The sequence below is a fragment of the Nicotiana tabacum genome, chromosome 8, assembly GCF_000715075.1.
Source record: "Nicotiana tabacum cultivar K326 chromosome 8, ASM71507v2, whole genome shotgun sequence".
Classification (NCBI taxonomy): Eukaryota; Viridiplantae; Streptophyta; class Magnoliopsida; order Solanales; family Solanaceae; genus Nicotiana; species Nicotiana tabacum.
The window spans coordinates 207,859,163-207,931,251 of record NC_134087.1 but is presented as its reverse complement, the minus strand read 5'-3'; the positions used below and the strand labels follow the sequence as shown (position 1 = coordinate 207,931,251).

The window sequence follows — 72,089 nt, the reverse complement described above, 5'->3', positions numbered from 1 at the left end:
CTAGGTGCCTCGGCATCGGTGTCCGTAAGACGGACTAGATAATAGATACACCCTTTCTTGATCATCTTCGCGGTCTTAAGGTAAGAAATAAACCGACCTTTAGGAACTGCACTATCTCCCTTCCATTCAACAACGGGCTCATTAGGAAATTCAAGCCTCATGGTTCTAGTACGACAATCAAGCTTGGAAAAACATGAATAAAGCCAATCCATCCCCATTATTACATCAAAACCAACCATCCCCAATTCAATAAGATCAGTCATGGTATCCCTACCACGCACCGTCAACACAACTTCTACAAACTCGAGCAGCCAAAATTGACTCTCCAACCGGAGTAGATACCGAGAATGGTTCATGAAGCTATTCTGGTTCTATCTCGAATTTCATAGCAACAAAAGGGGTAACATAGGACAAGGTGGAACCGGGGTCAATAAGTGCATAAACATCATGAGATTGGACAATCAGAATACCTGCAACAACATCTGGAGAAGCCTCTGCAATCTGACGACCACTCATATCATAGAATCGGTTAGTCCTCCTGAACTCTGTATACCACCCCTACCTGCACCATGCCCTGCAGGTGTTGGGGTACCTCGAGCTGGATAGGGGGCTGATGATGTAGCAGCTGCTGAACTGGATGACTGTGTTGTGCCGCTACCCGCTCCCTAGAGAGATGCATGACAATGCCTCTAAATGTGGCCCCTTATCCCGTATCCATAGCATACGGGTAACTCCAAGTAGCAAATCCCTGAGTGCATCTTCCCGCACTTGGGGCACGGGGACCTCTACTGCTGCTGGTATCTCTCTCCTGACCGACCCTGTTGATAGGATCCTCTATTGCCCTGACTGTGCCTGAAACAACTCCACTGTTGCTGCTGGCTGGGCCCTGATGGCGGTGCCCTAGCTGTTGACTATGCAACACACTGGGAAGGCCCTGATGTCCCTCCCCGGAAAGCTGATCTTCCCCCACCTAATGACTCACCCATGTTGCCCGTAGACCGGGTCTTTTTGTTACCCTCTCTCTCCATTTTGTTCTTCAATTTGCGGTTCTTTATTGCTTGAGCAAATGTTACCATCTTCCCATAATTCATGTTAGAATTCAATGCAGCCGTAGAAGCCTCATTAATAGTCAGAGGATTAAGGCCCTAAACAAATCGGCGCACCCTAGCCTCCATTGTGGGCAATATGTGAATGGCATATTTGGACAAGCGGGCAAACTCCATATGGTACTCCCATACACTTCTGGTACCTTGCTTCAGATTTTCAAATTCTGCTGCACGAGATGTCGTTGTCTCAGCAGGTAGGAAATGATCTATAAAGGCATTGGCAAACTCGCTCCACCTCGCCGGAGGATTCCCCTCCTCGTGGGAATCCTCCTATAGCTCCAACCACACATATGCCACCCCTTTCAGATGGTAGGCAGCCAACTCTACTCCCTCTGTTTCAGTTGCACGCATAACACTGAAGGTCTTGTGCATCTTATCAATAAAATCATGTGGGTATTCTTCTGGGTTAGCACCCATAAACATTGGAGGATCTAACTGAAGATCAAGCAATGAATCATCAGCCACTCTTGAGGTGGCATTGGCTTCTTGCCAATTATCGCTTTCTTCTTAGGTACCATTTACTGGAAGATAGAACAACGCACTAGTTAGACGGAAATAGTTTCATATTTGCCATACGATCCAAAATATCAAAGAAGGGTTTTATTCTTAATGCCCGAGTAGCCTCCAACTAATAGATTTGGTCGACTACACACCGATAAGTAGGACTTTACCAGACACGGCTCCGAGACATCCTTGGACACTTCAAAACCTTAGGCTCTGATACCAAGTTTGTCATGCCCCAACCTCGGAAGATGCAACCGGTGCTCAATCGAGTGAACCCAACTGAGAGATCCTTATCAAACACTTCCTACCCAACTCAATGCAATTAAGGTATACGATGTCATTTAATTAGACAATAAAAAGGGGTTGTACATTCAACATGGATAGCTAATTTTATAACACAACAGCCATAGGTAGACTTCCAAGAGTCCATACAGTTATAGTTTAGATAAACAAGAGTTAGAATTACAACATAGTTCATAGACCCATTCAACACCCGTACATAACCCACATCTATGTCTACAGAGCCTCTAAGGATACAAGAGACAAGTATGATAATGTGGGCAACAAGGCTCCGGCTATACCTCAAAAGTAGAAGTCCATGACAAAAGATGTGCAATATATCCCCTTGAAGGATAAAGGGGCTCACCAAGACTTTAAGAAGAAGGTACTCCGCTACGCGCGATCGACACTATCCGCAATGGAGCCACCTACATTTATTTAAAAATGTAGCACCCCCGGCAAAAGGGACGTTAGTACCATGTAATAGTAATAGTATGTATAACTAAACACCATCCAGTTAGAAAGAACATCCATATAGGAGTAAAACGAAATCGTAAGGACAACAAAACTTCAAGTAAGCCCCACATCAACAATACCAAAAGTTCACATAGTTTTCAAATAATCTCTGACATCGTAGATTTGGGGCATTCCATATTATTGCATCATTATCCATATTACCACCGCTTCCGTGAGCGGATTCCGATCACGACCCGAACGGCTAAGCCGTCTCCCCGAGACGTTACCATTATTTCATTCACACTTTTCAGTTTCAATCATTAATACATTACGACCATGTGTATATACATATCATGACGTCTAATCACGGCCCAATCGGCTAAGGCGTCTCCCCGAGACGTTACCGTTTTCCGTTATTCATCTCACACCAATATTTGGTTACACATGTATTAGTTTACCGGCACTTGGGGCCACAATTTCCACACTCCATAACCCACGTATCATATCGTTCCCATTTTCAACATTTACCTTGCCACTTAATGTCATAGGCATATACAAAAACAATTTTAAGTCATAAGCATAGAGGGGAATTCGTCAAGTTTGGCATATTAGTCCCAAAGTAACCTTGGAAGTATAGTTAGGCATTTAGTACATAAATCATGTTCTCCACACGTCTTCCATGTTCCCAAACTTACAACGCTTACACGGGCATCATGGAAGCTCAATTTCTCAGAGAAGGGGTTTTTAGTTATACATACCTCAATAAAGCTTTCCCCTAATTCTTATAAAATTCTGGGACTCAACACTTCAATCTAGTGTATAAGAATTACAATTGAACCAGAATTAGAGATGAGATTAAGATTCTAGCTCATTTGAGCATATTATCAAACATAAAAGGTGCATTATGATCTTAGGCCCTTTTTTAAAGAAATTTCTTCAATTTAATACCCCAATTATTGTCTCTTTAGTTCTCATCCTCCCCATACCACATTATCTCTTGTGCATGCAAGATTACTAGCCCCTATACCCATGTACACTTGCTAATTACCTATTTTAATAGAAATTTTGAAATTATTGGTGAGAGTACAATTCTTACCTCTTAGGATGAAGACCTAGTAGCTTCAATTGACAATCTTCAAGGATTTGGGGACAAGGATTGAGAGAGGACTTGATGAAGATTACTCTCTCTCTCACTCTAGAACTCCCTTTCTCACTCTAAATGTTATGAAATAACAAAAAGTGGTCTAACAGGGTATTTTTAATGGGATGGGGTCGGGTTTTAAAAGTTAGAAAATAGGAGCCCCAACACGGTTTGCGATCGCATATACCATTGCATAATGAACATGTGGCCCGCAAAATGGACCGCAAAAATGTTGTACCAAGAGCCACTACCACATTGGCTGAGTAGGACTCACTACCACAACTGCTCTCAAACTGGCCAGTTGGAGTAGTAGTTGTTTCCTTAAAGTTCTTGCTCTGGGGTTGTCATCCCCTGCATGATGTACCAAGAGAATGGGGCTTTCGCTTTGACCTTGATGTCGAATGGACTCTTTTCAACTTTTAGGTCCCTGAAGTACATAGTCAAAAAGCTGGGGAAAGGGAAGTTTCTGTCATTCTTATTACCCACAATTGTGATTATCCTAGACATTACATTTCCCACATTGATCGGGTACCCCGCCCATAATCGAAGCCACCAAGACTGCCCGGTGAAGAGGGAGGGAGTTGTCATGAGTCGTGGGGTACAACCTGCTACATACAAATGTTTTCCACCCCCTTGCCTCGAAGTTCAAACTACGTCTCAGAATCTTGACGCCTGTAGTCAACCAATCGGGGGTGGTACCTGGGATTGACAAATACTGTGCCAACCATGGACGAACCTCCTCACCCATTTCCATCTTCGCCATATATAGTATCTCATCCTCCTCATCAAAGCCAAGTATTAATGGTCTTTCCGTCAAACAAAACTTTCAAGTTCTCACCTTGGTCACTTTGGAGCCCTTTTTGATGTGGGCAACGTTGGTGTAGAATTCCTTGACCAAGTGCTCGTTGGCATCCACACACTCATCCAAAAAATGTTCCCAGCCAACTCTCTCACTAAATTGCCTCCTCATATTGGGGTTGTGAGGCAGTAAATCTCTATCAACAAAACTCCTCTCAAGGATTAATTTCCTCACCGGCCACCATTCCCTGAATTTTGTGATATGCTACCTTACTGATAAATCGGTCTTGCCACACCTCCGAGTTCCTAGTTCTCGCAACCTCGCCAACGTGAGGTTCACCCCCTTCACCTATTTGTCCTTCTCCTACTACTTCCACATCATCTCCTACTGCACTCTCTCCAGATAATGAAGTTGTGGAAGAGGTGGAGTATTCATCCCCACCGCCTTCAGCTGAGCCCTCAGACGACCCAGAAGATACATTTATTGACACTTGGGCAGTGGGGGAAGTGGGAGTAGTGTCTCTTAGCCTGTTCCTCTCTGGCCAGTCAGGGATAAATACTGGCACAGAGTCTGAAGATATCTCCCGGGAGGGCTCGTACTCACTCCCATACATGTCAATGGCTCTATCAACAGCTTTAATCATCTTCCTCATGTTTTTAATGTTTTGTCGGGCTTGAGCAGTAAATTTTACCATTTTCTGTTTCCCTCTCCGGGAGGATTCTCCTCTGCCTGGTTGTTTAGAGCGTTTACCTCATTGCTTCACCATTATCTGCAAACAGAATCCAATAAGCTTGTTAGTATCAGTAGAATCAGTGAAGAGTAGAGTTGCAGAAAGAATTGCAGACAGTTGCAGAAGTTATGCAGTGCGGACCGCACAAAAGGTAGTGCGGCTGCACAGAGATCAATGCGGACCGCACAAAATGGCCATGCGGTTCGCACAGAGGTGGGGTTTAGACTGCCCACTCTCTGTATCCAGGCAGTGCAGACTGCACAAAATGTCATGTGGCCGCACAAGGACCAATGCTATCCGTGTAAAATGTAGTGCGGCCGCAGTCCCCAAGGTTCAGCTTTCAGGACTTTCAGCGTTGCGATCCGCATAAAATGTTACTGTAGACCGCACACAAGCACCGCAGACCGCATAGAATCGACCGCGGTCCGCACTGAGTGCCCAGAAGAAACACTAACTTAGGGTTTCATGAATTTTGATTTTAAGCCCAATTTTTCACCTAAGTAATGTCCCTATATGTTTGCCCAGTGTATTTAACTATCTAAGTCTACATTAATCAAAAATTTAACTACCCTAACCTAATAAATTGAAGAAAACACAGGAATAATAGAGTGAAAGGCAATAAAAACAAAAAGGGAAAGAAAATAACGAAATTAAAGTAACTAAACAAAAGTAGAGTTACCAAATGTGAGAAGAAATGAAGACTAACAAGTCCAGATAATTAATTACGAGCAATAGATATGCTGAACAGTGATTTTAGAGTTTTAAGATTCAAAGGTTCGAAAAGTGTAACAGGAGGGCCTCAGGCCCTATTTATAGAAAATACCTTGGGCCCAGCTTACCAACCCAGTGCGGAACGCACAACATGGGCCGCAGTCCGCACTGCACAGCAATTTCCAAGTTTGAGAAGGAAACACACTGCGGTCCACACAAAATGTCATTCGGCCGCAGTGGTCCACCTTGGACCGCACAAAATGTAGTGCGACCGCAGTCAAACTTTAGAGAGGTCGATATTTCACCATTCGCCAGTGCAGTCCGTGGTGGACCACTACGGCCAGTTAGCCCAAAAATCAATCCTACACTACAATGAAAATCAAATAAAAACAAGAAGAAAAACACATGGGTTGCCTCCCAAGAAGCTCCTGATTTAACGTCGCGGCATGACGCAAGTTACCATCACTTCATTTGAGATGAAGAAGTGCCACCACGTGGCTGTCATCAATTTTTCCCAAGTAGTGCTTGACCCTATGCCCATTCACTTTGAAAACTTCACCATTTTTATTCTTTAAATCAAGAGCACCAAATGGGGTCACACACACACCACTTCAAAAGGTCCACTCCATTTTGACTTGAGTTTTCTCAAAAACAAACGTAGCCAGAAGTTGAACAAGAGAACCAAATCGCCCACTTTAAACTCCTTTCTACGAGCATATTTATCATGAAGGTAATTCATCTTGTCCTTGTACAAGGACGAACTGGAGTAGGCATGGAATCAGAATTCATCAAGTTCATTAAGTTGCTCCACACGAAGATTAGATGCAACATCCCATTCAAGATTTAGCTTCCTCAAAGCCCACATGGCCTTGTGCTCTAACTCAACCGATAGATGACAAGCTTTCCCAAACACCAACCGATGCGGAGACATACCAATCGGAGTCTTGTAAGTCGTCCTATAAGCCCATAGAGCGTCATCCAACTTCTTTGACCAATCGGTCCTATTTTTATTGACCGTCTTTGACAATATGCTTTTGATTTCCCTGTTGGAGACTTCAACTTGACCACTTTCTTGAGGATGATAAGGAGTAAAAATTTTGTGATAGACACCATACTTTGAAAGCAAAGTGTCAAAAGCTCTATTGCAAAAATGAGACCCCCCATTACTTATGATTGCATGAGGAGTACCAAACCTTGTAAAAATGCTCTTCTTGAGAAATGCAACAACACTCCAGGCCTCATTGTTGGGAAATGCCACGGCTTCAACCCACTTTGAAACATAGTCCACCACCACCAGAATGTATGTGTTCTCACACGAGCTAACAAACGAGACCATAAAATCAATGCCCCATACATCAAAAATATAAACCTCAAGGATGGTATTGAGAGGCATCTCATCTTTCTTCGAAATTCTACCCGCTCTTTGACATTCATCACACCTCTTCACAAGTTCACTTGCATTTTTCTACAAAGTTGGGAAATAAAACCCACAACTAAAAATTTTGGAAGCCGTCCTAGCCCTGCCATGGTGGCCACCATAGGGAGAGGAATGACAAGCCTCTAAGATACTCAATTGCTCTTCCTCCGGGACACACCTTTGGATCACACCATCCGTGCAAATCTTGAACAAGTATGGCTCATCCTAATAGGAATCCAAACTATCCCGCTTGAGCTTCTTCCTTTGGTTAGAAAAGAGCTCACACAGGATTATACCAGTCACAAGGAAATTAGCAACATCACTAAACCATGGCATATCATTCATCTCTAGGCCGTCACGAGGCCTCTCCTCATCCTCCTCCAAGCGGGACAAGTGGTCCGCCACTTGGTTCTCACTGCCCTTCCGGTCCACAATCTCCAAATCAAACTCTTGAAGTAACAAGACCCATGCATCAGTCTAGCTTTGGAATCCTTCTTCGTCATCAAGTACCGGAGTGCGGCATAATCGGTATGAATAATAACCTTAGCACCCATAAGATACGGCCAGAATTTTTCCATTGCAAACACAATAGCCAAAAGTTCCTTCTCGGTCACCGTGTAGTTCACTTGAGCATAATTCATTGTCTTGCTTGCATAGTACACCGGATGAAACCTTTTGTTCACTCTTTGACCCAAAACCGCCCCAACCGCAACATCGCTCACATCACACATGAGCTCAAAGGGCAAGCTCCAATTAGGCACGGTAATGATAGGAGTGGTGGTCAACTTATGCTTGAGAAGTTCAAAGGCTTGCATACAATTTTCATCAAACACGAATTTAGCATCTTTTTCCAATAACTTGCACAAGGGGTTCACTATATTCGAAAAGTCTTTGATAAATCTCCGGTAGAACCCTGCATGCCCAAGAAAACTTCGAACTCCCTTGACAAATGCAGGGGGAGGGAGCCGTGAAATCACATCGATCTTTGATTTGTCTACCTCAATACCATGCTTCGAAATTTTATGCCCAAGAACTATCCCTTCTTCCACTATAAAGTGGCATTTCTCCCAATTGAGGACAAGATTGGTTTCTTTACAACGAGCCAAAACTCTATCAATATTCTTCAAACACTCATCAAATGAATCCACCACAACACTAAAGTCATCCATGAACACCTCCAAAATGTCTTCCACCATATCGGTGAAAATGGCCATCATACACTACTGAAATGAAGCCGGTGCATTACACAACCCAAAAGGTATCCTAGAAAAGGCAAAAGTGCCATATGAACAAGTGAATGTGGTCTTCTCCTGATCTTTTGGAGTAATCAAGATTTGGTTGTACCCAGAATACCCATCCATGAAATAGTAGAAGGTACGCCCAGCAAGTCGATCTAACATCTAATCCAGAAAAGGCAAAGTAAAGTGATCCTTGCGAGTCACTCCCGTTACTGGTTGCGGTAATCCATGCATACCCTCCAACCAGTAATGGTTCTTGTAGGAATCAACTAATTTTGTGAATTTGTAACCACGGTCATGCCCCCCTTCTTCGGTACACATTGCACCGGTGAAGTCAAAGAGCTATCAGAGATGGGGTACACAACCCCGTCATCCAACCACTTGATCACCTCCTTTTACACAACTTCTTGCATTGTCTCGTTCAACCTCCTTTAATGCTCCAAAGAGGGCTTTGCATCATCTTCTAGAATAATCTTGTGCATATAGAATGTGGGGATTATCCTCCGAATATTAGCTAAAGTCCATCCAATTGCCTTTTTCCGCTTTTGAAGCACCGCCAATGTGGCATCAACCTACATGTTAGTAAGACAAGAAGAAAGAATAACTGGCAAAGTAGAATTTGAGCCTAAGAACTCATACCTGAGGTGTGGAGGCAGTGGTTTCAACTCCAACACCGGAGGCTCCTCAATTGAAGGTTTTGTTGGTGGAGTCTTCTTATTTTCAAGGTCCAAAGATAATTTCCTAGGCTCATAAAAGTAAGAGCCCATCCCATGTAAAGCATTCACGCACTTTACTCGGCCCTCATCATCATTGACATCAAGATTCAACAATACGGCCTCTAAAGGGTCCTTCACATTAATCATTGCACTGGTATCATCAATTATCACTGCTCTGACAAGGTTCACAAAAGAGCACACCTCGGTACTGTTGGGTTGCTTCATTGATTAGCAAACACGAAAGACTACTTTTTCATCACCCACCTGAGAGGTGAGTTCCCCTACTTCCACATCGACTAAGGCCTTCCCCGTAGCAAGGAAAGGTCTCCCCAAAATGATAGGAACTTTATAATCCACCTCACAATCCAAGATCACAAAGTCAACTGGCAAGATAATTGTCCACCCGGACAAGCACACCATCAATATTACCCAATGGTCTCTTCATCGTTCTATCTACCATTTGCAATCTCATGGAAGTCGGCCTCGGCTGCCCAATACCCAAAGTCTTGAAAACCGAGTAGGGCATCAAATTGATACTAGCCCCCAATTCACATAGAGCTTTAGCAAAACCGCACTAGCAATGGTGCAAGGAATGGTGAAAGCACCGGGATCTTCAAGCTTCAAGGCCATTGAATGCACTATTGCACTAACTTGGTGAGTCATCTTTATAGTTTCACAATCCATAGAATGCTTCTTTGTAACAAAGTCCTTCATAAATTTAGCATAGCCCGTCATTTGTTCAAGAGCCTCCACTAAAAGCACATTGATGGTGTAGACATGTGATTTTTGACCCTCCCCAAGATCTTTCATATATTAGAGTAAAATATTTAATTTAGGAATAATATAGATATTTTAAGTAATTTTGACTCTTTCACTTTATTTTAGTACAAGAAAACAAAAATTACAACAAAAAAATATAAAATAATATAATAATAAGTTCATTAATATTTGTAGTCATTTTTAATCTAAAAATAATAATAAGAATAGTATCGTATTTTTATTTTAAATATAATGTTTGAAAATACAAAAAATAGATTTGTTTTAAGGGTTAGTTTTGTTTTAATAAACTATTTTAATAGTAGGACTAATTAATAAATGGGCGCGTATTTTTAATCTCATTCGCGGCAAAAGAATAGAGATTGGGCTCGAGCAACCCATCGTTAGGCTTAATTTTGGACCTAGCCCACAATTGTCAAGCCCATAATTCCCAGGCCCATACCCCTTAACCTAAAACCCTACAACCTAGACTCTACACTATAAAAAAGAAGAAAAAGAATAAGAAAAGGAGAGGAGGAAGAAGCTGGGAAAGCAGCCAAGCTGCGCAACAAAACAACCCAAACGACCTTACCTCTAAAGAACAACCCCACCCGGATCATCTTCTTCGCACCCTACCACCCCCCTGATCGTCGCCTTCCCCGACTCACCACTGTGGTGCTCTTCTTCTTCATGTAACAGCCAGCGTTCAGCAGCGTTGTAGCAGTGCAAAACAAAACCCTACCCCCTTCGTTCATCATTTGCTTGAAGCAGCCATCCATGGCTTGCTGTCGAACGAAATAACAGACCCCCTTCCCCACGAGTTTATCTTCTCCATTGGAGCTCACAGATGGAGGAAAAGCTTGGAGGAAAAGCAGAAGCTGCGCATGAAGAAGCTTGGCTTCTTCGTTAAAGAAGCTGGAAAGCAGCAAAGCTGCGTAGCTTTTCTTCGGAGACCCCCCCTAGACTTGGCTTCTTCTTCCTCGCGACATCTTTCCGAAAAGCTTCAACGTTCTTTCCGAAGCGTCTTCCATGGCTGCTTAACCCAAATAAAGTTCCCTTCTCTCACGCAAATCACCATAGCCGGCGTTCACTAGTTCCCCACTCGAGCTGTTGCTTCGCCGGAATTGATAACCGGCGAGTAACAACACCACTAGCAGCAGCGAATCTGTAGAACAATGTCGTCATTTGTGTTTATGCGTAAAAATAATTCGACATCCGTCTGGGTCTGACCCGCGACCTCCATTAACGCCAATGAAGTCACGTTTTGTTCCTCATCGTTGAAATCACAATAACTGTTTCTGTTCTTTTGTCGTTTGGCACCTTTGCCTTCTGTTTTGATTTTGAGATTCTACCGGAAACGTCATTGTCTGAGGTTGCTGTCTAATTTGTCCAAAGCTCCGTCTGTTGGTTCCGTCGAGGTTCGAGTGTCGTCCAACGAGATTCCGCTTCATCGAGGTCCTGAATTGTTGTCTCGTTTGCTCTTGGAGTCACATACTGGAAAGGTCAACAATTTGTTCAAGGTTTTCTTCTTCCTATATTTCATTTCATTACTCTTGCGTGATTTAGTGCTTCAGTTGTGATATAAGTTTAACATGAATTTTGAATTTATGTTTTGGTTGGTTCTTTGCATATGTAGTTTGAATTAATTTTCCCTTTTTGTCATTGTTGCTAAAATAAAATCAGAGTTCTAATGAAAAGAAGTTAGACCCTGACGATGAGTTGAAATACACTTGAGAGATTGAAATGCTGAATCGAAGCAATATAGACTATTTTTGGACAAATTGTGTTAATTTATGTTCTGGTTCAAATCGTGACTGATCAAGGGCAAGGAATATTCATGTTTCCATGGCACGAGTGTGATTGCGAGAAAAAGGAGTACTATAGAAGTTTCACTAAATTTTGGGTTGGTTGATCGTTAATTTTGGGTTGTTAATATGTGGAGATGAATTGAGCTTTATTTTATTTAGTTCTATTTTAAGTTGCTTATTTTATTGTTTGCTATTAGTATGTTATAGGTTGACCACATGTGGGTAGGCAGACTTTTATGCACGTAATTAAATCATTGCAACTATAGGTATGGTTCCCGTGGCCTGGTTATGATACCTAAATTAATTAGTTGTAAAAATGAATATCTGTAGTTTAACTAATTGCTAATCCTTAGAAATCGAGGCGTGCCATTTAGTTGAATTTCCATGGCCCTCGCAAAGCAAAGTGCGTAGTTGCTTTAGGCGCGCTGTTTTAAAAATTACTTTCTTAAATTCGGGTGCGCATTGATGCGACTCAAATCCAAATCTCGACGAAGTCGAAATGTGTTGATAATTACGGGTGCATTGATTGCAACGTGGTTCGAAACGCGTTTTCATGACGTCGCAATTCTTAAAAAATAACTATAATAAAAGCAGTATAAAATTAATAAAAGGCACATAAGCTAGCATGTATTAAAACCAGATAAAATCAAATACAACAGTTAAGCGACCGTGCTAGAACCACGGAACCCGGGAATGCCTAACAACTTCTCCCGGGTTAACAGAATTCCTTACTCGGATTTCTGGTTTGCGGACTATTAACAGAGTCATAATTTCCTCGGTTCGGGATTCAACCGGTGACTTGGGACACCATTAATCTCTCAAGTGGCGACTCTGAATAATTAATAATTAAATCCCGTTCCGATTGTCCTTTAATTTGAAAAACTCCTTTACGCCCTCTTCTGGGGATGTAGGATGAAAAAGGAGGTGTGACAGCTCTAGCGACTCTGCTGGGGATCGAACCCAGAATCTCTGGTTCAGGGTTCAGAATTTGAGCTTAGAAAAATTGTTGTATTTAATTATATCTAATTTTCTTACATGTTTTGCTGAGTGTGCTAAATGTTACCGCTTTGATATTATCTGAACTTTATATAAACTGTGCCGACACCCTTCCCTCTTCACCTCCGGGGATGTGCTTACTGGTTGAGACTCCCTATTCTGTTAGTGTCATACCTTGAAATAAGAAAGAGGCCGGACAAGTTACGAAGCCGGATGGCCTTTTGGTTCCCGATAAGTTGCCCCCTCCTCGACTCGAGTTGTCCGCTCGGGTACACAGTCTAGAACACTGACCCAGGTTTTGAACATAGAATAACATGACTTCATGCCGGATCCCTAGTAGGAACGCTTATTTGCATCAAGTTGCATTTGACTTAGGGGACTCAACACAGGGGTTGGGTCCGTCTAGGACTAGCAACCTTAAAATGAAAAGACCATCCTGATGCATCCTACTTGCTCTGTACATATATTTGTTGCGAACCTGCATGTTGACCGGTTTCTGAATCTCGGGAATGTTGGAAAATTGAGAAAAAAAAGAAGAGAAAAGGTGAAAAAAAGAAATATCAGTTACTGGCGAAACTCTGCCGAAATTTTGAAAAAAAAAGGAAAATGTTTTATTTTGTTTTACTAAAAAAAAGCAAAGAAAATAGAAAAAAGTCTTTTATTTTTGGAAAGTTGGTTGTTGGTAAAGAAAAGGATAAGGAAAGTTTTTGTTGTAGTTTGAAACACATAAGTTATTTCATTATTTGTTGAAAAAGGAAAGAAAAAAAAAGTCTTTTATTTTAGTTTGGAAAATAGGTTATTTTATTATCTGTGGAAAATGAAAAAAAAGTCTGTTATTTTTTGGAAAATAGGCTATTATATTTGTTGAAAAGAAAAAGAGAAAGAGAATCTTGTTTCTAAAAATAGTTTTTATTCGCTTATGAAATGCCAAAAATAAAAATGGAAAAAGAGTCATGTTTTAAAATAGTTCGGTTAATTTGCCCGAACTACGCATGGTTTGATTCTCACAGGGCGTGAGATACGTAGGCAACCCTCATCGGGTCCAACCTCCCCTTTGCAAAAATAACCAAAAAATATCAAAATTTTATTTTTTGTCATAAATAATCCAGGTGATGTCATTTTTGTCAAAAATAGCCAAATGTTCCCAAACGGGGCGTCGGAAGGCTGACTTTGCATAAACAGCCACCTTTGGTCGGATTATGATTTTGACCCTCACAGCCTTAAAATCTTTGCCCCCGAGGTGCAGGAAGGCCGTGATTACAATACCGGGTCATTTATTTTAATTTTGGAAAAACAAAAACAAGAAAAGAGTTAGTGGTCAAGTGAATACCGTTCGGATTTTGGGTCAAAATTGGCATATAGGGAAAGGAATCTGTCATTTTGGGGTTTGTATTTCTTTTGATTAGAGTATATGGGCCATTTGATTTTCGAGTCTGTATTTCATCATTAAGTTGGTTAGTTTTGTTGCTATTATGAAAATGGGAAATTCCAAAAAATATTTTATTGTCGTTTACCTTTTATTTGCAAGAACTACGCACGGTCTGATTCATGCGGGGTCATGATACGTAGGCAATCTCCATAAGATTCGACCGCAACCAAAAAAAAAGAAAAAAAAAGAAAAAAATGAAAAGTGAAAAATAGAAAAGAAGAATTGAAAAAATGGGAAAAGATGTTGTGAATAATGAGGACCGACCCAATCCATTCTAACATGTTTTGTTTTGAATTGTGAATAAAGTTGAGGTGGTCGGTTGTGGTAAGCTGGAAACACAAGATCCAAGGAAAATGATAACTGACATCGAAGCTGTTACGAGTGCTCAAGAGACTCAGGGTCAGAGGGTTCAACAAGGGTCTACTGTGGTTGAGGAAAATAGAACACTGAAACAACAAATGACCAAAATGCGTCAAGCCTGGGCCAATGGCCAAGGACAGCCTTGTCACGAGTCACAATTTGCTACACAGCAAGAACAGTACCACTATCCCGAGTGCCACTCGTATTCGTTTGATCTTCCTGCAAACATCAAGAAGCCTGCCCGAAAGAGGGTACAGGAAGAAATAACTCAAAGAGTGAAAATATTAGAACAACGGTTGAAAAACACGCAAGTAATGACCGGTCAAAAGAGCGTTGCCTTCAGAGATCTATGCATGTTCCCCGATGTCCACTTGCCGCCTGGTTTCAAGGTTCCCAAATTTGAAAAGTACAATGGACATGGAGACCCCATAGCCCACCTGAAAAGGTATTGCAACCAATTGAGAGGTGTGGGAAAAAATGAGGAATTGCTTATAGCTTATTTTGGGGAAAGCCTCACGGGTGTAGCATCTGAATGGTTTTTGGATCAAGACACATCTTGCTGGTACGTCTGGGATGACATGGCACGGGCCTTTGTCAAACAATTTCAATACAACATCGACATCGCCCCAGACCGCATTTCCCTTTCTAACCTAAAAAAGAAACCAACTGAAAGTTTCAGGGAATATGCCATCAAATGGAGAGAGCAGGCAGCTAGAGCTAAGCCACCCATGGATGGCCACGAGTTAATCACTGTCTTTCTACAGGCTCAAGAGCCAAATTATTTTCAATACATGACATCCGCAGTGGGTAAATCCTTCCTGGAAGCAATCAAAATGGGAGAAATGGAGGAGAACAGTCTTAAGACAAGCAGAATTATAAGCCAAACAGCTCTCAAAGCTACAGCTCAAGCTGTCCAAATTGAATCTGGTAAATGAATGAGAGGGATGAAGAAATCATGGTGATATCAGGGTCGAGAAGAGGTCCTAGGAGAACATCTTGAGGGTATGTGCAGCCTCATCAGGTTTTCCATGACCCGCCTAAGCATTACTATCCACCTCCGAATCCCTCACACCCGCCACCAAATCACCCAAGAAAGCGAGCTCGAGTATCACAAAATCTCCACCAGCCTCCGCAAAATTTTCAATTACCTTGTAACCCACATCCAAGCCAGGGGTATAGAAGGGAACAAAAGTTAAAAGATAGTTTTACACCAATAGGAGAGTCCTATTCAAGCTTATTTGAGAAGTTAAAACAACATGATATGATTGCACCTATTCCTCCAAATCAGGTGGACCGACGTGCGAGAAGCTTTGACTCATCTAAAAGGTGTGAATACCACTCCAATGCTCTAGGGCACAATGTAGAAAATTGTCGGGATTTGAAAAGAGAGATAGAAAGGATGATCCAGGAAAATTTGATTCAAGACAGTGGCACCCAGAATATCACGCTGCATCCCTTACATGAGGAGGCACACTTGGTGGGGATGATGCCCGGTGACATGGGGTATGCGAATGCTCTTGGGAACTTGTTGACTGAAGTTGAAGATACTGAGGCAGATAGTAGTCATGGCAATATGGATGTGAAGCTTAGTGGCTAAGATGTCGTGCTTGTAATTGGAAAGACGCTCCAATCCTGAGTCAGCTAGGGAGGAGCTTTGGTGGTCCATTTGGCTGTCATTTCTGTTGTCCAGATTATTTGCAGGGTTGTGATCCTGATATTGTCTTGTGTTCAAACCCTCCTATCCTTTCATTTTTGTCTAGTTTGTTTAGTCGTAGTGGTTTGTTTAGGGTTGTCTAAGTTTGTTTCAGTTCATTCTAGGGTTGCAATCCAGTTTGTTCTGTTTTGTCTTGTTATTCGAACTGTTTCATCGTTTGTCTAATGCAAATTCCGATCTGTTGTTACTCTCAATCATTTTCTTTGTTTAGTTCTTTTCTATCTTTTTGTTTTGCCTTTTGTCGGTTCTAGTGACATGACATGCACGCATAATTCTCAGTCTGATTTTCAAAAGTTGCGAAGCAATGAGACCATTTTGAAAACGATAAGGACACTTGAGGAAATGAGAACAGATTGGGACATTTTGAGATTGTTTGCCCGAACCATGTGAAACTGGGGCAAGTAAAACATAAAAACCCCCGTAAAAGCAAGTTGGCCAAATTGACAGGGGGTCGGTCGTGATAAATAGAGTAAGAGTGTTGTCGAATGGCACATTATACCTGACAGATGTAGAAGGAAAATGTGTGAAAATGGCCGTCAATTCCGATGCGGTCAAGAGATGATGTGTATGGTTTCTTTATTCTGATTGTACTTGTTTGTATTTGGCATATTTTGAAGTTTGAAATGACGAAGGCGTTTTGTTCTGCTATCTAAACACGTTACCCTTTTGTCAACCTCGTTGAGCCTTATTTGTTTTCTTTCATACCCCTCTTTCGGAATCAACGACACAATTAAAAAATGCAAGTGTCGGAGATACACAAATGGAAAAAGAAGGGAAAAGAAAAAAAAGGAAAAGGAAAAAAGGAAAAGGAGAAAGAAAGAAAGAAAGGAAGAAAGGAAAAGAAAAGAAAAGGGGAAGAAAAGAAAAGAAAAGAAAAGAAAGAAAGAAAAGAAAGAAAGAGAAGAAAGAAAAAGAAAATGAAGAAAAGAAAGGAAAAAGAAAAACAAAGAAAAAGAAAGAGAGAGAAAGAAAATCGCAACAACGTAGTTTCTATGACGTGAACTACGTTTGACTTGATCCCGAAAGGGTACGTAGGCAGCCTCTCTGAGGTTCAGTCATATCAAAACAAAAATCCAAAAGTCCCCAAGCAAGAAACTGGGGCAGAAATTGTGGTTGTTGTGAGAAGTTGGATTCCGAAAGTTGTAATTTTAACCCATTTTGAAATTGTTTTTGAGCCTTTTATACCCTTTCTTTCTAACCCATCCAAAAGCCTACATTACGATCCAAAGAAAGACCTTCTGATCAGTCTTTGAGAAATGCCAAGTCAAGCAGGTAAGGTAATTCATGTCAGGGGCAACACTCCGATCCAAACAAGGAAAATGAAAATGAGAGAATCTTATTGATGAAAATCCTCATGGGTATCGCAAGGTGATGAAAGCTGAGAGAAATAAAAAATGAGAGAGTCTTATTGGTGAAAACCTTCACGGGCACCTTGAGACGACAGTAAGTTGAGAGAAAGAACGGAATGAGAGAGGTTTGATGGTGAAAACCCTTTGGGCACTACAAGCCGAATAAGGAATGCAAATCAAATTGGATAAGCGGAGCAATGAAGCCCAGTTTCACGGCAAAAAGGAACAACAAGAGCTGACCATCAGGTTTGCTTAACAGAATAGGTAGCAGATGCATGTCAGGGTCATTAGAGTCGGTATCCACATCCGTTAGGTTTCTACTGTCTAGTTTTCTTGTTAGGAACCATCTCTTTCTATTGTCTTTTAATTTGTTCCTTTTGTTTTGTTTATTTCCCCTTTCTGAGTCTTTTGGTCGTAACAAGTGAGGAATGACTTCAAAATTGTCCACCAGCTTTCCAATTGCACAAAATGGGGTCACAAGTCAGGAAAAATAACTAGAGCACTGAGCTGGTAATAATCAACATACTTTGGGATCCTTATGAAACACAAAGTTTGGTAGATGTCGGTTCAGGAATAATGCAACAGATAGAGGGTATTGGGATTGAATGGGGAAATTTTGAGTAATTTTGACTCTTCCACTTTATTTTAGTACAAGAAAACAAAAATTACAACAAAAAAATATAAAATAATATAATAATAAGTTCATTAATATTTGTAGTCATTTTTAATCTAAAAATAATAATAAGAATAGTATCGTATTTTTATTTTTAATATAATGTTTGAAAATACAAAAAATAGATTTGTTTTAAGGGTTAGTTTTGTTTTAATAAACTATTTTAATAGTAGGACTAATTAATAAATGGGCGCGTATTTTTAATCTCATTCGCGGCAAAAGAATAGAGATTGGGCCCATACCCCTTAACCTAAAACCCTACAACCTAGACTCTACACTATAAAAAAGAAGAAAAAGAATAAGAAAAGGAGAGGAGGAAGAAGCTGGGAAAGCAGCAGCTGCGCATGAAGAAGCTTGGCTTCTTCGTTAAAGAAGCTGGAAAGCAGCAAAGCTGCGTAGCTTTTCTTCGGAGACCCCCCCTAGACTTGGCTTCTTCTTCCTCGTGACATCTTTCCGAAAAGCTTCAACGTTCTTTCCGAAGCGTCTTCCATGGCTGCTTAATCCAAATAAAGTTCCCTTCTCACACGCAAATCACCATAGCCGGCGTTCACTAGTTCCCCACTCGAGCTGTTGCTTCGCCGGAATTGATAACCGGCGAGTAACAACACCACTAGTAGCATCGAATCTGTAGAATAATGTCGTCATTTGTGTTTATGCGTAAAAATAATTTGACATCCGTCTGGGTCTGACCCGCGACCTCCATTAACGCCAACGAAGTCACGTTTTGTTCCTCATCGTTGAAATCACAATAACTGTTTCTGTTCTTTTGTCGTTTGGCACCTTTGCCTTCTGTTTTGATTTTGAGATTCTACCGGAAACGTCATTGTCTGAGGTTGCTGTCTAATTTGTCCAAAGCTCCGTCTGTTGGTTCCGTCGAGGTTCGAGTGTCGTCCGACGAGATTCCGCTTCATCGAGGTCCTGAATTGTTGTCTCGTTTGCTCTTGGAGTCACATACTGGAAAGGTCAACAATTTGTTCAAGGTTTTCTTCTTCCTATATTTCATTTCGTTACTCTTGCGTGATTTAGTGCTTCAGTTGTGATATAAGTTTAACATGAATTTTGAATTTATGTTTTGGTTGGTTCTTTGCATATGTAGTTTGAATTACTTTTCCCTTTTTGTCATTGTTGCTAAAATAAAATCAGAGTTCTAATGAAAAGAAGTTAGACCCTGACGATGAGTTGAAATACACTTGAGAGATTGAAATGCTGAATCGAAGCAATATAGACTATTTTTGGACAAATTGTGTTAATTTATGTTCTGGTTCAAATCGTGACTGATCAAGGGCAAGGAATATTCATGTTTCCATGGCACGGGTGTGATTGCGAGAAAAAGGAGTACTATAGAAGTTTCACTAAATTTTGGGTTGGTTGATCGTTAATTTTGGGTTGTTAATATGTGGAGATGAATTGAGCTTTATTTTATTTAGTTCTATTTTAAGTTGCTTATTTTATTGTTTGCTATTAGTATGTTATAGGTTGACCACATGTGGGTAGGCAGACTTTTATGCACGTAATTAAATCATTGCAACTATAGGTATGGTTCCCGTGGCCTGGTTATGATACCTAAATTAATTAGTTGTAAAAATGAATATCTGTAGTTTAACTAATTGCTAATCCTTAGAAATTGAGGCATGCAATTTAGTTGAATTTCCATGGCCCTCGCAAAGCAAAGTGCGTAGTTGCTTTAGGCGCGCTGTTTTAAAAATTACTTTCTTAAATTCGGGTGCGCATTGATACGACTCAAATCCAAATCTCGACGAAGTCGAAATGTGTTGATAATTACGGGTGCATTAATTGCGACGTGGTTCGAAACGTGTTTTCATGACGTCGCAATTCTTAAAAAATAACTATAATAAAAGTGGTATAAAATTAATAAAAGGCACATAAGCTAGCATGTATTAAAATCAGATAAAATCAAATACAACAGTTAAGCGACCGTGCTAGAACCACGGAACCCGGGAATGCCTAACACATTCTCCCGGGTTAACAGAATTCCTTACTTGGATTTCTGGTTCGCGGACTGTTAACAGAGTCATAATTTCCTCGGTTCGGGATTCAACCGGTGACTTGGGATACCATTAATCTCTCAAGTGGCGACTCTGAATAATTAATAATTAAATCCCGTTCCGATTGTCCTTTAATTGGAAAAACTCCTTTACGCCCTCTTCCGGGGATGTAGGATGAAAAAGGAGGTGTGACAGATGGATAAGCGTTTCATCATGTCAATGAACATTTTGAACTGATTCTCATTTTTCTGCTTCGCAAGCCTTTGAGGATAAAGTGGAGGTGACATTCGCAAAGGAGCCTTGGCTTTAGGCACAACCGGCTCCGGCATATGTATTATGTGTTCCCTAGACGGGTTCACATCATTTTGGGTTTCCAACTCGACATCTTGAATATCAATCCTCACTTCTTCATTTAAATTTTCAGCAATCACATTTTCAACAACCAAAAGAACTTCATATTCTTGCAACTCAACATCATCATTCACAATTTGCTTTTGGTTGGAGGCATGCACATCACCGCCTCTCCCGCTTCTTGTTGTCACTGCCATAACATGATTGTTCCCACCCTTCGGGTTTACTACCGTATCACTTGGTAGAGCACCCTTAGGGCGAGTATTTAAAGACTGTGAGATTTGGCCTAATTTCACCTCCAAGTTTCTGATTGAGGTATTGTGGGAAGCCAACTGCGCATCAGAATCCGAATTATTCTTCATCATCTGCTCGAACATCATTTCAATTCTACCCATATCATTGCTACAAGAACTAGGACCTTGAGATGGAAATGGGGGTGGATTGTTCGGTTGTTGGTACATTGGGGGACTTTAAAAGCCTTGCCCCCGATTTCCTTGGTTTCTATTGTTCCATCCACCTTGGTTGTTATTACCACCCCAATTGTTGTTATTACCATTCCAATTACCTTGGTTGCTTTGATTATTGTTCTGATTTGCCCCAGTTGTTGTTTTGGTTGTTGTTCCCCCAATTACCATTGCCTTGTTGTTGATTTCCCCAATTGCCTTGGGGTCTCTATTGTTGTTGGTTGGAAGAATTCCCCCTTTGGCCTTGATAATTATTCACATATTGCACCTCTTCACTTTGTTCATCATAACCATCATTTTAAAATCCACCGCAATCACTGTCAAATTGCTCCGAATTCCATTGGTTTTGTTGCCCTCTTTGTCTTCTTTTGTTGACAAGCATATTGACACCCTCCATGGCATTCACTTGGTGAGGATTTTGAACTTGTTACAACTATGACTTTGCTAGTTAGTTCATCGTAGTTGTCAACTCAGCTATAGCCTACCCATGATCATGTAAATCCTTGTGCAAATGAGTGACCGTGGGGTCACCTTGGGGCACATTGGATCTACTTTGCCAAGCAGAAGAAGTGTCAGCCATCTCGTCAAGAATATCACATGCCTCATCATATGACGGCTTCATAAAGTTTCCCCCAGCAAGTTTGTTCTTTCTGATAAGGTTATGCTCTAATCTGTACTACTATTCATTGCATCCCACTTTTAACATCATCTCAAGTCTCATATTTACCAACTTGTACTCCATAATTATACCCTAGTGGACAATTATCCTCTCTAGGACATTAGGTTTCTCCTGCGCGTCGCTTGGGCTTCTAATACGTTTGGAATTCGATAGGAAGAGAAGGTTTATTGCTCTAAGCTTCATGGCACGATCTAGAGTAGAAAGAGATGAGACAATCCTAGGTGTCTTGGTAGTTAACCGTTTATATGTCTGATCATCTTGAAGCTTGGCTGATACCTTCCGACCTTCTTGACGATTCCTTATTCACAAACCTCTTTACCATTTTCCCAGTCTCCTTATCTGACCTCATGTATTTTCATGACAACTGATTTCACTTGAAGATCTTGCATGTTCATTGATTAACCACTCCATCCATCGTTTGTGTTACTGAAATACCTTTTTCCGGTGCAGACCCAATATCTTCTTTTGCGGTACTGTCCGTGAACTGGCATTTCCCCAACCTTTGAGTCTCCTATGAATTTCCCAATTATGTACATTGCTTTCCGTGTTGTTCTTTCTTGATTTTCTGCTGGCCTTGGCCTTATAACCCTCGATTTCTGCTGGGGATATTCTTCTTGACACTGGTCCATCCTTTTGTCAATCGCATCATCGAATATACCCTCGGTTCAATCCCCCCGGCCCTCTTTTTGTTGCACTGTCCCTGAATTGATATGGACCAATCTTGGGTATTTTGCGCGAACCTCAAAGCACGTTGACTATTACCAGCTCATTGCGCTTGTTCTTTCCTGACTTATACCACTTTGATGTACTAGTCAGATCTCGTCTTGAATAATTGGAAAGCTGATGGCAAATTTTGAAATCATTTCTCGCTTGTTCTGACCAAAGAGACTCAAGAAGAGGAAATGACAAAGGTAAAAGGAACAGAGTAAAAGGCAAAAAAAAGAGATGACTCCTAACAAGAAAACTACAAAGTAAAACCTATCAGATGTGGATACCAACTCTATTGGCCATGACATGCACACGTGGCCTATCCTCCATCGTTAATCGCCTTTCACAATCTTTGTCTGGTGCTTTCCTGTATGATTCTCAATCTTTATTCGACTTGTAGTGCCCGAAGGGTTTTCACTATCAAGCCTCTCTCATTTTGGTTTTTCTCTCAACTTATAGCCGCCTCAAGTGCCCGTGAAGGTTTTCACCGATAAGACTCTCTCATTTTATTACTTTTCTGCCGAGGATCAGGGTGTTATTCTCGACTTCCATTTGCATGACTTGGAATCTTTCAAAGACTGGTCAAAAGGTCTTTCTTTGGACCATAACGTGGCATTTTGGATAGGGCTCGAAAGAAAGGGTACTAGCGGCTCAAAACGAATCAATTTGGGTTCAAAATTTACAACCTTCAGAACCAGATTTCTTTAGCTTAGACACAACTTCTGCCCCAGTTTCTGCTTAGGGATTTTTGATTTTTTGTTACACTATGACCGAGCCGTGAAGAGCCTACGTATCCTCTTTGAGGAATCAGGTCAAACGTAGTTCCCAATTCCTCTTTTTTCTTTTCTTTTTGTTTTCCTTTTCACTTATTTATTATTTTCTTTTATTTTTCTTTCTCTTTCTCATTTCTCCTTTCTCCTTTGTCGTTTTGTTGTTTTGTTGTTTATGTTGTTTTCTTTTCCCTTTTTTTCTTTTTCTTTATCTTCCATGCTTGTGTTTTCTAGTCTTTTCTACTGATTCCGAACGAGGATATAAAAGAAAACCAATAAGGCTCAAAGGTTTAATGAGGGATAAAGTGTTTAGATAGCAGAATAAAATGCCTTCGTCATTCTAATCTTCAGAATATGCCAAGCCCAAACGACACAATTAAACATTCGCCACATCTTCTGATTGTGCCAGACTTGATAACCATATCCATACATTCGCCTTTTCATTTGTCATTTTTAACGCACCGTTGGGCAACACTCTCACTTCCGTTACCATGAACGACCCCCTTGTCAATATGGCTAACTTGCTTTTATGGTTTTCTTTATGTTTTACCTGCCCCAGTTTCACGTGGCTTGGGCTTCAAATGATCTCAAGTTGTTTCTATTTCCCTTAAGTGTCCCGATCATCTCCCAATGGCTTTATAATTATCTTTTTAAGATTAGGCCCAAACTGTGTGCGCATGTCATGTCACTAGAATCGACGTTGAACAAAGACAAAATAAAAGGATAAAAAGAACTAAACCAAGAAGATGACTGGAGGTAACAAAAGACCGGAATTTGCATTAGACAGGCGGTGAAACGGTTCGTATAATGAAATAAGCAAAACAACTGGGGTAAAACCTTGGAACAAACCTAAAACAAACCTAGACAACACTAAACAAACCACTATGACAAAAATGGAAGGATAAGAGGGTTTGACACAAGACAATGTCCATATTACAACCCTGTAAATAACCCGGACAACAGAAATGACAACAAAATGAACCACCAAAGCTTTGCTCCGGCTGACCAAGAAAGGGAGCGTCTTCCCAATTACCAAGCACATCATCTTAGCCACTGAGCTTCGCATCAAGACCACCATCTACTTCAACATCTTCAACTTTAGTCAATATCCTAAGAGGGTTCACATGCTCTTTATTATTGTCGTCGATCGCAATCACTCATTTGTGAATCATTCTTTCTATTTCCCTTTTTAACGAATGACAACTCTCAATGCTATGCCCTGGGACATTGGAATGGTATGTGCATCGTGTAGTAGGTCAAAGCTTCTTGCATGTAAATCTGGAGTATATCCGGGGAACGGCTCAATCAGGCCAACATGCTTTAGTCTTTCAAACAGACTTGCATAAGATTCTCTGATAGGGGTGAGAGCCTTTCCTCGTTTCAGCAACCTCTCGTTCCTAAATGTCTTATTTGGCCTAAAACCTGATCCAGGGGGTTTCTAGTGTATTTGTGGGGGTGGATAGACATTTTGTGGAGATGGGTACTATGTTTTTGGTAGTCCCGTGGAGAGAAGTAGCATTGGAAAAATATAGCTGGACGATGAGTGATGGAGCTTCTCGGGTGGCTGGGAAAACTGTCATAAGTGGGTAGATATGGAGAGTATGGAGGATCGTCCGTTATTGTGTTAGGTGTTTGGGTAAGGATAGAGTTCAGGAAGCTGGGTGGTGGTGGGGGTGGTGCTTTCCCAGTCATCCATGCCCGATACATGTCTGCCACATGCTGTCTCAACATTTTTACCTCTTCTACCAGCCCGTAGGCCTGTTCAACCAACTGCTTTCGGGCATCGGTACCAACCCCCTTAGTTCTATTGTTCTCTGCCATTGTCTTTTGCCTTTGTTTTGCGGGGAAGAGTTACTTTAGAATCACAACCAACCACCTTTCTGGATGAACATAACAAAATGGAGCCATCACGTTAGCGTTAGGGCATTTGACAGATAGGTAAACACATATTGAGGATGCAATGCACCTAGGCAGTTAACCCTTTCTATCATGCATTTGCTTCAGTTACGTGCGTCATTCCGGCTTTTTATAATTGTGCCCCTTCTTTTAAGCTTCCTCCTTTATTTACTTTTCATTTTCCCTCTTTTTTTAGTGGTGGTCGAATCCTATAAAGATTGCCTACGTATCATGTCCCCGCATGAATCAGACCGTGCGTAGTTCTGTTAGATAAGTGCCAAAATGACTGATAAAATTTTTGATTTTCTTTTTTTTTCAAATTTTCCATTAAAGAAAAATGTGTTTATTGAAACGACCCATTACAATATTAACGGACTCTAAAAGACATTGTCATCAAAATGGCAATACAACTTAAAAATAGACTAACAGACTCTGACTGACAAGTACTCCCTTTTTTTAAAAAAAAATAAAAAAAAATAAATTTCATAAAATATCCGGTCTTGTCAATACGACTTTTCAGCACTTCGAAGAAGATTTAAAGGCTGTGTTTGATAACCAGTCAAAACCTTAAAAATGACTAAAGGTGGTGTTTATGCAAAGTCAGCCTTTCGGTGTCCCTTTTTGGGAACATTCGGATATTTTTGACAAGAACGGCATCACTCGACTTATTTATGACGAAAATTAAAATTTTGACATTTTTGGCTATTTTTGCAAAAAAGGGAGGTTGAACCCGACGAGGGTTGCGTACGTATCTCACACCATGTGAGAATCAAACCGGCGTAGTTCGGGCAAATAAACTATTTTTGAAAACAAGACCCTTATTGGCAAATAAAACTATATTTTTTTTCTTTTTTTTCATTTTCTTAGAGTTTCGACACTATTTGTACATTGTTTTTTTTTTTAAAACAAGCGATTAACTCTTTTTAACCCTCATACTGCTATTTCTCTTTCCTCAAAATATTTAAAAGCCTAGGTATTTGTTATAGACTGTGTACTCGAGCGGACAACTCGAGTCGAGGAGGGGGCAACGTACCGGGGACCCGCGAGATCGTCCGGCTTTGTAACTTATCCGGCCTCTTTCTTATTTCAGGGTATGACACTAACAGAATAGGGAGTCTCAACTAGTAAGCACATCCCCAGAGGTAAGAAGAGAAGGGTTTCAGCACAGTTTATATACAGTTAAGATAATATCAAAGCGGTAAAAGTATCATTTAGCACATTAGGCCCAAACATGTAAAAAAAATCACATAACGCCAAATATAACAATCTTTCTATGCTCAAATTCTTGAACCCTGAACCAGAGATTCTGGGTTCGTTCCCCAACAGAGTCGCCAGAGCTGGCACACCTCCTTTTTCACCTACACCCCGGAAAAGGGTATATATAAAGGGAGTTTTTCCAATTAAAGGACAATCGAAACGGGATTCGTTTATTTAAAGATTCAGAGTCTCCACTTGGGAGATTTATGGTGTCCCAAGTCACCGGTTGAATCCCGAATCGAGGAAAAGATTGACTCTGTATTACAGTCCGCGAACAAGAAATCTGAGTAAGGAATTCTGTTAACCCGGGAGAAGGTGTTAGGCATTCCCGAGTTCCGTGGTTCTAGCACGGTTGCTCAACTGTTATATTTGGCTTAAATTATCTGATTTTAACAATTATGAACCTATGTGCAAAATTTAACCTTCAACCGCTTTTACTCAATTTTTAAAAGAAAGTTGAACGTCATCTAAAACATGTCTTTAGATTGCGTCACATGAAATGCACCCGCAATCCTGAACACATTTTATTCAACATTTTGGGATTTGATTTGGGTCACATGAAATGCACACCCGAGTTTAAGAAAGTAACTTTATTAAAATACGCGGCTAAAGCGACTAACGCGTTATTATCTTTGGGGGGGGGGGGTGAAATTCGCTAAACGGCCCATCCCGAATTCTAAGTAATTTAATACAGACATTTATTGAGGGCCCCGCGATTTAGACATTTTATTTAGCGAGACTCATCTCAGTTTATTATTTAAAAGGCAAACCTAAAAGCAACTATGATTTTCTATTTTTATTTGTCTCTAATAATAAAAGAAAAAGTCCTAATTAATTTGTTACTGGACCAAATGATAGTTCTGCACCACAGTCTAGCCATTGGGCGCCAGGATAAGCCCAACAAAGAGAAATTACATCCAGGTCTGTACCCCAAAATTGGCCAGTCGCAGATCTTGGCCCAGGTCCAAACGTGAAGGGAATTAAAACTGGACCTAGGCCCGCGTCATAGGAGCTGAAGCTCAAACTGCCGGAAACAGGCCGCTGGGCCTTGATCTTTGTACCAAGCAAACTTAATTCAATTAAAACGAATACTACTTAATTTGCTTCAAGTTGTTCCATGTGCACTCTATAATTTGTAACAAGTAAGAACAAGGTACGCCTACTCAAATTAGCAAGAACTGATCATTTTGATTCCCATTTCAAGCTTGGGTCAAGCCTAACTAATGTATTACCACCTTATTCCGAAGGCAATGGAGTGATTAACGACTGGGTTGAGCTATCAAACACACTTCACCAATTTAAGTGCCTATTCCCTAATCTTAAGCTCAAATCACTGGTGTCAAAACTAAAGTGTTGCACTTACTAAATCAATTATTAGGCCCGATTTTAACATTATCATGATCTACATTATGATTTTAAAGCCAATTTTAAGCTGTAATGAATAATTATCACATGAATTCAAGATACAATACACTAAAACTACTATTCAGAATGAACAAATTCTAATTCAAATTTAACAGTCCAATATCGTTCAAAGTCCAGATTATTGCACATCAAATTTAACTTGCATCAAACACTGTACACACTAACTAACATTTATCTAGCCATCAGTGTACAACAAATAGAGAACATGAACATGCTGATCTCATTTCTATTTCAACAGCTACATCAATGTAGTTTTAAGACGTGTACCTGGTATGTAGAACAGAAAAATGGGGTAAGCAATCAGCAACAACAAACAGCAAAATACAGCAGCAGAAAGCCCAACACAGTAGCTTCAACACCTCAATCCAGAAATCCCAGCAACACGGAGAAAACTAGTAAAAATGGAGAAGAAAAATAGTCCGAAAATCTCTCTTTGTTTTCTCTTTCTAGCTTTGAGCTCTCTATGGTGTTCTTCTGCTCTCAATATTTCAGAAAATTTGGTTCTATCTTTTTTACTCTCTCCAAAATGAATTATGTCCATGTATATCCATTGTATCCAGAGTGTATATCTAATGTATACCGCTCTCTCCGCCCCCTCTTTTTTTTTTCTCTCTATCTATTTTTTCCTCGTTTTTTGAATTCACTTCTTCCTAAATTTTCTCTTCTATTTATAGCAAAATTTTCGAAATTTTTCAGATTTGTTTTTTATTATTTATTTATTTTTTAATTAAAAGAAATCTCACTTACAAATTGCTTTTATTTTTTTAGAAAACGAAATCCCACCTTTATTTACTTTTATTTTTAAAATTCTAACTTTAATTACTTTTATATTATTTAAAATCCCACTTTTTATTTTTTTAAAACAGAATCTTACTTTATTTAACATTTCTTTAAAAAAACAAACCACTTTCTTTTCCTTTTTCTTTTAAAAATGCTACTTTCATTTACTTTAAATTTTTAAAATTTTCAGATACCTTTATATTTATTTTTTAATTCCAACCTTCTTTTGCTTTTAAATTTTTTAAAATTTCCACAAAACTTTTTTTTTTTTAATATTCTACATTCTTTTACTTTTTTTAAAAGAGAATTCCACCTATTTTTACTTTTATATTTTTTTATTCAATACTTCCTTTTTTCTTATTTTTTGAATCATTCCCGATTTTTTTTTAAAAAAAAATAATATTTTCGGATTTTTTATATAAAAAAACAAAAAAAAAATAAAAAAAATATTAATAGTGATAATTCACCTTTTATTTTTTTTTTGTATTTTTATACTATAATAAAAAGTGTAATAAAGCTAAAATAATAGTAGGTTAAAACCCCCCTAAAATATTTACATAAATGAAGTGATAAAAAATTAAATGTTGTCAAAAATTAGGTGTTCACACCCGCCACCCAACTCTTTTGCCGAATCAACATCTTTGTTCTGCTTGATGCCTCGATGGATCATTTCTGTCAACCTTACCTCGTTTGCCCACTTTCAATTCCTTGTCGCCTTATAGTGCCTTTCGAGGGGTTTTCACTAGTAAGACTCTCTCGTTTCTCTCAACTCCCGTCACCCTATGGTGCCTGTGAAGGTTTTCACCGATAAGACTCTCTCATTTTATTTCTCTCAACTTCTGTCGCCTTATGGTGCATGTGAAGGTTTTCACCGATAAGACTCTCTCATTTTATTTCTTTTTAGCTGACGATTGGGGTGTTACTGATAAGATTCTCTCATTTCATTTCCTTTCTGCTGGGGATTCTCTAATTTCATTTCTTTTCTGCTGGGGACTAGAGTGTTACTCCACACTTCCATTTTCCTGACTTGGCACTTCTCGGATACTGATCGAGAGGTCTTTTGGACATCAATATGGGTTTCTGGTGTATGGCTAAAGAAAAATTTAAAACAATTTTGATGGGTAAAACATTACAACTCTTGGAATCAACTTTCATTCCCCAAAATTATAAACACCACTTCTGCCCCAGTTTTTCTTGCTTGGGGATTTTTGATTCTTATTACATTATGACTGAGCTGTGAGGCGCCTACGTATCCTCTTTTGAGGAATCAGGTCAAACGTAGTTCCCAATTCCTTTGTTTTACTTGTGACTTTTCTTTGGTCTTTATTATCATTATTTTTCTCTTCTTTTCTTTCATTTTCATTACTGATTCCAAAAGAGGGGTATGAAATAATAAATAAGGCTCAAAAGGGGAAGCAAAGGTTGAAGTGTTTGGATGGAAGAACAGATTGCCTCCGTCATTTCATTCACCGATACTATGCCAAATGCAAACAAACAACAATTACAATTAAAAAATATCATACATAATATCTCTTAACTGCGTCAGAATTGATAGCCATGTCGACGCATTTCCCTCCGATATCTGTTAAATATAAAGCGCCATTGGACAACACTCTGGTTACAATGAATGACCCTTGCCAATTCGGGGCGAACTTGCCTTTTGCCACAGCCTGATGTGGAAGGATGTGTTTCAGCACTTGCTGGCCCACTTCAAACTTCCGGGGATGCACCTTTTTGTTGTATGCTCATGCCATTCTCTTTTGATATAACTGGCCATGACACACAGTTGCTAACCTTTTTTCGTCAATCAAGGTCAACTGCTCCAGACAAGTTTTTACCCACTCATCATCATCAATCTCAGCTTCAGCGATAATCCGAAGGGACGAGATTTCAACTTCCGCCGGTATTACTGCTTCAGTTCTATATACCAACAAATTAGGAGTTGCCCCTACTGAAGTACGGACAGTAGTGCGATAACCCAACAATGCAAATGGTAATTTTTCATGCCATTGCCTCGAACCTTCTACCATTTTCTGAAGTATCTTCTTTATGTTATTGTTGGCTGCCTCAACTACTCCATTTGCCTTGGGACGATATGGGGTAGAATTGCGGTGCGTAATCTTAAACTCTTGACATACCTCTTTCATCAAATTGTTGTTAAGATTAGCACCGTTATCCGTGATGATCACCTTCGGGATTCCAAATCGACAGATGATATGTGAGTGAACAAAATCGACCACCGCTTTCTTGGTCACAGACTTGAAAGTTTTGGCCTTAACCCATTTGGTGAAATAATCAATGGCTACCAAAATGAACCCATGCCCGTTGGATGTTGATGGCTCAATTGGTCCAATGATATCCATGCCCCAAGCGACGAAGGTCCATGGCGCTGACATTGTGTGCAATTCCGATGGCGGAGAATGAATCAAATCTCCGTGTATCTGGCACTGATGACATTTGCGCACGAGACTAATACAATCTCGCTCCATGGTGAACCAATAATAACCTACTCGGAGAATTTTCTTTGCCAGCACATATCCGCTCATATGTGGTCCGCAGACTCCTAAATGTACTTTGGACATGACAGCCATAGCCTATCTAGCATCTATGCATCTTAACAATCCTAGGTCTGGTGTTCTCTTATACAGAATTCCTCCACTCAAGAAAAATCCACTTGCCAACCGTCGAATTGTTCTCTTTTGATCCCCTTGTGGCTTGAACTGGGTATATCCCCATCCTGATGTATACCTTGATATCGTGAAACCATGGTTCGCCATCTAGTTCTTCTTCAATCATGTTACAATAAGCATGCTGATCTCGGACTTGAATATGCAAAGGATCGACATAAGCTTTGTCCGGATGATGCAGCATTGATGATAGGGTAGCCAAAGCATCGACAACCTCATTATGGACCCTTGGAATATGCCTGAACTCCACTGATCTAAACCGTTGGCAAAGATCATGTAAGCATTGTCGGTATGGTATGAGCTTCAGATCTCGTGTTTCCCATTCTCCTTGAATTTGATGTACCAGAAGGTCCGAGTCTCCAAATACCAAGACTTCCTGGACATCCATGTCCGCAGCTAACCTTAAACCCAAAATGCATGCTTCTTACTTAGCCATATTGTTGGTACAATAAAAATGAAGCTGAGCCGTAACAGGATAGTGATGCCTTGTTTCAGAAATGAGCACAACTCCTATTCCAAATCCTTTCATGTTAGCAGCCCCATTGAAGAAATGTTTCCAGCTTGGTTTTTCAGCCTGTTCTAGTTCATCAATATGCATCACCTCTTCATCAGGAAAATAAGTCCTCAGTGGCTCATACTCTTCATCGACCGGGTTCTCGGCCAAATGATCGGCCAATGCTTGGGCTTTCATCGCAGTCCGAGTCATGTAGATTATGTCAAACTCTGTGAGCAAAATCTACCATTTTGCAAGTCTTCCTATCGGCATAGGCTTTTGAAAGATATACTTCAATGGATCCAAGCGTGAAATGAGGTAAGTAGTGTAGGATGACAGATAATGTTTCAATTTCTATGCCACCCAAGTTAGGGCGCAACATGTCCTTTCCAGGTGAGTGTACTTAACCTCATAAGCTGTGAACTTTTTGCTAAGATAATAGATGGCTTGTTCTTTCCTGCTGGTGACGTCATGCTGCCCCAGTACACAACCAAATGAATTTTTTAAGACTGTCAAGTAAAGAATCAAAGGTCTCCCTGGCTCTGGCGGAACCAGCACAGGTGGGTTTGTCAAGTAACCTTTTATCTTATCAAACGCTTCTTGACACTCATCAGTCCACTTGATCGTAGCGTCCTTCCTCAACAACTTGAAAATAGGCTCACAAGTTGTCGTGAGCTGAGCAATAAACTTGCTGATGTAGTTCAGCCTTCCTAACAGACTCATCACTTCAGTCTTGTTCCTCGGAGGGGAAAAATCTTGTATGGCTTTGATCTTTGATTGGTCCAACTCGATGCCTCGCCGACTGACTATGAATCCTAACAGCTTTCCGAATGGAACACCAAATGCACATTTGGCGGGGTTAAGCTTGAGGTTGTACCTGCGAAGCCCTGGAAGAATTTCCTCAAATCCTCGATGTGTTCGGCCTGATGCTTTGATTTTATGATCACATCATTTACATATACTTCAATCTCCTTGTGTATATATCATGAAACACAGTAGTCATTGCCCTCATATAAGTTGCCCCAACATTCTTCAAACCAAATGGCATTACCCGGTAGCAATAAGTTCCCTAGGGTGTGATGAATGCCGTCTTTTCTGCATCTTCTTCATCCATTAGAATCTGATGATACCCGGCATAGCAATCCACAAAAGATCCGATCTCACACTTGGCACAATTATCGATCAAAATATGGATGTTGGGTAGTGGGAAGTTATCCTTCGGACTTGTTTTGTTGAGATTGCGGCCTGATCTTGCCATCCTTCTTTGGCACAGGCACAACATTAGCCAACCTAACAGGATATCGGGTGACCTGGATAACCTTTCCATCCAACTGTTTGGTAACCTCTTATTTAATCTTCACACTCATATCAGTCTTGAACTTCCTCAACTTTTGCTTGACGGGGGAGAATGCTGGGTCAGTGGGCAATTTGTGAACCACTAAATCAGTGCTCAAACCCGGCATGTCGTCATATGACCACGCAATAACATCTTTGTACTCAATGAGTGCTTTGATTAACTCCTCCTGGATTTTTGGCTCGAGGTGGACACTTATTTTAGTCTCTCGGACATTGTCTGTATCCCCTAAATTGACGGCTTCTGTGTCATTCAAATTGGGTTTGGGTTTTTCTTCGAAGTGCATTAACTCCTTACTAATTTCTTCGAAGGCTTCATCCTCATCATCACATTTTGATTCGTAATCACAATCTACTTCTTGAACTATCATTTTGGAATCAGATTGATTTTTAAGACTGGGCTGAGAATTCCTTATGCACGCCATGTCATTAAGACCAGTATAAAGAGAACTGTACATAAAAAGAAAAGAAGAAAACAAAATTAAAATAAAATAAGGAATGAAGAAGAAACTTTTTTATTTTATTGAATTACGGGATAACAAGGTTTCACACTTTGATGAACACAACAAAAATAAAAGGAATCTGGACTACAACCCTGGAATAATCCAGACAACAGGAAGGAAAATCAGAGCCAACTACCAAGACTCCCTCCGAATGGGAAAAATAGTAGCCATCCAATTGTTGATTTTTGCCTTTGGCCCCACAAACTGCACATACGCCTTACTGGACCCCTCCCCCACTTCTACCATGTTGATTTCAGTGAATAATTTTTGAAAGCCTTCATTTAAGTCTCCATCTGCACCAATCCAAGGCCCTGTAACTTTGGATAGCAATTGCTTTTTGATGCTTGACCTAACAAAAGATCTGGACAGGCACGGGATTGGCTTGGGAAGGACCCAGACTCTTTTCTTCAATTTGAGGGCCTGTCTCACATCTGCCACTGTAGGATTGAACCCCAGCCCAAAGGTATCCAGATTTTTGGGAAAAGAAACCGGTCGAACAATACTCTAAAGATCAGCCCCTAAACCTTTGCCTGGCACAAACCCGTTTTTCAACATCTCCGAGGCTACCATGACAGTTGCAGCTGCTATTTTGGGAAGTGGGATGCTTTCACCCTTGGGAACTTTGTCCACTGAAACCGTATCAAAAACCTGGTAAACCTATGGCCCCTTGTCATCGTCAGTCTCTATGAAGGGTACGATGGCATCATTTACGGCGCTTGTATTGTCTTCCCCATGTACTACAATCTCTTACCTATCCCACTCGAATTTGACCATCTGATGTAATGTAGAAGACACTGCTTTGGCGGCGTGTATCTAGGGTCTCCCCAACAGAAGATTATATGATACTGTCACGTCTAACACTTGAAACTCCATGGTGAACTCGACCGGTCCAATTGTTAATTCAAGTATGATGTCACCCACTGTGTCTGTACCACCACCATCAAACCCTCGAACATAGATGTTGTTCTTGTGAATTCTATCACCATCGACCTTCAGTTTGTTCAAGGTGGTCAAAGGACAGATATTGGCGCTGGACCCATTATCAATCAGTACTCGAGTGACTACCGAGTCTTCACACTTCACCGTCAAATAGAGGGCTCTATTATGTTTTGTACCTTCCACGGGCAACTCATCATCTGAAAAAGTGACCCTGTCGACCTCGAAAATCTTGTTTGCTATTTTCTCCAGATGGTTCACAGAGATCTTATCCGGAACATGGGCTTCGTTCAAAATTTTCATCAATACCCGGCGGTGCTCATCTGAATGGATCAACAAGGATAACAATGAGATCTGTACCGGGGTCTTCCTTAACTGCTCCACAATGGAGTAATCTTGTGCCTTCATTTTCTTTAAAAATTCTTCCGCCTCTTCCTTGGTAACTGGATTCTTTGTTACTACTGGATTGGCCCTTCTTAACTCTGCGGGAGCAAAACACCTTCCCGAACTAGTTAGACCTTGGGCTTCACACACTTCTCCTTTGACTTCTTTCCCTTTGTAAATCACCGTCACCCGTTCATAGTTCCAAGGAATAGCATTGATGTTGATCACTGGAAGCTGAGTTACCGGTTTTATAATAACAGGCTCTGTGCGAGCACCCTTCACAACCACAACAGGTTTACTTGCAACCCCCGGCACTACCACTTTAGCTTTCTCTGGTTTCACTGCAACAATGCTTGACGACCCTCTCTCGGCTACCACAATTGGCTTATCATCTACCCCTCTCAACTGGCCCACTGATTTCCCACTGATTACTTTTTCCTTTGAGCCGGTTTCGCTAGAACGGATCATCATTATCGTCTGCGAGGGCTTCCTGGGCTCCCCCTCTTTGTGTATCAACTCAATCATGTGTGTCTCCTGGTGAGTTGGTAGTGGATTCTGATTGATATTTGGCACTTCTGGGGCTTGAACCTCGATCCGATGAGTATCAATAAGCTCTTGTACAACTGTTTTTAGTTTCCAATACTTCTTTGTATCATGCCCGGGGACCCTTGAGTAGTACTCACAACTCACTGAGTGGTTAAGATTTCTAGGGGGCGGATTTGGCATTTTAGGCTCAATTGGATTCAACATGCCCAACTGCCTCAATCTGTGGACAAGACTGGTATATGATTCCCCCAGGGGAGTGAAAGTCTTCTTCTTCTGTGACCTCTCATTCTTGAGGGCTGGGTTTGGTCGGAAACCCGTCTTAGGGGGATTTCTGTAGGCCCTTGGGGGTGGATATGTGTTTTGTGGAGCTGGGTAGGAATTTTGTGGAGATGGAGCACGCCATTGTGCGTGTGCCGGAGTTTGGGTATAGGTTTGTGCATGATGGACGGAAAAATAAAGATCTAACAGTGGGTAGTAATGTTGTGGAGGGCTATATGGAGTATGGGGGTAATTTTGGTGGTAGGGTCGTGGTTGGCTATAGTAGGGTGACGGGCCTCTAGATCCGAACCAGGCTCCGGACTCAACAGTCGTGACATCTTCTTTCTTCTTCTTCCCAAGTATACCCCCAGCGTCGCTTTGGATGGCCTGAGTGGTCGCCTTGAACGCTGAATAGCTCATGATTTTGTTGGAATTAAGCCCCTCCTTGACCATGCCTCCCATTTTTACAACCTCATTAAAAGACTAGCCAATTGCGGACACCAAATGACCAAAGTAAGTTGGCTCTAGAGCCTGCAAAAAGTAATCAACCATCTCGCTCTCTTTCATCGGGGGATCTACCCTCGTTGCTTGCTCCCTCCACTGGAAACCATACTCTCTAAAGCATTCATTGTGCTTCTTTTCCAGTTTGGTCAGAGACAATCGGTCCGGAATGATCTCAAGATTATATTGAAAGTGACAAGCGAATACTTGGGCCAAATCATCCTATGTGTACCACCTGCTATGATCTTGCCTAGTGTACCATTCTAGCGCTGATCCAATCAAACTTTGGCTGAAATACGCCATCAGTAATTCATCTCTTCCGCCCGCTCCCCTCATCTTGCTACAGAAACCTCTCAGATGAGCCACCGGATCGCCATGTCCGTTGTACAAGTCAAACTTGGGCATTTTGAACCCTGCCGGTAGTTGTACATTCGGGAATAAACACAGATCTTTGTAAGCCATGCTTACCTTACCTCCTAGCCCTCTCATATCCCTGAAGGATTGCTCTATGCTTTTCATTTTTCTGAACATCTCTTCCTGTTCAAGATTTCTGGCCGGTTTTTCTGCTTTCTCCGGTAGGTCAGAATGTAGATCATATGGATAGGCTTCGCGTGCTTTGAAAGTGAGCTCCAAGGGATAATACTGGTTGTCCTTATCTTGGCACACATGTTCGCTCGAGGATTTATGGAGTGCAGCTGGTGGAGATGCCACAGAGACAGGGGTGCTTGGCGGAGGAGGGTATGGAATTGATTTTGGTGGTGGAGCTTGTGGAGTATGAGAAGTAGTGCCATAGTAGTGTTGATAAATGGGAAAACCTGGATCGGTGGCGGGCTGATCCTGAGACTGAGCTAATGGTGGGGTAAAAGCAGGGTTAGCAGGGTAAGTTGGCGGTGATTGCCCTTTGGACCAGGCTTGGTACATTTCGGCCATCTGTTGCTTAAGCTTGAGCATCTCCTCTTTCTTTTTGTAGACATCCAACTCTTCTACCTGAACACTAGTGTCGACATCTGGAATAGACATGATTTCCGGTATTGGTCCCTTCGATCTGGTTTGGTAATGGTAATGTGCCAGTATCCTCTAAATAAACTAACTGCTTGAATTCTCTGGAGATCAACAAACTTGTTAGTTTTTAGAGTTTAACACATATGCAATTACATGTTGGGATGCAATGCACCTAGGTAATTAACCATTCTATCATGCATTTGCTTCGGTTGCGTGCATCATTCCGGCCTCTCATAATTGTGCCCCTTCTTTTAAACTTTCTTTATTCCATTTTTCATTTCCCCTTTTTCCTTTTTTTTTGTTTTTTTAGTGGTGGTGGTCGAATCCTATAGAGATTGCATACGTATCATGTCCCCGCATGAATCAGACCGTGCGTAGTTCTGCCCTATAAGTGCGAAAAGCAAAGAGATAATTTTTTGGAAGTTTTCGATTTTTCATTAATTAACATTCTATTACAAACCAGATGCCTTTTGGAAAGGAAAATAACAGACTCGAAACCAAACCAAGTACGAACTCAATAACTACTGACAGACTCTGATGCGAAAGAAAGACAGACTCTAAGAAAAAGAAAAATGCAGATTCAAACTATGAACTCATTAAAGTTCTAAATTTGGGTGCCCGCGGGGCGTCATTCGGCCTCACCGCAGGTTTAGGTGTAAGGTTCATTTCCAGTTGTTCCAATTCATACATGATTTGTTTCACAAATATCATCACCGCCGAGAAAAAGGTAGTGCGGATCATGTTTTCACACTCCCGACATTTCCTTGTAATAGCATGAGCAATAGTCAGAATCTTGTTCCTGGTTCGGTCTTTCTCTAGGAGTAGGCATTCTATCTGATCTCCTCTAGCCTTCAAAACCCGAAAATCATGCAGATGTTGTTTCCGTAACTGCTGTATTTCATCTTCCATCGAGGCCATCAGATTATAGCAGTGTTTACTCTTGGTTTCAAAAGCCTTGGCTTGTTTAGCCGCCTTGCTCTCTAGGGTGGTCACCTTCCTTTTTAGACTGACAATGGTCTTTTCATAATCTTTCCTTGCCTGCTGTAAGTACTGTGTGCGCTCTTTCGTTCTCTTTGCCCATTGTGCCTGGAGTTGTGCTATGGTATCCTCAGATTTCTTCAAATCATCTCGGCACTCACCAATTTCCTTTTTTAACCCTTTTATTAACCGCTCATCCGACCGACTCCTTTGTTGTTTGTCAGCATCTCTCCTCATTTGTCGGATTTGGGCTTTCAGCGCCTCATTTTCTTGGGCTAATTTGCTCTTTTCTCCCCGATCAGCATCAACTTGCAGACTATTTTCAAATTCCAGGTCTCTAATCTGTTGCCTCAACTTGCCTATTTTTGCCATGTAGCTCTCTTCTTTAGCCAACCAATCCCACTGTTCTTGCGACGCATGGACGAACTCCTGGAGATGGGGCCTTTTGGCCGGTCTCCCAAACTCGATTTCTTTCCTAAACCAAGCAAGGTATCCTGGCGAAACTTCACCCTTGGACCGATCACGTACACGTGTATTGGCTGTTAAGTATTGACATTCACTCCAAATATTTCGGACTACTGCTTCATGAAATTGTCCGTGGGGCCCGATCTCAACTACTTGGCCGCTAAGATCCTCATCTTTCGGAACTATCTGGCATCTCCCTAACTGCGTCAAAACTCTATTTGGGGCATAGGGCTGGATACTCCTGAGTCCCATCAAAAGGAAATGGGGTCCAGTGGCTGGCATATATACGATTTCATCCACAGGTAGCCATCCAAATGTCCACTATATTTGGCTCGCAATGACAGAACGGAGGCGCGCTGTCCACTCTGTGACCCCTTCTGGTAAGCTGATTCCGTCAACCTTCGTAGGAAATTCCTCTATCCACGTTTTCTCCGTCAACCCATAACTCATAAATTAAGGACGACGACATAGGTGTTCGATCATCCATATCTGCAGCAACGCGTTGCACCCTTCAAAAAAGCTTTCCCCGGCTTTGCAGGCTGTGAAAGCGCGGAAGATTTTAGCTACTATCATGGGTGCGAGGGTGTTGTTGGCCTGAGTAAGTAAAGTGCTAACAACCCCAGATACTCGTATGTCAATATTCCCGTCTTTTCTAGGAAACACCAGGAGTCCCAAAAAGGCTACCATGAATGCAAAACACCTATGTTCTTCCCACTTAAGGCGATTTCCTTTGCTACAGATTTTGTTTTCCGACTTATTGAACCCCCATACGTGGCCATATCTGTTGTATATATACCCCAAAGTACAAAAACCAGCTGCCAAGTCTGGATTGTGGACCCCCCTGCTTATTTTCAAAGAGTCTAGGAACTTGTGTACGGCTATGACCCTTGGAGCAATCAGGTACTGGTGTCTCAGAGGAACCTTGGGACTCCCGATGTATCCGGCTATTTCTTCCAATGTTGGGGTAAGTTCAAAATCCGATAAGTGAAATACGTTGTGAGCCGGGTCCCAGAATGTGACCAAGGCCTTTATGACATCCCCCCTAGGATTGATCTTCAGCAACCTAGTGAGGCCTCCCAGGTATAGATTGACTGTGTCGTGCCCTGCTTCGCCCAAGTCATCCCACCACATGTGCAACTCCAAAGGGATCTTGTTCACAATTGTTACGTGTAAATTCTGACTTGTGCTCATTCTGCACATTTATTAGGGTGGTTAAGCAAAAATCACGATTCAATTGACTCAAAGATAACATGGACACTTTTCTTTTTTTTTTTCTTCATTTAATATAAAACCCGGTTATGCCAATACGGTCTTTCAGCACCTCGGGGTCGAAGATTTTAAGGCTGTGTCAGCTAATCGGTGAAAGCCTAAAAAAAATGACCACAAGCAGCCGTTTTTGCAAAAATAGCCTTCCGGCGTCCTTTTAGGGACATTCGTCTATTTTTAGCAAGAATGACATCAACCTAATTATTTCAAATAAAATTTTTGTTCTTTTGGCTAATTTCGCAAAAAGTGAAGTTGGACTCGATGGGGGTTGACTACGTATCTCACACCCGGTGAGAATCGAACTGGCATAGTTCGGGCCGATAAAACAGACTTCTTTTTGAAAACCAAACTCTTTTCATTGGCAAATAAAACTATATTTTTGTTTTTTTTTCTTTTTTTTTTCACTTTCTCAAAAAATTCGGCAGAGTTTCGACACTGTTTGGACATTGGTTTTTTCAAAACAGGCGATTAACTCTCTTTAACCCTTATACTGCTATTTCCCTTTCCTCAAAATATTCAAAAGTCGGTCAGCATGCAAGTCCGAAGCAAATAAATGCACAAGTAGTAAGTAAGATGCATCAGGATGGTCATTTTCATTTTTTGGTACACCTGTCCTAGACAGACCCAACCCCTGTGTTGAGCCTCCAAAGTCAAATGCACGTGATGCAAACAAACATTCCTATTAGGGATCCGGCATGAAGCTGAGTTATTCTAGGTTCATGACCTGGGTATTTGTTCTAGACTGTGTACCCGAGCGGACAACTCGAGTCGAGGAGGGGGCTACGTACCGGGAACTAAAAGGCCATCCGGCTTAGTAACTTGTCCGAGCCTTTTTACTATTTCAAGGTATGACACTAACAGAATAGAGAGTCTCGACCAGCGAGCACATCCCCGAAGATGAGAAGAGCAGGGTTTCGTAACAGTTTATATGCACTTCAGATTATATCAAAGCGGTAAAAACATCACTTAGCACATTAGGCCCAAACGTGTAACAAAATCAGATAAAGCCAAATATAAAAATTTATCTAAGCTCGAATTTTGAACCCTGAACTAGAGATTCTGGGTCTGGTCCCCAGCAGAGTCACCAAAGCTGTCACACCTCCTTTTTACCCGCGCCCGCAGGGGCGCAGAGGGAGTTTTTCCAATTAAAAGACAATCGAAACGGGATTTATTATTTATTTCAGAGTCGCCACTTAGGAGATTTAGGGTGTCCCAAGTCACCAGTTTAATCCCGAATCGAGGAAAAGAATGACTCTGTATTACAGTCCGCGAACCAGAAATCCGGATAAGGAATTCTGTTAACCCGGGAAAAGGTGTTAGGCATTCCCTAGTTCCGTGGTTCTAGCACGGTCGCTCAACTATCACGTTTGGCTTATTTATCTGATTTTTACAAATATGAGCTTATATGCAAATTTTAACTCTTCACTTATTATTATTATTATTATTATTATTATTATTATTATGATTATTATTATTATTATTATTATTATTATTATTATTATTATTATTATTATTATTATTATTATTATTATTATTATTATTATTATTATTAGAACGTATCTCGAACCACGTCACATCAATGTACCCATGGTTATTGACACATTATCACTCCGTTGCGATTTGGATTTGGGTCACATAAATGTGCACCCGAGTTTAAGAAAGTAAATTATTAAAGGCACGCCTAAAGCGACTAGCGTATCATTATTTTGAGTAAGGCCGTGAAATTTTGTCAAACGGCCCATCCCGAAGTCTAAGTAATTTTACCAACACGTATGGAGGGCCCCGCAACTTGCGTATTTTTGTTTGTCGAGGCTCGACTCATTCATTATTTTTTAAAAAAAAAGGAATTTGCAACGTTGTGGAAATGCATCTCGAACCACGTCACAATCAATGTACCCGTGATTAGCGACACATTTCGACTTCGTTGAGATTTGGATTTGGGTCACATAAATGTTCACTCGGGTTTAAGAAGGTAATGTTATTTATAGTACGCGCCTAAAGAGACTAACGCATGGTTATTTTGAGAAATGGCCGTGAAGTTCGCTAAGCGGCCGATCTCGCGTTCTAAACAATTAATACATATATTTGTGAGGGCCCCGCAATCTGTGCGTTTTATTTGGCGAGGCTCATCTCATTTATTTTAAAAGGACGATCCTAAAGTGACTACATTTTTTCTATTAAGTTCGTCTCTAAACACAAAATGAAAGTCCCAGCCAATTGTTACTTAACTTTATTGTATGATTTTTAAGGATGGTCTGGTGATCGAGCCCATTTCCTACGACCAGATTTCATGCGTTATTCGGGCCAAGTTCAGCGTTCGACTCACAGAAGCGGATTCGAGTCTGATTTAATATACACAGGCTATTGCCAATTGCTTTACATGCTGAAGCCAAACCCAATATTTCAACTTTTTGAGCAAATGGGCTGCCAACAATCATTATCTACCTAATGTTGACAATATTAAAACCTTCATAGCTAGTGAAACTAACAAGTTTAAACAGGCGGGTTCAATAGAACAAACTCATGCTATCTTCATCTTATCCCACTTATTTAACTAAATAGTTTGACAATAATGGGCATGCTTAACTATTCAGGAAAAGCACAGTTAACTTGGAAGTTTGATTTTTTTTTTAATTCCATGCTACTAAAGTTGGTATTAAACTACTAAATTTACAACTAAGAAAGGCAAATTAAAGGTCCAATACAGTCCTTATCAGATACAAACTCCACAGTCTACATTCTTCATTGAGTTATAAAGATAGACTATACAACTTATCATTTGTCTACTAAATTACAGATACACTAAGTACTCCACTACTCGAACATTTTTCTTTTCACTTTTACATCTCACAGCTACATCACAGTGTGATTCGAAAATGTACCTGGTAATAGACAATAGAAGAAGAAGAGGAGGATCAGCAGAGCAGTAGCAAACAACAATAACCAGCAACACAGTGACAGAACAACCCAATAACAGATTTAGAAAGGAAACAGTCGAATTCCAGCAACACCCAATGAAACAATAGCAAATAACCAATAACAAACTCAGGGAGAACCAATTGAAACCCCAGAAATACCAACCAGCAACACTAATGAAACAATAACAGTATTAGTTCTAATATTCAGCAGTAAAAGAAAAGACCCCACTTTTCAGTTTCTTAGCTCTCAAACACTGAACCTTTTAGGATTAAAAACCAACCTCTTTTTTTTACTCTCAAATTATTGAACTTTTAAATGTTAAAAATCCAGCCTAGACTCTCTGAAAAAAACTGAAAGAAAACTGACTTCTCTTCTCCAAAAAAGAACCCCCTTCAACTGTGTAAAACTCCTCCCATTTATATCCAAACTTTTATTAACTTTTCAGCTCTTAGGAGTATTAAACTAATTAAGAAAGTATTTCTGCCCATGATATTCCTCAACCACTACTACATGTTTTATTCTCTTTTTAATTCACTTGTTCCCCACTACCCTTGTCTTTTCTTTATTTAATTCCCTTGTTCCCCACTACCCTTGTCTTTTCTTTATTTAATTCACTTGTTCTCCACTACTAAATGTTTTGTTTCAATAATTAATTCACATGTTATGGGTACTTTTTACTTTAATTACTCCCAATAAACCTCTCATGTTACTATTGATTCCCATCTCACTATTATGGGACAATACACTAGTTTAATGGTTATATTGGTACCTTTACTGTCAGACCACTCTCATTAACTATTTCAAACTTCTCAAATCCCAAACTACCCTTCTGAATGCCCTGAACTACTATCCTACCTCAACCCCTTTCAATCTGTACCAAATCCATCAGCTATAACCAATTCAACTAAGTTAGAAATCCTAACAATTGACTAATTAAACACATGAAACTAACTTCCAATCAACAACATTAGGATAATTCAACAAGGCTAGATTCATATCAGAACAAACAAATATATCCAAATCACTAAACACAATCATCAATTGAACTCAAAACAGTAGGAAAGTCGTCAAAACGCATACACATATAATTTCAACAAATATGCAGTAGGATACTTCATGCAAAAACTTTATCAAAATGAACCCACATTAAAACGAAACCACAAATAGGTCTGTGAATAGCATAGATTTGAGGTAAGAGATATGACCTTTACTACTGCACTTTCTTGCTCCATTACGCACAATGAAAATGAAACTCTAAAGAAAAAGCAAAACTCCGTGAACGAGCTATGGCTGACCTTTATGCTAACGATCCGACGTCAAAAAATGCTGAACTTCCGATGAAACACAGTTTCGTTCACAACACTGTTTCGACGCTTGACTAACAAACACGGACTCGGACGGAACCTCGACGCACTGCCTCGACGTACGACTGAGCACGACCTCGGATGGCTGGTCTCGTTTTGGACTGGAGGGTGGTTATGGAGAAGGTGAGTCAATGGGTTGGGGGGTCATTTTGTTCGTTGGTAGTTTGTCTGTGGTAGAACAGTTGATGGAGTCAACGGTGGTCATTGGTAGTAGGGCTGGCGTGAAGGGAGGTGGTCGTTTGGACGAAGCTGGTGGTGGCTGCTGGACGTGGTCGTGGTGGACGTGAGGCAGGCTATTTCCGGTAGTCGACGAGCTGATGGAGTCGACAGTGGTCGTTGGTAGTAGGGCTAGCGTGAAGGGAGGTGGTCATTTCGACGAAGCTGGTGGTGGCTGCTGGACGTGGTCGTGGTGGACGTGAGGCGAGTTATCGACGAGTTGATGGATTCGCCGGTGGTCGTTGGTAGTAGGGCTGGTTGGCTGTGTGTGTGTGTGTGTGTTTTGTTGAAGATGGGAGATGAAAGGGGGCGGGTGGTTTTAGGGGTTTTTGTTAGGGATTGGAAATGAAAATGAAATGAAGAAAGGAGGGGTGGTCGTTTGGGCTATGGGGCAGACCGGGTCGGGGATGGGGTATGGGCTAGGTACCTGGGCTGTCTTGGACGAGTTTTAATTCAAGGGGAAGAAAATTGTTTGGAATGATGGACTTTAAATTGATTTGGCCCAAATATGACTTAACACTCTTTTATTTTGCTTTTCTTTTTCTGAAACTAATAAAACTAAAAATTCCAAAAATCCTAAATTAACTTATAGGACTAGATTAATTTATAAAAGTACTAATTAACTTTTAATAACAATTAACACACACAATTAAATAAAATCACACAACTTGGACATTAAATGCTAAAAATGCAAAATACATTATTTTTGTGATTTTTTTCATTTTTGTAAAACAAACTTAATTACTCCTAATTGTAGAATTAAATCCTAAATACAAATGTGACATATTTTTTGTATTTTTTATTAAAAAAAATAAACATGCACAGACAAATACAAATAATTATCCAAAAATGCCACGAAAATTCTCAAAATTGCACACAAAGAAAAATTGTTTTATTTTGAATTTTTTGGGAGTAATTCTCATATAGGGCAAATATCATGTGCTCACAATGATTATTTTGTCAAGTGTGAACTCTATTTTAAATGATAAAAAAGACGAACGACATTTCGCTAAAGGCCTTTGTGCTTTTAATATATATTAGTCTTTATGAACGTGCCTCACACGTAATAATAAGTGCACCTAATAGTTAATGTAACATATGTGTATATATAGTTGATATTTTAAGGATATTTTAGTCGTTCAACATTTAACGTAAAATATTTGTGCTTTTATAATATATATATATATATATATATATATATATATATATATATATATATATATATATATATATATATATATATATATATATATAAAGTTTCTAAAATTTTATGGTACATATTAATCGTTTGTATTGTTAGTCTAATTCTTTGCTGTTATAACAATCTAATTCTTTGCCTTTACATTTTAGTTTGATTGGTAGTTTTCTTTTGCTAAGCATAAAAAATTATTATATTTTAAAATAATTGATTTTTAATTAAGTACTTAACTTCTTCATCACCATTTGATTCAACTATCATCAAAATTGAATTGATAAAAAATCGGAAAATAACTTCTCCTAAAATGTAGTTGTTGGAATATGCGTTTGGTAATGTATGTCTCATATTTAAGAAAAAAACGATAAATAACCGAAAAACGGCAAAAACCGAATCGATAAAAAACCGACTTAATTGGTTTGGTTTGGTTTCAATATTTAAAAACCCGACTTACTTGGTTTGTTTATTTTTTTTAGGAAAGTACCAACTCAAACCGAACCATGAACACCTGTAATTTTATTGTTGGGATCGGGCGGGTTTGAATTTAAAAACATGGGGCGGGTCAGTTGGTCCAATAAAAGGATGTCACATAGATTTTAAAAGATGGGAGGGTGTATTTAACGTGCAAGGGGTAAATATGCACCTACTGTATGACTGTAGGGATATTTTTGATAGAAAACTTAAACATGATAAATAAGTCATGTTTATGATAGTAGAAGTGCAAATCTTAACCGTTGGCACTTTATTCATCTTTCTATAATTCAATCTCTATTCACCAATTCAAGAAATTTAACATTAGCGGTTATAAATGTGTATGAAAGAAATATATCATGCGTTCATTGGTTTGGTGTACATATCGACTGCTGGTAAGTTTTCATCAAGTTGAATATGTATTTAAAGCAATGTTATTTTGTGTTACCATTTCCTCGCAAGCTCGTCGAACATCGAAGTAATTCTGGTCAATTATAATGTGGTTCTTGACTGAGTTAAATTCAAGATTCTCAAATATTACATCTCGTACATATCCTTTGCCAACCTATTCACAAAACCGATTTACTTAGTTTGTTTTTTTAGGGAAAAACCGACCCAAACCCAACCATGAACACATGTAGTTTTCTTGTTGGGATTGTGCAGGTTTGAATTAAAAAAATGGGACGGGTCAGTTGGTCCAATAAGGGGATGCCACGTAAATTTTAAAAGGTGGAAGGGTATTTTTAACGTGTAAGGGATAAATATACACCTAATGTATAACTGTAGAAATATTTTTGATAGAAAACTTAAATATGATAAATAAGGCCTCTTTATGATAGTAGACGTGCAAATCAGACTCTTAACCATATGGAAAATTAGGCGAGTTAAGTTAAAGTCGTCCACCCACACATATATTTTAGTCATTGGCAATTGTATTTAAATAAATATATAATCTTTCAAATAAACAATTAAAAAGACCAATTATCTTTAATTTTCGAAATCTCAAAAAGGACGGCTATCAGTAAAAGTTCCCACTAACCTAACTTTCCTATATAATGATTTCTAAAATATAATAAATAAAGTAGACAACGATTAAGTGCTATGAACTTTACTGGAAAATTAGGAATATCTATGACTTTTTTTTTTAAATTCGGATATTAGGTCAAGATAATGCTCTATGTTATGATAAATATCATATTATGGTGGATGTCTACTCTTCTTTCATGATCTTCATCTCGAATGCTTAATGACATATTCAATGACATATTTTGTATGTTCAATGACATATTCCATGACATATTTTCTTCACTTTTTATGCCTATATAAAAGCCTTGTAATAGATAGTAAAATACACACAATTGAAGAAGAAATAAGAATCTCTCTTCCTCTCTTTCTATCTATATCTCATAGTTTGTTTTGCTTGTTCTATATTGTTATTTTGGGTTATATTTTACACCACGTTATCAGCACGAAACTCTACCATCTCAAAATCTCAAGAAGATCTTTGAGAAAATTAAGGTATAATTTTTCTCAAATTTGTATTTTTTTTAAATGTCTGATATTATGAAAAGAAAGTTCGTTGCCCTTGAAATTTCGGTCAAGAACTATATGACATGGGTATTGGATGCTGAAATCCATTTAGATGCAATTGGTCTTGGAGACGCTATTAAAGATAAAGATAAAGCATCTACACAAGACTGTGCTAAGGCCTTGATTTTCTTGTGCCATCATATTGATGAAGGGTTGAAAATTGAATATCTCACAGTGAAAGATCCATTTGTTTTGTGGAATGGTTTAAAGGAAAGATATGACAACTTAAAGTTGGTCACTCTTCCACAAACACGATATTATTGGGCTCATCTTAGGCTCCAAGACTTTAAGTCTGTTTCTGAATATATTTCTGCTATGTTTAGAATTACTTCCAAATTGAAACTCTGTGGAGATAATATCAGTGACTATGATGTGCTTGAAAAAACGTTTACAACGTTTCATGCTTCCAATATGGTCTTACAACAGCAGTACCGAGAGAAAGGCTTCACAAAGTACTCTCAGTTGATTTCTCTTCTACTTGTGGCTGAACGAAACAATGAGTAATATCCTATTAATTAGTATTCTAGTCTCAGTGATCTTTTAACGATTTTAACTTTCCTATACATTGCTTTAATTCTCTTTAAGAAAAGGTTTACAAGCACCCTGGAATAACTTTTGTTACTTCACCCTCAATTTTTTTATGAGTATATTCTTTTCTTACACGGATCAATTATGTTTCATACAATGTGTAGGAAAATGCAAATAATTTATACTTGTAAATAAATTTGTTGTAGTTGTATTAGTCATATGTGTACTTGTATTATTTATTTTTGCGTAATTATTTGTATAATAATTAGAATTTGCCAGAAAATGCATTAAAGGCTACTATTGAATTATTGGTTTAACTTTATTTCTTTTACATTTTTCTCTAAAAATACTAATATTTATTCATATACTTCTTTTGTATGTCAAACTATGAGAAGCAAATATGGATATCTTTCAAAGCAAACTTGGATCAAAGTTCAATTATAAATATATTTGCTTAATTGATTCATGTACGACACATAGAATATTCAAAGAGAAGAAATATTTCTCTCATTTAAGTATGTGTAAGGCAGATATTACTACAATTTCTGGTAGTAGTAATCTAATTGAAGGCTCTGGAAGAGCTACTATAACTCTGCCTATGGGAACAATAATTATCATTGAGAATGCAATGTTCTCCTCCAAGTCCAAGAGGAATTTGTTGAGTTTTAAAGATATCCGCAAAAATGGATTTCATATTGAGACAATAGATGAGAATAATATGAAATATCTCATCGTTACCAATAATGTCTCTGGCCAGAAAAGAATTATTGAGAAGTTCCCATCTTTATCTTGTAGCCTGTATTGGACAAACATTAGTGCAATTGAGGCACATTCTACCTTAAACCAAAAGGTTACTGCTTACAATACTTTTGTACTTTGGCATGATCGATTGGGCCGTCCTGGATCAATTATGATGAGACGAATCATAGAAAACTTAAATGGACATCCATTAAAGAACTTGAAAATTCTTTTAAATAATGAATTTTCTTGCACTTCTTGTTATCAAGACAAGTTAATTATAAGACCATCACCAACAAAGGTTGGGATTGAGTCCCCTGCATTTTTGGAACGTATACAAGGGGACATTTGTGGACCTATTCACCTACCTAGTGGGTCGTTTAAATATTTTATGGTCTTAATAGATGCATCCTCTAGATGGTCTCATGTATGCCTATTGTCATCTCGCAACCTCGCGTTTGCAAAATTAATGGCACAAATAATCCGATTACGGGCATAATTTCCCAATAATCCAATTAAGTCTATTAGACTTGATAATGCTGTTGAGTTTTCATCCCAAGCATTTAATGATTATTGCTTATCAATTGGGATAAAAGTGGAACATCATGTAGCTCATGTTCACACTCAAAATGGCCTTGCAGAATCTTTAATTAAACGTGTGCAATTGATAGCAAGACCGTTACTCATAAAAATGAAGTTGCCCACTTCTGTTTGGGATCACGCCATTTTACATGCAGCAATGCTAATTCGTATCAGACCGACAAATTATCACAAATATTCCCCGTTGCAATTAGTTTTGGGTCATGAACCTAATATATCTCATCTAAGAATTTTTGGATGCGCTGTATATGTGCTTGTAGCACCCCCATATCGCACCAAGATGGGTCCCCAAAGAAGGTTAGGAATATATGTTGGGTTTGAATCACCCTCCATTATTCGTTACCTTGAAACATTAACGGGAGATTTGTTCACTGCTCGTTGTGCAGTTTGTCGATTCGATGAGGCATTTTTCCCAAAATTAGGGGGAGAAATTAGTGAAACAAAACGTGAAATTTTGTGGTAAAATACATCACAATCTCATCTTGATCCACGTGTATCTATTTGTGACACAGAGGTGCAAAAGATTATCCATTTGTAGAAAATAGCAAATCAAATGCCAGATGCATTTACGGATTTGAAAAGGATAACAAAATCACATATCCCTGTAGAGAATGTTCCAATCCGTATTGATGTCCCCATTGAACAATCTTCTAGTGTCATAGCTAATGAGTCAAAAGCACGCCTAAAACGTGGCAGACCATTAGGTTGTAAGGATCGAAATCCTAGAAAAAGAAAAACAAATGATCAAGATGACACTGCGAAAGAGTCTCATAAAGAAATTCACGATTTAACCAATCCTGAGATTCATGAGGAAATCAATGAGCCTGAGACTCAAGAAAATAAGGAACTATCAATAAATCCAATCGATATTGAGACAAATTTGAATCGAATGGGTATAGTGGCAGATTACATCTTTGCATATAATGTTGCATCTAGCATTATGCAAGAAAGTAAGGATCTTGAACCTCAATCTGTTGGAGAATGTCAACAAAGACTTGATTGGCCAAAATGGTAAGAAGCAATCCAATTAGAGTTAAGTTCACTTGCAAAACGTGAAGTTTTTGGGCATGTAGTCCAAACACCTAATGGTGTTAAGCCTGTTGGCTACAAATGGGTCTTTGTACGCAAAAGGAATGAGAAAAATGAGGTACAAAGATATAAGGCACGCCTTGTTGCACAAGGATTTTCACAAAGGCCTGGTATCGATTATGAAGAGACATATTCTCCTGTTATGGATGCTATAACATTCCATTATTTCATTAGTTTTGATGTCCATGAAAAGCTTGACATGCATTTAATGGATGTAGTTACAACCTACCTTTACGACTCACTTGATAATGAGATATACATGAAAATTCCCGAGGGATTTAAAATGCCTAACGCATAGAATTCAAATTCCCGGGAAACATTTTCAATCAAATTGCAAAGATCTTTGTATGGTCTAAAGCAATTAGGAAGAATGTGGTATAACCGTCTTAGTGAGTATTTATTAAAGGAGGGTTATATAAATGATGTCATTTGTCCATGTGTTTTTATAAAGAAAACAACATCGGAATTTGTTGTACTTGCCGTATATGTTGATGACATAAACCTTATTGGAACTCCTACAGAGCTCCAAAAGGTAACTGATTATTTAAAGAAGGAATTCGAGATGAAAGATCTCGGAAAGACAAAATTATGTCTCGGTTTGCAAATTGAACTTTTGACAAATGGGATTTTTATTCATCACTCTGCCTACATTAAAAAGGTATCGAAACGGTTTTACATGGATGGAGCATATCCATTAAGTACTTCGATGATTGTTCGATCACTTGATGTGAATAAGGACCCATTTTGACCTCAAGAAAAGAATGAAGAGCTTCTTCATCCTGAAGTACCATATCTTAGTGAAATTGGTGCACTAATATATCTTGCTAACACTACAAGGCCTGACATAACTTTTTCGGTTAATGTCTTAGCAAGATATAGCTCTGCTCCTACAAGGAGACACTGGAATGGGATCAAACACATATTGCAATATCTAAAAGGGACTACCGATATGGGCTTATTTTATGGAAATGATTGCAATACCGATCTTGTTGGTTATGTCGATGCTGGGTATTTATCTGACCCGCATAAGGCTCGATCTCAAACAAGTTATGTGTTTACATGTGGCGGCACTGCCATATCTTGGCGATCGACTAAGCAATCAATCGTGGCTACTTCTTCTAATCATGCTGAGATAATTGTTATTCATGAAGCAAGTCGAGAATGTATTTGGTTGAGGTATATAATACATCTTATCCGAGACAAATGTGGTTTGAAGTGTGAAAAACTACCCACAATTTTGTATGAAGACAATGCAGCATGCATAGCCCAATTGAAGGGAGGATTCATAAAAGGAGATAGGACAAAACACATTTTCCCAAATTTATTTTTTACACATGATCTTCAAAAGAATGGTGATATCAATGTGCAACAAATTCGTTCAAGTGATAATATGGCTGATTTGTTCACCAAATCTCTACCAACATCAACCTTCAAGAAACTGGTGTACAAAATTGGGATGCGAAGACTCAAGGATGTGAGTTGATGCTCTCACCAGGGGAAGTTAATACGCGTTGTACTCTTTTTTCCTTACAAGGTTTTGTCCCACTGGGTTTTCCTTGCAAGGTTTTTAATGAGGCAACCAAAAGGCGTATTTCTAAACATGTGTACTCTTTTTCCTTCACTAGGATTTTTTTTTCATATAGTTTTTTTTCATAATAAGGTTTTAACGAGGCACATTATCTTTGGACATCCAAGGGGGAGTGTTATGATAAATATCACATTATGGTGGATGTCTACTCTTCTTCCATGATCTACATCTCAAGTGCTTAATGACATATTCAATGACATATTTTGTATGTTCAATGACATATTCCATGACATATTTTCTTCACTTTTTATGCCTATATAAAGGCCTTGTAATAGATAGGAAAATACACACAATTGAAGAAGAAATAAGAATCTCTCTTCCTCTCTTTCTATCTATATCTCTTAGTTTGTTTTGCTTGTTCTATATTGTTATTTTGGGTTATATTTTACAACACTCTATGACTTGTTGAATACCATAAATTTCAGAAGTTTTTTTTTTAAAACTCCATACCTATTCGAATTTTGTCATATGAAGTGGAATGAAGAGAGTATTATTTATAGCCATTGAAATTAGTCACATAAATTTTTATATTTTGTTTTAGACCATAACTTTCACAAGTGATTTTTTTTGCCGGAAAGGGTACTAAAGGGTAACAACAAGGGTAGTTTTTGTTCCGGAAACTTTCAGGAAAACCCTTTGCAGCCTATACCCTTTGGATGAGCACTCTGCGCGCATTGGGTAAAATCCCCCATTGTGTAATAGCTTGCAAACGACACAAATGATGTAAATTGTACTAGGCAAACCTTATGTTACATGCTCAACTGTGACGACCCAAAGGGTCATCACCGTAGTTCTTCCTTGTTCCGCGCTTCCGAGGCCTTGAAAACCTCGCTTTTAGTTGCCTCAATTTGCGTACGCAGTTCAGGCGCATAGCCGGAAAGTTTTTATGATAGAATATGTGAATTATGTGAAACATTTGATGAATTTTGTTATTAATATGCATAATATTGACTGCGGTCAACATTTTAGGTAAACAGACATGGACCTATGATTCGACGGTCCCGTAGGGTCCGTAGAAAAATATAGGACTTGGGCGTGTGCCCGGAATTAAATTTCGAGGTCCCAAGCCCGAGAAATGAATTTTTATGTGAAATTGTTTTCTGAAATTAATTAAGGAAAATGAAGAATAAATTTATCAGAAAACTGTGGTATCAGGCTTATATTTTGGTTCCGATGCTCTCTACGAGTCTTAAATATGTTTTAAGCACTATCTGTAAAGTTTGGCTAAAAACGGACGTCATATGACGTGTTTCGGACTTAAAATGGGGAATTTGAGTTTTATGAAAGTTGAAAGAAAATCATGTGTTTTGAGGCTTGATTCTATGTATATGATGTTATTTTGGCATTTTGATCGCATAAATGAGACAGTAAGAGGTTTTTAAGATCATATGTATGTTTGGTTTGGAGCCCCGATGGCTCGGGTGAGTTTTGAGTGGGGCCCGGGAGGTCTTAGACTTAAAAAAATGCAGGTTCAGGTGTTGTAGGCCCAGCGCGGCCGAGCCCATTTCCGCACGGTCCGCTCTGGCAACCACGCGGCTGTGGTGCTTTCTGTGCGATCCGCGTGGTGGGGGTTCAGAGGGTCGATAGCCAGGTCGACCAGCGCGGCCGCGTACCAAATCAGTGCGGTCCGCGCTGGGTGGGTTTAGAGAGCCCACTTCTTCCCTCCCTCAGCGCGGCCGCGGTATATTTTCGCACGGTCCGCGCTGGCAGCCACGCGGCCGCGGTGCATTTCTGCGCGGTCTGCGCCATCCCCCAGCAAAAATATATTAATTCGGGATTTTCAGTCATTTTGTTTTTACTTTTCAAAAACCCAAAACCTAAGAGGTGATTTTCCAAACAACTTTTCTTCTCCAAAACGAATGGTAAGTGATTTCTAACTTAATTTCTTTATTCCTTGACATCTTTTAACATGATTTCAAATTCAAATCAAAGATTTTAATGGGGGAAATTGGGTGTTTTGGGTAGAACCTAGGTTTTCTACAAATTGAGAAGTTGGACCTCAATTTGAGGTCCGATTTCAAACAAATCATATATTTGGATTTGTGGGAGAATGGCTAACCGGGTTTTGGTCCGAACCTCGAGTTTTGACCACGTGGGTCCGGGGGTGTTTTTGACCATTTTGGGAAAAACCTTGTAAAATTTATTTTCATGCATGGGGAGTGATTCATTTAGTAATTATTAATGTGATTAAGTAACTTATGACTAGATTAGAGCGGATTGGTGGTGGAATCAAGAGGTAAAGCTATACTAGAAGCGTGAGTTAAGTTTGGAGCATTCGAGGTAAGTGTTTGTTCTAACTTTGGCTTGAGGGAATAGGATTAGGATGTTATTTGCTACTTGCTAATGTGGAGTACGGTGTATAGGCATGGTGACGGTTATCTATGCACCGGAGTCTAGCATGACCGTGAGTCTTAATTGCTTTTAATTCGAATAATGTGACACAATCTCCTTGTTTATTTGATGAGTTTCATATAATGTGAACGATTGAGGTAAAATTGTGATTGGTGTACTTTTGGAGCGTTAGCTCGAACATGAAAGTGTTAGTTGAGGAAGAAGGGATTTAAAAAGAGAATGTGTTGTGGTTACTCCCTTGCCGGGATGTGTAGACCGATATATATACTCTCCCTTGTCGGGATATCGTGGGCTGTTAGTTGTACCCTTGCCGGATTAGAGTGATATGTTATTGATTTCCCCTAATGGGACTCTCCTTACAAAATCAGATGTTTCAAATTATATTATGGGATCGTGTGGCACGCCGTCCACTTATATATGATATTATGGGATCGTGTGGCACGCCGTCCATTTATATATGATATTATGGGATCGTGTCGCACGCCGTCCACTTTTATATGATATTATGGGATCGTGTGGCATACCGTCCACTTATATATGATATTATGGGATCGTGTGGCACGCCGTCCATGTATGATTTTACCAAATGGGATCGAGTGGTACGCCTACCACAAATTAGAGTGATTATTGGTTATTGGCCTCCGCTGCCGGTGACATATTGCGCACTGTGATAAAGATGAAATGGGAACGAGTGGTACGCCTACCATATGGTATATGAAAATTGGGATCGTGTGGCACGCCGTCCAATTATATATGATATTATGGGATCGTGTGGCATGCTGTCCACTATATATATATATATATATATATATATATATATCATGGGAACCAGAGTTTCTTCTGTTTATTTCCGATATTTCATTTTTATCTGTTACTCCCCGATAGCATGTCCCCTCCTAGCTTTACTTTGTATTATCTTGTTATGGTGTTCTTGCACTTGTATATATATCTGTATAGGTTAATTGTTGTAGGTCATGTCTAGCCTCGTCACTACTTCGCCGGGGCAAGGCCAAGCACTTACCAGCACATGGGGTCGGCTGTGCTGATGCTACACTCTGTGAATTTTTGTGCACAAATCAGGGAGCAGCTTACGGACCACAGCAGTAGGACTTCTGGGAGCTATCTTCAGTCCAGGGACTCTCGAGGTAGCCTAGCTGGCGTTCGCAGGCCGAAGTCCCTTTCCATGTTTTTCGTTTGTTCATCTTGTATCAGACAAACATGATGTATTTCCTTTCAGACATTGTTTGTAGTATTGTGTAGTAGTCCATAAGTTAGTGACACCATTATTATATTGTTTGAAAGAAAGCAGGAAAGGTGTTTTTAATATTTGGCTTGCCTAGCTCCGATAGTAGGCGCATCAAGACACCCGATAGTGGGAAATCTGGGTCATGATAAGTTGGTATCAGAGCACTAGTTTACTTAGGTCTCACAACTGACGGACAACTCGGTAGAGTCTGAGGGATCGGTATGGAGACGTCTGTATTTATCCCGCAGAGGCTACTGAGTTAGGAAAACTTCACCTTGTTCATTCTTGTCGTGCGATTCTGTTTCTCAAGTACTGATTGTCTTTCTACTCTGTTCTTTCGCAGATGTCGAGGACACGTGCTTCCTCTTCTACCGCGCAGCAGCTCCTATCAGGGGCAGGGGGCGAGCCCGAGGCCATGCCAGAGGCCGAGGCCGGGGTAGAGCTCAGCCCCGAGCGGAAGTCCTAGAGGTGGAGCCTCTTGTTGACAACAAAGAAGGGGTTCCAGCTCCAGCATCTCTGATGGGCCCAACTCAGGTTCCAGAGGGTTTCATAGCCACTCCAGCGCTTCATGACACTTTTGTCCGACTGGTAGGCTTTATTGAAGGGCATTTCTAGAGCGAGTTTGCTTCCCGTAGCTCCAGCCACATCTCAGGCTGGGGGAGGAGTTCAGACTCCCGATACTCGTACTCTAGAGCCGATAGCTCCTCAGGCTCAGGTTCCAGCAGTTCAGCCAGCCGTGGCAGTTCAGCCAGCTGTGGCAGCCCAGCTAGATATTGCATCTCAGTCCAGCGATGGTGTGGCTATGTCCGCAGATTCTTTGTGGAGGCTTGATCGTTTCACCAAGCTCTTCACAACAACATATAGTGGCACCCCCTCAGAGGATGCTCAAGATTTCATATTCAGCTGTCATGAGGTTCTACAGACTATGGGCATTGTAGAGACCAATGGGGTCGACTTCGCCACTTTTCGCCTGGCAGGATCCGCCAAGACTTGGTGGAGGGATTTCTATTTAGTCAGGCCAGTAGGGTCGCCATCATTGACCTGGGATCAGTTTTCAGAGTTATTTCTGGGGAAGTTTCTTCCAGTTACTCAGCGAGATGCTCTTCGCAGGCAGTTTGAGCGTCTCCAGCAGGGTCCTATGACGGTCACCCAGTATGAGACCCGGTTCATTGATCTTTCTCGTCATGCCATTGTGATACTCCCCACCGATAGAGAGATGGTGCGGAGGTTTATTGATGGGTTGGCCCAGCCGATCCGTGTTGAGATGGCCATGAGTGCAGGTAGTGAGATTTCATTTCAGGAGGCGGCAGATGGTGCCCACCAGATAGAGATGGCACTTGATCAGGGAGGTGGTCATAGGTCTGATAAGAGGCCCTATCATTCTGGTAGATTCAGTGGTACCTCGTCTGGAGGTAGGGATTCTTATGGTAGAGGCCATCCTTCGAGGCCCTTTCAATCAGCTCTCCAGGCTTCTCATGGTATACCAGGTGGTCGTGGTTCTCAACCGCAGTATTCTGACCAGCAGCTCTTCATTTCACTATCAGTACCTATTAGTGCACCACCACTTCGTTATTCTCAGAAGCCGAGGGCTTGTTATACTTGCGGCGATGTGAGTCACATTGCCAGATATTGCCCTCGAGCTTCCAGCAGCTCGCAGTAGCAGGGTCCTCGCCCGATGATCCAGGCACCAGTTTCCCCACAGCTTTCCCAGCCAGCTAGAGGCGGGGGTAGAGGACATAGAGGTGGAGGTAGAGGTCTTAGAGGTGAAGCTCAGACCGCTAGAGGTAGGTGTTAGCCAGTAGTAGATCATCCCAGGGATATGATTCAAGGAGGTGGGGCCGAGCCCCATTGTTATGCCTTTCCAGCCAGGCCAGAGGCTGAGTCATCAGATGTTGTGATTACAGGTACTATTCTGGTCTATATAGGGATGTTTCTGTGCTATTTGATCCTGGATTTACGTATTCATATTTGTCGTCCTATTTTGCACCCTATTTGATTATGCCTAGTAAGGCCTTGAGTATTCTTGTATATATGTCTACACTAGTAGGGGATTCTATAGTGGTGGACCGGGTTCATCGTTCATGTGTTGTGGTATTCATGGGTCTTGAGACCCGTGTTGACTTATTTCTCTTGGATATAGTGGATTTCGACGTCATATTAGGGATGGATTGGTTGTCCTCGTATCATGCGATCTTGGATTGTCATGCCAAGACCGTGACCTTAGCCTTACCGGATTTGCCCCATTTAGCATGGAGAGGGACTCCTGGTCATTCTTCTCGCAGCGTTATTTCTTATGTGAAGGCTCGACGCATGGTCGAGAAGGGGTATCTAGCTTATCTGGCTTATGTTCGCAACTCCAGCGCTGAGGTCCCGTCTATTGATTCTGTTCCTGTTGTTCGGGAGTTTCCCGAGGTCTTCCCTTCAGACCTGCCGGGCATGCCGCCCGATAGGGATATTGATTTTTGTATTGATCTGGCTCCGGGCACTCAGCCCATTTCCATTCCACCGTATCGTATGGTGCTGCCAGAATTGAAATAGTTAAAGGGTCAACATCAGGATTTGCTTGAGAAGGGTTTCATTAGACCCAGTGTTTCACCTTGGGGCGCACCGGTGCTATTTGTGAAGAAAAAAGATGGTTCGATGAGGATGTGCATTGATTACCGGCAATTGAACAAGGTGACGATTAAGAACAAGTACCCACTGTCGAGGATCGACGACTTATTCGACCAGCTTTAGGGTACAAGGGTGTTTTCAAAGATAGATTTGAGATCTGGCTACTACCAGATAAGGATTAGGGCATCTGATGTCCCTAAGGCAGCATTTCGCACTCAGTATGGGCACTATGGGTTTTTGGTCATGTCATTTGGATTGACTAATGCCCCAGCAGCGTTCATAGAGTTGATGAACCGAGTCTTCAGACCTTATTTGGACTTGTTCGTGATAGTCTTCATTGACGATATTCTTATATACTCCCGCAGTCAGGAGGAGCATGAGCAGCACCTCAGAGCAGTTCTTCAGACGCTGAAGGATAGTCAGTTGTATGCTAAGTTCTCGAAGTGCGAGTTTTGGTTGAGTTCGATCGCATTTCTGGGTCATGTCGTATCAGCAGCAGGTATTCAGGTAGACTCAAAGAAGATAGAAGCAGTCAAGAACTGGCCTCGACTAGCTCCAGCTACGGAGATTCAGAGTTTCCTGGGGTTAGCAGGTTACTACCATCGGTTCGTGGAGGGGTTTTCATCCATTGCAGCCCCTATGATCAGATTGACCCAGAAAGGTGCCCAGTTCAGATGGTCAGATGAGTGTGAGGCGAGCTTTCAGAGGCTCAAGGTAGCTCTGACCACGTCACCGGTGTTGGTTTTGCCCACAGGTTCAGGGCCCTATACAGTCTATTGTGATGCATCTCGTATTGGACTTGGTGTAGTGTTGATGCAGGATGGCAAGGTCATTGCCTATGCTTCGAGGCAGTTTAAGGTTCATGAGAAGAACTATCCAGTGCATGATTTGGAGTTGGCAGCCATTGTTCACGCATTGAAGATTTGGAGGCACTATCTGTATGGTGTGGCGTGTGAGGTGTTCACGGATCATAAGAGTCTTCATTATTTGTTCAAGCAAAAGGAGTTGAATTTGAGGCAGAGGAGGTGGTTGGAATTGTTGAAAGATTATGACATCACTATATTATATCACCCGGGAACGCCAATGTGGTGGCCGATACCTTGAGTAGGAAGTCAGCCAGTATGGGCAGTCTTGCTTATATTCCGGTCGGTGAGAAACTGCTTGCTTTGGACGTTCAGGCTTTGGCCAATCAGTTTGTGAGGTTGGACATTTCTGAGCCTAGTCGAGTATTAGCTTGCACGGTCGCTCGTTCTTCGTTATTGGAGCGTATCCGTGATCGGCAATTCGATGATCCCCATTTGTGTGTCTTGAGAGACAAGGTGCATCGTGGAGGTTCCAAGAAAGTAACCTTAGATGATGATGGCGTATTGAGATTGTAGGGGCGAGTTTGTATGCCCAATGTTGATGGGATTTGTGAGTTAATCTTAGCGGAGGCCCACAGTTCACGGTATTCTATTCACCCGGGCACCATGAAGATGTATCAGGATCCGAGGCAGCACTATTGGTGGCATAAGATGAAGAAAGACATCGTTGCGCTTGTGGCTCGGTGTTTGAATTGTCAGCAGGTTAAGTACGAGCATCAAAGACCTGGTGGTCTATTTCAGAGGATTGCACTTCCCGAGTGGAAGTGGGGGAGGATTACGATAGATTTCGTTACTGGACTTCTGATGACTCGGAAGAAGTTTGATGCAGTTTGGGTCATTATTGATAGGCTGACCAAGTCAGCGCATTTTGTTCCTGTTGCAGCCACCTATTCATCCAAAAGGTTAGCCGAAATTTATATCAGGGAGATTGTTCGCCTTCATGGGGTGCCGCTATCTATCATTTCGGATCGGGGTACGCAGTTTACCTCGCATTTCTGGAGAGCGGTTAAGCGAGAGTTAGGCACCTAGGTTGAGTTGGGTACAACATTTCATCCCCAGACGGACGGACGCTCCGAGAGGACTATTCAGATTCTTGAGGACATGCTCCGAGCATGTGTCATTGATTTTGGAGGCTCGTGGGACCAGTTTTTGCCTTTAGCAGAGTTCGCCTACAACAATAGCTACCAGTCCAGCATTCAGATGGCTCTGCATGAGGAGTTGTATGGTAGGCGATGTCAGTCTCCAGTTGGATGGTTTGAGCCGGGAGAGGCTCGATTATTGGGTACGGATCTGGTTCATGAGGCCTTGGACAAAATCAGGATTATTCAGGATAGACTTCGTACATCTCAGTCCAGACAAAAGAGTTATGCAGACCGCAAGGTCAGAGATGTTGCTTTCATGGTTGGGGAGAGGGTATTGCTCCGTGTATCGCCTATGAAGGGCGTGATGAGATTTGGGAAGAACGGCAAGCTCAGCCCTAGGTTCATCGGTCCATTTGAGATTCTTGATCGTATGGGAGAGGTGGTTTATAGACTTGCCTTGCCACCTATCTTGTCAAATGTGCATCCTGTGTTTCATGTATCTATGCTCCGGAAGTATCGCGGAGATCCATCGCACGTGTTAGATTTCAGCACTGTCCAATTGGACAAGGATCTGTCATATGAGGAGGAGCCGGTGGCTATTCTAGACCGGCAGGTTCGACAGTTGAGGTTGAAGAGTTTTCCTTCGGTGCGTGTTCAGTGGAGAGGTCAGCCTCCTGAGGCATCCACCTGGGAGTCCGAGTCCGATATGCTGGGCCGTTATCCTCATTTTTTTCCCAACTCATGTACTTCTTTCTTTTGTCCGTTCAAGGACGAACGGTTGTTTTAGAGGTGGAGAATGTGACGACCCAAAGGGTCATCACCGTAGTTCTTCCTTGTTCCACGCTTCCAAGGCCTTGAAAACCTCACTTTTAATTGCCTCGATTTGCGTGTGCAGTTCGGGCGCGTAACCGGAAAGTTTTTATGATAGAATATGTGAATTATGTGAAAACTTTGATGAATTTTGTTATTAATATGCATAATATTGACTTTGGTCAACATTTTGGGTAAACGGACCCAGACCTGTGATTCGACGGTCCTGGAGGGTCCGTAGAAAAATATAGAACTTGGGCGTGTGCCCGAAATTAAATTCCGAGGTCCCAAGCCCAAGAAATGAATTTTTGTGTGAAATTGTTTTCTGAAATTAATTATGGAAAATGAAGAAGAAATTGATCAGAAAACTGTGGTATCGGGCTCGTATTTTGGTTCTGACGCCGGTACGAGTCTTAAATATGTTTTAAGCACTATCTGTAAAGTTTAGCTAAAAACGGACGTCATATGACATGTTTCAGACTTAAAATGGGGAATTTGAGTTTTATGAAAGTTGAAAGAAAATCATGTGTTTTGAGGCTTGATGCTATGTATATGATGTGATTTTGGCGATTTGAACACATAAATGAGACCGTAAGATGTTTTTAAGATCATATGTATGTTTGGTTTGGAGTCCCAAGGGCTCGGGTGAGTTTTGAGTGGGGCCCGGGAGGTCTTATACTTTAAAAAATGCAGATTCAGGTGTTGCATACCCAGCGTGGCCGCGACCGTTTCCGCGTGGTCCGCGCTGGCAACCACGCGGCCGCGGTGCTTTTCTGTGCGATCCGCGTGGTGGGGGTTCAGAGGGTCCGTAGCCAGGTCGACCAGCGCAGCCGCGCACCAAATCAGTGTGGTCTGCGCTGGGTGGGTTCAGAGAGCCCAATTCTTCCCTCCCTCGACGCGGCCGCGGTATATTTCCGCGTGGTTTGCGCTGGTAGCCACGCAGTCGCGGTGCATTTCTGCGCGGTTCGCGCGAGCCCCCAGCAAAAATATATAAATTCGGGATTTTCAGTCATTTTTTCCACTTTTCAAAAATCCAAAACCTAAGAGGCGATTTTCCAAACAACTTTTCTTCTCCAAAACGATTGGTAAGTTATTTCTAACTTAACTTCTTTATTCCTTGACTTCTTTTAACATGATTTCAAATTCAAATCAAAGATTTTAATGGGGGAAATTTTGTGTTTTGGGTAGAATCTAGGTTATCTACAAATTGAGAAGTTGGACATCAATTTGAGGTCCGATTTCAAAACAAACCATATATTTGGTTTTGTGGGAGAATGGGTAACCGGGTTTTGGTCCGAACCTCGAGTTTCGACCACGTCGGTCCGGGGGTGTTTTTGACCATTTTGGAAAAAACCTTGTAAAATTTATTTTCATGCATGGGGAGTGATTCATTTAGTAATTATTAATGTGATTAAGTAACTTATGACTAGATTCGAGCGAATTGGTGGTGGAATCAAAAGATAAAGCTATACTAGAAGCGTGAGTTGAGTTTGGAGCATTCGAGGTAAGTGTTTGTTCTAACTTTGGCTTGAGGGAATAGGATTAGGATATTATTTGCTACTTGCTAATGTGGAGTACGGTGTATAGGCATGGTGACGGTTATCTATGCACCAGAGTCTAGAATGACCGTGAGTCTTAATTGCTTTTAATTCAAATAACGTGACACAATCTCCTTGTCTATTTGATGAGTTTCATATAATGTGAACAGTTGAGGTAAAATTGTGATTGGTGTACTTTTGGAGCGTTAGCTCGAACATGAAAGTGTTAGTTGAGGAAGAAGGGATTTAAAAAGAGAATGTGTTGTGGTTACTCCCTTGCCGGGATGTGTAGACCGATATATATACTCTCCCTTGTCGGGATATCGTGGGCTGTTAGTTGTACCCTTGCCGGATTAGAGTGATATGTTATTGATTTCCCCTAATGGGACTCTCCTTACAAAATCAGATGTTTCAAATTATATTATGGGATCGTGTGGCACGCCGTCCACTTATATATGATATTATGGGATCGTGTGGCACGCCGTCCATTTATATATGATATTATGGGATCGTGTCGCACGCCGTCCACTTTTATATGATATTATGGGATCGTGTGACATACCGTCCACTTATATATGATATTATGGGATCGTGTGGCACGCCGTCCATGTATGATTTTACCAAATGGGATCGAGTGGTACGCCTACCACAAATTAGAGTGATTATTGGTTATTGGCCTCCGCTGCCGGTGACATATTGCGCACTGTGATAAAGATGAAATGGGAACGAGTGGTACGCCTACCATATGGTATATGAAAATTGGGATCGTGTGGCACGCCGTCCAATTATATATGATATTATGGGATCGTGTGGCATGCTGTCCACTATATATATATATATATATATATATATATCATGGGAACCAGAGTTTCTTCTGTTTATTTCCGATATTTCATTTTTATCTGTTACTCCCCGATAGCATGTCCCCTCCTAGCTTTACTTTGTATTATCTTGTTATGGTGTTCTTGCACTTGTATATATATCTGTATAGGTTAATTGTTGTAGGTCATGTCTAGCCTCGTCACTACTTCGCCGGGGCAAGGCCAAGCACTTACCAGCACATGGGGTCGGTTGTGCTGATGCTACACTCTGTGAATTTTTGTGCACAAATCAGGGAGCAGCTTACGGACCACAGCAGTAGGACTTCTGGGAGCTATCTTCAGTCCATGGACTCTCGAGGTAGCCTAGCTGGCGTTCGCAGGCCGAAGTCCCTTTCCATGTTTTTCGTTTGTTCATCTTGTATCAGACAAACATGATGTATTTCCTTTCAGACATTGTTTGTAGTATTGTGTAGTAGTCCATAAGTTAGTGACACCATTATTATATTGTTTGAAAGAAAGCAGGAAAGGTGTTTTTAATATTTGGCTTGCCTAGCTCCGATAGTAGGCGCATCAAGACACCCGATAGTGGGAAATCTGGGTCATGATAAGTTGGTATCAGAGCACTAGTTTACTTAGGTCTCACAACTGACGGACAACTCGGTAGAGTCTGAGGGATCGGTATGGAGACGTCTGTATTTATCCCGCAGAGGCTACTGAGTTAGGAAAACTTCACCTTGTTCATTCTTGTCGTGCGATTCTGTTTCTCAAGTACTGATTGTCTTTCTACTCTGTTCTTTCGCAGATGTCGAGGACACGTGCTTCCTCTTCTACCGCGCAGCAGCTCCTATCAGGGGCAGGGGGCGAGCCCGAGGCCATGCCAGAGGCCGAGGCCGGGGTAGAGCTCAGCCCCGAGCGGAAGTCCTAGAGGTGGAGCCTCTTGTTGACAACAAAGAAGGGGTTCCAGCTCCAGCATCTCTGATGGGCCCAACTCAGGTTCCAGAGGGTTTCATAGCCACTCCAGCGCTTCATGACACTTTTGTCCGACTGGTAGGCTTTATGAAGGGCATTTCTAGAGCGAGTTTGCTTCCCGTAGCTCCAGCCACATCTCAGGCTGGGGGAGGAGTTCAGACTCCCGATACTCGTACTCTAGAGCCGATAGCTCCTCAGGCTCAGGTTCCAGCAGTTCAGCCAGCCGTGGCAGTTCAGCCAGCTGTGGCAGCCTAGCTAGATATTGCATCTCAGTCCAGCGATGGTGTGGCTATGTCCGCAGATTCTTTGTGGAGGCTTGATCGTTTCACCAAGCTCTTCACAACAACATATAGTGGCACCCCCTCAGAGGATGCTCAAGATTTCATATTCAGCTGTCATGAGGTTCTACAGACTATGGGCATTGTAGAGACCAATGGGGTCGACTTCGCCACTTTTCGCCTGGCAGGATCCGCCAAGACTTGGTGGAGGGATTTCTATTTAGTCAGGCCAGTAGGGTCGCCATCATTGACCTGGGATCAGTTTTCAGAGTTATTTCTGGGGAAGTTTCTTCCAGTTACTCAGCGAGATGCTCTTCGCAGGCAGTTTGAGCGTCTCCAGCAGGGTCCTATGACGGTCACCCAGTATGAGACCCGGTTCATTGATCTTTCTCGTCATGCCATTGTGATACTCCCCACCGATAGAGAGATGGTGCGGAGGTTTATTGATGGGTTTGCCCAGCCGATCCGTGTTGAGATGGCCATGAGTGCCGGTAGTGAGATTTCATTTCAGGAGGCTGCAGATGGTGCCCACCGGATAGAGATGGCACTTGATCAGGGAGGTGGTCATAGGTCTGATAAGAGGCCCTATCATTCTGGTAGATTCAGTGGTACCTCGTCTGGAGGTAGGGATTCTTATGGTAGAGGCCATCCTTCGAGGCCCTTTCAATCAGCTCTCCAGGCTTCTCATGGTATACCAGGTGGTCGTGGTTCTCAACCGCAGTATTCTGACCAGCAGCTCTTCATTTCACTATCAGTACCTATTAGTGCACCACCACTTCGTTATTCTCAGAAGCCGAGGGCTTGTTATACTTGCGGCGATGTGAGTCACATTGCCAGATATTGCCCTCGAGCTTCCAGCAGCTCGCAGTAGCAGGGTCCTCGCCCGATGATCCAGGCACCAGTTTCCCCACAGCTTTCCCAGCCAGCTAGAGGCGGGGGTAGAGGACATAGAGGTGGAGGTAGAGGTCTTAGAGGTGAAGCTCAGACCGCTAGAGGTAGGTGTTAGCCAGTAGTAGATCATCCCAGGGATATGATTCAAGGAGGTGGGGCCGAGCCCCATTGTTATGCCTTTCCAGCCAGGCCAGAGGCTGAGTCATCAGATGTTGTGATTACAGGTACTATTCTGGTCTATATAGGGATGTTTCTGTGCTATTTGATCCTGGATTTACGTATTCATATGTGTCGTCCTATTTTTCACCCTATTTGATTATGCCTAGTAAGGCCTTGAGTATTCTTGTATATATGTCTACACTAGTAGGGGATTCTATAGTGGTGGACCGGGTTCATCGTTCATGTGTTGTGGTATTCATGGGTCTTGAGACCCGTGTTGACTTATTTCTCTTGGATATAGTGGATTTCGACGTCATATTAGGGATGGATTGGTTGTCCTCGTATCATGCGATCTTGGATTGTCATGCCAAGACCGTGACCTTAGCCTTACCGGATTTGCCCCATTTAGCATGGAGAGGGACTCCTGGTCATTCTTCTCGCAGCGTTATTTCTTATGTGAAGGCTCGACGCATGGTCGAGAAGGGGTATCTAGCTTATCTGGCTTATGTTCGCAACTCCAGCGCTGAGGTCCCGTCTATTGATTCTGTTCCTGTTGTTCGGGAGTTTCCCGAGGTCTTCCCTTCAGACCTGCCGGGCATGCCGCCCGATAGGGATATTGATTTTTGTATTGATCTGGCTCCGGGCACTCAGCCCATTTCCATTCCACCGTATCGTATGGTGCTGCCAGAATTGAAATAGTTAAAGGGTCAACATCAGGATTTGCTTGAGAAGGGTTTCATTAGACCCAGTGTTTCACCTTGGGGCGCACCGGTGCTATTTGTGAAGAAAAAAGATGGTTCGATGAGGATGTGCATTGATTACCGGCAATTGAACAAGGTGACGATTAAGAACAAGTACCCACTGTCGAGGATCGACGACTTATTCGACCAGCTTTAGGGTACAAGGGTGTTTTCAAAGATAGATTTGAGATCTGGCTACTACCAGATAAGGATTAGGGCATCTGATGTCCCTAAGGCAGCATTTCGCACTCAGTATGGGCACTATGGGTTTTTGGTCATGTCATTTGGATTGACTAATGCCCCAGCAGCGTTCATAGAGTTGATGAACCGAGTCTTCAGACCTTATTTGGACTTGTTCGTGATAGTCTTCATTGACGATATTCTTATATACTCCCGCAGTCAGGAGGAGCATGAGCAGCACCTCAGAGCAGTTCTTCAGACGCTGAAGGATAGTCAGTTGTATGCTAAGTTCTCGAAGTGCGAGTTTTGGTTGAGTTCGATCGCATTTCTGGGTCATGTCGTATCAGCAGCAGGTATTCAGGTAGACTCAAAGAAGATAGAAGCAGTCAAGAACTGGCCTCGACTAGCTCCAGCTACGGAGATTCAGAGTTTCCTGGGGTTAGCAGGTTACTACCATCGGTTCGTGGAGGGGTTTTCATCCATTGCAGCCCCTATGATCAGATTGACCCAGAAAGGTGCCCAGTTCAGATGGTCAGATGAGTGTGAGGCGAGCTTTCAGAGGCTCAAGGTAGCTCTGACCACGTCACCGGTGTTGGTTTTGCCCACAGGTTCAGGGCCCTATACAGTCTATTGTGATGCATCTCGTATTGGACTTGGTGTAGTGTTGATGCAGGATGGCAAGGTCATTGCCTATGCTTCGAGGCAGTTTAAGGTTCATGAGAAGAACTATCCAGTGCATGATTTGGAGTTGGCAGCCATTGTTCACGCATTGAAGATTTGGAGGCACTATCTGTATGGTGTGGCGTGTGAGGTGTTCACGGATCATAAGAGTCTTCATTATTTGTTCAAGCAAAAGGAGTTGAATTTGAGGCAGAGGAGGTGGTTGGAATTGTTGAAAGATTATGACATCACTATATTATATCACCCGGGAACGCCAATGTGGTGGCCGATACCTTGAGTAGGAAGTCAGCCAGTATGGGCAGTCTTGCTTATATTCCGGTCGGTGAGAAACTGCTTGCTTTGGACGTTCAGGCTTTGGCCAATCAGTTTGTGAGGTTGGACATTTCTGAGCCTAGTCGAGTATTAGCTTGCACGGTCGCTCGTTCTTCGTTATTGGAGCGTATCCGTGATCGGCAATTCGATGATCCCCATTTGTGTGTCTTGAGAGACAAGGTGCATCGTGGAGGTTCCAAGAAAGTAACCTTAGATGATGATGGCGTATTGAGATTGTAGGGGCGAGTTTGTATGCCCAATGTTGATGGGATTTGTGAGTTAATCTTAGCGGAGGCCCACAGTTCACGGTATTCTATTCACCCGGGCACCATGAAGATGTATCAGGATCCGAGGCAGCACTATTGGTGGCATAAGATGAAGAAAGACATCGTTGCGCTTGTGGCTCGGTGTTTGAATTGTCAGCAGGTTAAGTACGAGCATCAAAGACCTGGTGGTCTATTTCAGAGGATTGCACTTCCCGAGTGGAAGTGGGGGAGGATTACGATAGATTTCGTTACTGGACTTCTGATGACTCGGAAGAAGTTTGATGCAGTTTGGGTCATTATTGATAGGCTGACCAAGTCAGCGCATTTTGTTCCTGTTGCAGCCACCTATTCATCCAAAAGGTTAGCCGAAATTTATATCAGGGAGATTGTTCGCCTTCATGGGGTGCCGCTATCTATCATTTCGGATCGGGGTACGCAGTTTACCTCGCATTTCTGGAGAGCGGTTAAGCGAGAGTTAGGCACCTAGGTTGAGTTGGGTACAACATTTCATCCCCAGACGGACGGACGCTCCGAGAGGACTATTCAGATTCTTGAGGACATGCTCCGAGCATGTGTCATTGATTTTGGAGGCTCGTGGGACCAGTTTTTGCCTTTAGCAGAGTTCGCCTACAACAATAGCTACCAGTCCAGCATTCAGATGGCTCTGCATGAGGAGTTGTATGGTAGGCGATGTCAGTCTCCAGTTGGATGGTTTGAGCTGGGAGAGGCTCGATTATTGGGTACGGATCTGGTTCATGAGGCCTTGGACAAAGTCAGGATTATTCAGGATAGACTTCGTACATCTCAGTCCAGACAAAAGAGTTATGCAGACCGCAAGGTCAGAGATGTTGCTTTCATGGTTGGGGAGAGGGTATTGCTCCGTGTATCGCCTATGAAGGGCGTGATGAGATTTGGGAAGAACGGCAAGCTCAGCCCTAGGTTCATCGGTCCATTTGAGATTCTTGATCGTATGGGAGAGGTGGTTTATAGACTTGCCTTGCCACCTATCTTGTCAAATGTGCATCCTGTGTTTCATGTATCTATGCTCCGGAAGTATCGCGGAGATCCATCGCACGTGTTAGATTTCAGCACTGTCCAATTGGACAAGGATCTGTCATATGAGGAGGAGCCGGTGGCTATTCTAGACCGGCAGGTTCGACAGTTGAGGTTGAAGAGTTTTCCTTCGGTGCGTGTTCAGTGGAGAGGTCAGCCTCCTGAGGCATCCACCTGGGAGTCCGAGTCCGATATGCTGGGCCGTTATCCTCATTTATTTCCCAACTCATGTACTTCTTTCTTTTGTCCGTTCAAGGACGAACGGTTGTTTTAGAGGTGGAGAATGTGACGACCCAAAGGGTCATCACCGTAGTTCTTCCTTGTTCCACGCTTCCAAGGCCTTGAAAACCTCACTTTTAATTGCCTCGATTTGCGTGTGCAGTTCGGGCGCGTAACCGGAAAGTTTTTATGATAGAATATGTGAATTATGTGAAAACTTTGATGAATTTTGTTATTAATATGCATAATATTGACTTTGGTCAACATTTTGGGTAAACGGACCCAGACCTGTGATTCGACGGTCCTTGGAGGGTCCGTAGAAAAATATAGAACTTGGGCGTGTGCCCGAAATTAAATTCCGAGGTCCCAAGCCCAAGAAATGAATTTTTGTGTGAAATTGTTTTCTGAAATTAATTATGGAAAATGAAGAAGAAATTGATCAGAAAACTGTGGTATCGGGCTCGTATTTTGGTTCTGACGCCGGTACGAGTCTTAAATATGTTTTAAGCACTATCTGTAAAGTTTAGCTAAAAACGGACGTCATATGACATGTTTCAGACTTAAAATGGGGAATTTGAGTTTTATGAAAGTTGAAAGAAAATCATGTGTTTTGAGGCTTGATGCTATGTATATGATGTGATTTTGGCGATTTGAACACATAAATGAGACCGTAAGATGTTTTTAAGATCATATGTATGTTTGGTTTGGAGTCCCAAGGGCTCGGGTGAGTTTTGAGTGGGGCCCGGGAGGTCTTATACTTTAAAAAATGCAGATTCAGGTGTTGCATACCCAGCGTGGCCGCGACCGTTTCCGCGTGGTCCGCGCTGGCAACCACGCGGCCGCGGTGCTTTTCTGTGCGATCCGCGTGGTGGGGGTTCAGAGGGTCCGTAGCCAGGTCGACCAGCGCAGCCGCGCACCAAATCAGTGTGGTCTGCGCTGGGTGGGTTCAGAGAGCCCAATTCTTCCCTCCCTCGGCGCGGCCGCGGTATATTTCCGCGTGGTTTGCGCTGGTAGCCACGCAGTCGCGGTGCATTTCTGCGCGGTTCGCGCGAGCCCCCAGCAAAAATATATAAATTCGGGATTTTCAGTCATTTTTTCCACTTTTCAAAAATCCAAAACCTAAGAGGCGATTTTCCAAACAACTTTTCTTCTCCAAAACGATTGGTAAGTTATTTCTAACTTAACTTCTTTATTCCTTGACTTCTTTTAACATGATTTCAAATTCAAATCAAAGATTTTAATGGGGGAAATTTTGTGTTTTGGGTAGAATCTAGGTTATCTACAAATTGAGAAGTTGGACATCAATTTGAGGTCCGATTTCAAAACAAACCATATATTTGGTTTTGTGGGAGAATGGGTAACCGGGTTTTGGTCCGAACCTCGAGTTTCGACCACGTCGGTCCGGGGGTGTTTTTGACCATTTTGGAAAAAACCTTGTAAAATTTATTTTCATGCATGGGGAGTGATTCATTTAGTAATTATTAATGTGATTAAGTAACTTATGACTAGATTCGAGCGAATTGGTGGTGGAATCAAAAGATAAAGCTATACTAGAAGCGTGAGTTGAGTTTGGAGCATTCGAGGTAAGTGTTTGTTCTAACTTTGGCTTGAGGGAATAGGATTAGGATATTATTTGCTACTTGCTAATGTGGAGTACGGTGTATAGGCATGGTGACGGTTATCTATGCACCAGAGTCTAGAATGACCGTGAGTCTTAATTGCTTTTAATTCGAATAACGTGACACAATCTCCTTGTCTATTTGATGAGTTTCATATAATGTGAACAGTTGAGGTAAAATTGTGATTGGTGTACTTTTGGAGCGTTAGCTCGAACATGAAGGTGTTAGTTGAGGAAGAAGGGATTTAAAAAGAGAATGTGTTGTGATTACTCCTTTGCCGGGATGTGTAGACCGATATATATACTCTCCCTTGTTGGGATATCTTGGGCTGTTAGTTGTACCCTTGTCGGGTTAGAGTGATATGTTGTTGATTTCCCCTAATGGGACTCTCCTTACAAAATCAGATGTTTCGAATTATATTATGGGATCGTGTGGCACGCCGTCCACTTATATATGATATTATGGGATCGTGTGGCACGTCGTCCACTTATATATGATATTATGGGATAGTGTGGCACGCCGTCAACTTTTATATGATATTATGGGATCGTGTGGCACACCGTCCACTTATATATGATATTATGAGATCATGTGGCACGCCGTCCACGTATAACGAAATGGGATCGAGTGGTACGCCTACCACAAATTAGAGTGATTATTGGTTATTGGCCTCCGCTGCCAGTGACATATTGCGCACTGTGATAAAGATGAAATGGGAATGAGTGGTATGCCTACCACATGGTATATGAAAATTGGGATCGTGTGGCACGCCATCCACTTATATATGATATTATGGGATCGTATGGCACGCCGTCCACTATATATATATCATGGGAACCGGAGTTTCTTCTATTTATTTCCGATATTTCATTTTTATCTGTTACTCCCTGATAGCATGTCCCCTTCTAGATTTACTTTGTATTATCTTGTTATTGTTTTCTTGCACTTGTATATATATCTATACAGGTTAGTTGTGGTAGGTCATGTCTAGCCTCGTCACTACTTCGCAGGGGCTAGGCCAGGCACTTACCAGCACATGGGGTCAGTTGTGCTGATGCTACACTCTGTGCATTTTTGTGCACAGATCAGGGAGCAGCTTACAGACCACAGCAGTAGGACTTCTGGGAGCTATCTTCAGTCCAGGGACTCTCGAGGTAGCCTAGCTGGCGTTCGCAGGCCGAAGTCCCTTTCCATGTTTTTCGTTTGTTC

General features: G+C 41.2%; 1 protein-coding gene across 1 annotated transcript; it reads left to right on the top strand.

Moving 5' to 3' along the window:
* The first annotated feature begins 15,279 nt into the window (after positions 1 to 15,279).
* Positions 15,280 to 48,149, top strand: LOC142163517 (uncharacterized). Its single transcript, XM_075220813.1, has 2 exons — positions 15,280 to 15,373; positions 47,698 to 48,149. The coding sequence occupies exons 1-2, from the start codon at positions 15,280 to 15,282 to the stop codon at positions 48,147 to 48,149; spliced, it is 546 nt and encodes a 181-aa protein (XP_075076914.1).
* The last annotated feature ends 23,940 nt before the right edge of the window (positions 48,150 to 72,089 follow it).

What these genes read in the sequence shown, in the direction of transcription:
- LOC142163517 (XM_075220813.1), top strand. Translation starts at nt 15,280, where the DNA reads ATGGGAGAAATGGAGGAGAACAGTCTTAAGACAAGCAGAATTATAAGC. An exon ending in AGCTGTCCAAATTGAATCTG is followed by an intron (nt 15,374 to 47,697) that starts GTAAATGAATGA and finishes AAATCCATTTAG; the next exon opens with ATGCAATTGGTCTTGGAGAC.